The following is a 72089-nucleotide window of genomic DNA, read 5'->3' on the forward strand; positions in this document are numbered from 1 at the left end:
AAGGCGGCGGAGGCATTACCCCAGTTCACCCACCTAGTGGCCCTTGATCCTCGAGTCCGACATCTCCAGCTCTCTCCCAGTTCTGTGGTGCGCTGAGCCTTGGGGTCCTCCGGCAGGTTCTCGTTTCTGTGCCTGCGGCACGTGGTGAAGATCTCAACTCAACCGCTGATGGTTATGTAATGAAGTTATTCGATTTGTCAATGGCGGGTTTGCTGAATGAGAAACGATTGACAACGTGGCCAGTAATTAATTTTGGGTGTCGCATTACATCAGTGGGATAAGATGGTTGCCGAAAGCTCAGTGTTAACTATTTTATCCAAACTTCTGAACAAGCTCGTGCCAAATCTTAATCGGGTGTGGACCATTAAAGACAATGAACCTCACACCAAAAGTTCCATACCCCATTACAATTTGGCATTAGCATATTCAGACGTGTCTGGAGAACCTGTATGCTGGATATCGAACTTTTGAATGAAGATCTGTTAAAAACTCCAGTAGTCGTTTCTCAGACCACTAAAGAGCTGCACTAATACTATTTTTCAATTGCCAAGCTTTTCCTTAAAGTTGTGCAGAATTATTTCTTGAGCTCAGACATTTTATGCCAAGCAGGAAGGCAGAATTATTGTTAATGATACAAGCATTCAAAAGGTCTAAGTGCAATGCCAGAAACATTTCAATAGCTATACCAGGAGACAATGCCTCTTCCAAAGCAAGCACTTACAAGCACTAATGGGAGATTAGTACCTCTTGTGAACAGGTTCACCCACTTAGAAGCTGTCGGGACAGAAGAGGTGTTTACACTGGGCGGCGGACTGGCTTGTGATGCGAATAGGGCTGTTGAGCCAAAACCAAAAAGGCCTAAGGCAGGCAACGCCATTGTAGTGGGAGACTCCATTGTGAGAGGTACGGACAGGGGTTTCTGCGGCAACAGACGGGGTGCGAGGATGGTGTGCTGCCTTCCTGGTGCCAGGATCCAGGATGTCACGGACAGAGTTCAGAAACTCCTCAAGGGCGAAGGTGAACATCCGGAAGTGGTAGTGCATGTCGGCACAAACGATGTCGGAAAGAAGGGGATGAATATTCTGCAGCGTGACTTTAGAGAGCTCGGAAAAATGCTGAAAAGCAGGACCTCCAGGGTTGTTATCTCCGGTTTGCTTCCAGTTCCTCGTGCTGGCGAGAGCAGGAACAGGGAGATACGGGACCTGAACGTGTGGCTGAGGAACTGGTGCACGGGGCAGGGATTTAGATTCTTAGATCACTGGGATCTGTTTTGGGGTAAGGGGGAACTGTACAAAAGGGACGGATTGCATCTTAACAGGTGTGGGACCAGCATTCTGGCAGGCAGGTTTGCCACTGCTACACGGGTGGTTTTAAACTGAATAAGGGGGGTGGGGTGTCGAATGGGATAGTGGAGGATGGAGTTAAAGGGAAAGGGTTTCTTAAATGTGTGAGCGTAGAGACAGAGGGGTGTAAAATGAGGGTAGAAGCAATAGGTAGCAAGGTGAAAAGTAAAAGTGGCAGGCCGGAAAATCCAGGGCAAAAATCAAAAAGGGCCACTTTTCAACAAAATTGTATAAGGGGTAAGAGTGTTGTAAAAACAAGCCTGAAGGCTTTGTGTCTCAATGCAAGGAGCATTCGTAATAAGGTGGATGAGTTGAATGTGCAGATAGCTATTAATGACTATGATATAGTTGGGATCACGGATACATGGCTCCAGGGTGACCAAGGCTGGGAGCTGAACATCCAGGGATATTCACTATTCAGGAGGGATAGAGAGAAAGGAAAAGGAGGAGGGGTAGCGTTGCTGATTAGAGAGGAGATTAACGCAATGGAAAGGAAGGACATTAGTTTGCAGGATGTGGAATCGGTATGGGTAGAGCTGCGAAACACTAAGGGGCAGAAAACGCTGGTGGGTGTTGTGTACAGGCCACCTAACAGTAGTAGTGAAGTTGGAGATGGTATCAAACAGGAAATTAGAAATGCGTGCGACAAAGGCAAAACCGTTATAATGGGTGACTTCAATCTACATATAGATTGGGTGAATCAAATTGGCAGGGGTGCTGAGGAAGAGGATTTTTTGGAATGTATGCGGGATAGTTATCTAAATCAACATGTAGAGGAACCAACGAGAGAGCAGGCTATTTTAGACTGGGTATTGAGTAATGAGGAAGGGTTAGTTTGCAGTCTTGTTGTACGTGCCCCCTTGGGCAAGAGTGACCAAAATATGGTTGAGTTCTTCATTAGGATGGAGAGTGACATTGTTAATTCAGAAACAATGGTTCTGAACTTAAAGAAAGGTAACTTTGAGGGTATGAGACGTGAATTGGCCAAGATTGACTGGCAATTAATTCTAAAAGGGTTGACGGTGGATATGCAATGGAAGACATTTAAAGACTGCATGGATGAACTACAAAAATTGTTCATCCCAGTTTGGCAAAAGAATAAATCAGGGAAGGTAGTGCATCCGTGGATAACAAGGGAAATCAGGGATAGTATCAAAGCGAAGGATGATGCGTACAAATTAGCCAGAAAAAGCAGCATACCGGACTGGGAGAAATTCAGAGACCAGCAGAGGAGGACAAAGGGCTTAATTAGGAAAGGAAAAATAGATTATGAAAGAAAACTGGCAGGGAACATAAAAACTGACTGCAAAAGTTTTTATAGATATGTGAAAAGAAAGAGATTAGTTAAAACAAATGTGGGTCCCTTGCAGTCAGAAACAGGTGAGTTGATCATGGGGAACAAGGATATGGTGGACCAATTGAATAACTACTTTGGTTCCGTCTTCATTAAGGAAGACATAAATTATCTGCCGGAAATAGCAGGGGATCGCGGGTCAAAGGAGTTGGAGGAATTGAGTGAAATCCAGGTTAGCCGGCAAGTGGTGTTGGGTAAATTAAATGGATTAAAGGCCGATAATTCCCCAGGGCCAGATAGGCTGCATCCCAGAGTACTTAAGGAAGTAGCTCCAGAAATAGTGGATGCATTAGTAATAATCTTTCAAAACTCTTTAGATTCTGGAGTAGTTCCTGAGGATTGGCGGGTAGCAAACGTAACCCCACTTTTTAAGAAGGGAGGGAGAGAGAAAACGGGGAATTACAGACCAGTTAGTCTAACATTGGTAGTGGGGAAATTGCTAGAGTCAGTTATTAAAGATGGGATAGCAGCACATTTGGAAAGTGGTGAAATCATTGGACAAAGTCAGCATGGATTTACAAAAGGTAAATCATGTCTGACGAATCTTATAGAATTTTTCGAGGATGTAACTAGTAGCGTGGATAGGGGAGAACCAGTGGATGTGGTGTATCTGGACTTCCAGAAGGCTTTCGACAAGGTCCCACATAAGAGATTAGTTTACAAACTTAAAGCACACGGCATTGGGGGTTCAGTATTGATGTGGATAGAAAACTGGCTGGCAAACAGGAAGCAAAGAGTAGGAGTAAACGGGTCCTTTTCACAATGGCAGGCAGTGACTAGTGGGGTACCGCAAGGCTCAGTGCTGGGACCCCAGCTATTTACAATATATATTAATGATCTGGATGAGGGAATTGAAGGCAATATCTCCAAGTTTGCGGATGACACTAAGCTGGGGGGCAGTGTTAGCTGTGAGGAGGATGCTAGGAGACTGCAAGGTGACTTGGATAGGCTGGGTGAGTGGGCAAATGTTTGGCAGATGCAGTATAATGTGGATAAATGTGAGGTTATCCATTTTGGTGGCAAAAACAGGAAAGCAGACTATTATCTAAATGGTGGCCGACTAGGAAAAGGGGAGATGCAGCGAGACCTGGGTGTCATGGTACACCAATCATTGAAAGTGGGCATGCAGGTGCAGCAGGCAGTGAAGAAAGCGAATGGTATGTTAGCTTTCATAGCAAAAGGATTTGAGTATAGGAGCAGGGAGGTTCTACTGCAGTTGTACAGGGTCTTGGTGAGACCACACCTGGAGTATTGCGTACAGTTTTGGTCTCCAAATCTGAGGAAGGACATTATTGCCATAGAGGGAGTGCAGAGAAGGTTCACCAGACTGATTCCTGGGATGTCAGGACTGTCTTATGAAGAAAGACTGGATAGACTTGGTTTATACTCTCTAGAATTTAGGAGATTGAGAGGGGATCTTATAGAAACGTACAAAATTCTTAAGGGGTTGGACAGGCTAGATGCAGGAAGATTGCTCCCGATGTTGGGGAAGTCCAGGACAAGGGGTCACAGCTTAAGGATAAGGGGGAAATCCTTTAAAACCGAGATGAGAAGAACTTTTTTCACACAGAGAGTGGTGAATCTCTGGAACTCCCTGCCACAGAGGGTAGTCGAGGCCAGTTCATTGGCTATATTTAAGAGGGAGTTAGATGTGGCCCTTGTGGCTAAGGGGATCAGAGGGTATGGAGAGAATGCAGGTACGGGATACTGAGTTGGATGATCAGCCATGATCATATTGAATGGCGGTGCAGGCTCGAAGGGCCGAATGGCCTACTCCTGCACCTAATTTCTATGTTTCTATGTTTCTATTAAGAAAGGGTACAGAACAGGGGCAAAAAGAAATTATTTGGGAGCTTCCACATCTCAGGATCTGCCAGAGTATTTTCCAGCTAGTTTAGAGTTATGTGTTAATTGTAGTTACAAATTAAATCCCCAGGTGCAAAAGCAGCAATAACGAAGCAAGGCTGTTAAAATGTTGTTTGTTAAAGGATAAATGCTGAATCAGAATGCTGAGATCCAACCTGTGTTTTGTACTGCAGAGAAAACAGGACCATGGTAAACAGCAATATGGCTATTTGGCATTAATCATACCATTTAAATGGTGGTGGCATACCTTGATCATTATTAGATATCTTACCTGCTGTTGGAAAATTAGGCATTAGCAAATTAATTGTTTTGTCTTTTGGAGCTGTGTAGTCACATGTCCACAAGGCTATAAAGTGAACATTTGAATGTTGGTCCAAGGGCTCATGCTGTATATTGATTTTACATGACTGGAAGGGGACTTCTGGCCCACGCTTCACCACCCCCATACAAAACCTGCCTCCCCAAATTCCACACATGGTCCTGTGACCACATGAATGCAACCATATTATCATAATAAATTCAAACATGAAGCTCAGCTTCTCCAAATTGTGCACCTTGCAATTTGCCTTCCGAGTCTTTGAGTGCAGGTCGGACAAAGCACATACTTCCAAGCTCATCAGAAGAAGGAAGGTTGGGAGTGAGTGTGGGGATTGGCTGAACAATTAGATTGGAAGATTGGTAAATTGGACAATTAGGCAATTTAGCATCTGATATAAGCAAGACTTGTTCAAGAGGTGCAGTCCTGTCGAGGGAAGTGCCCTGTGAGAAAAGTGCGAGTCTTTGGCTGCGAGTCTTCGGCGAAGAGGCTGAGGGAGGACGCCACACCAGATGCTGGAGATGGAGAGATGAAAGAAGGAAATGTCAAGCAAACTGATTCAGTGTGATGCCTGCAGTATGTGGGAGGTCAAGGACACTGCTGATGCCTCTACAAGTGGTTGCTACAAATGTGAGAAGTGCATCCAGGTACAGCTCCTGAAGGACCGTGTTGGGGAACTGGAGAAGCAAGTGGATGACCTCAGGTTCGTCCGAGAAACTGAGTCGTTCCCCGACAAGTCCTATAGTAAGATTGTTACACCTAAGGTACTGGGAGAGAGAAGGTGGGTGACGGTGAGAAAGGGAAGGAAACATGGAATGCAAAGGTCCCCGGGTGTTGTACCTCTTGTGAACAGGTTCACCCACTTAGAAGCTGTCGGGACAGAAGACGTTAACACACTGAGCGGCGGACTGGCTTGCGAAGCAAAAAGTGCTGTTGAGCCAAAACCAAAGAGGCCGATGTCAGGCAACGCCGTGGTAGTTGGAGACTCCATTGTGAGAGGTACGGACAGGGGTTTCTGCGGCAACAGACGGGATTCGAGGATGGTGTGCTGCCTCCCTGGTGCCAGGTCCAGGATGTCACAGGCAAGTGCAGAAAATCCTCAAGGGCAAAGGTGAACAGCCGGAAGTGGTAGTGCATGTCGGCACAAACGATGTCGGAAAGAAGGGGATGAATATTCTGCAGCATGACTTTAGAGAGCTCGGAAAAATGCTGAAAAGCAGGACCTCCAGGGTTGTTATCTCCGGTTTGTTTCCAGTTCCTCGTGCTGGCGAGAGCAGGATCAGGGAGATACGGGACCTGAATGTGTGGCTGAAGAACTGGTGCACGGGGCAGGGATTTATATTCTTAGAACACTGGGATCTGTTTTGGAGTAAGGGGGAACTGTACAAAAGGGACGGATTGCACCTTAACAGGTGGGGGACCGGCATTCTGGCAGGCAGGTTTGCCACTGCTACACGGGTGGTTTAAAACTAAATAAGGGGGGGGGGGGTCAAATGGGATAGTCGAGGACCAAGTTAAAGGGAAAGAGAGTAAAGGGATAGTTAATGACCCCAGAATTAACGGGAAAGAAAGCTCACAAAGGGATAGGAGAGTATGACCAAGTGTAATAGGGATCGATGTGGAAGGTGAGATGCGTAAGGAATTAAAAGTACTGTATATGAATGCGCGAAGTATAAGAAGTAAAGTAGATGAGCTTGAGGCTCAGTTAGAGGTTGGTAGATATGACATTGTGGGGATTACTGAGACGTGGCTGCAGGATGATCGGGCCTGGGAACTTAATATTCAGGGTTATACATCCTATAGAAAGGACAGGCAGGTGGGCAGAGGAGGGGGGTAGCTCTGCTGGTGAGGGATGGAATTCAGTCCCTTGTGAGGGAAGACATAGGGACTGACGAGGTAGAGTCACTGTGGATTGAGTTGAGGAATTGTAAAGGCAAGAAGACACTAATTGGTATTATCTACAGACCTCCAAATAGTAGCCCGGATGTAGGGTGTAAGTTGCAGCAGGAGTTAAAACTGGCATGTAACAAAGGTAATGCCACTGTGGTGATGGGGGTTTTCAATATCCAGGTAGACTGGGAAAATCAGGTTGGTTCAGGACCCCAAGAAAGAGAGTTTGTAGAGTGTCTCCGAGATGGATTCTTAGAGCAGCTTGTAATGGAGCCGACCAGAGAAAAGGCAATTTTTTGGATTTAGTGTTGTCCAATGAACTAGATATGATACGAGAACTCGAGGTAAAGGAACCGCTTGGAGGTAGTGATCATAATATGATTAGTTTTAATCTGCAATTTGAGAAGAAGGTTAAATCGGAAGTGGCAGCGATGCAGTTGAACAAAGGGGACTATGAAGGCATAAGAGAGGAGCTGGCCAAGGTAGACTGGAAAGGGATCCTAGCAGGAATGACGGTGGAACAGCAATGGCAGGAATTTCTGGGCATAATCCGGAAGACGCAGGATCATTTCAATCCAAGAAGGAAGAAAGATTCTAAGGGGAGGAGGAGGCAACCGTGGCCGACAAGAGAAGTTAGGGATAGAATAAAACTAAAAGAAAAGATGTATAACACAGCAAAGAGTAGCCGGAAGCCAGAGGATTGGGAAACTTTCATCGGGCAACAGAAGGAAGCAAAATAGGCAATACGGGCTGAAAAGATGAAGTACGCGGGGAAGCTGGCCAGGAATATAAAGGACAGTAAAAGCTTCTTTAGATATTGTAGGGGTTTTGCGTTTCCCTTTACTCCACAAAAGGATTCCCCTGGCAGATGATCAGAACATGGGACACGATGCGGACCCATGCTGGTACTATGATCCAGGACTCCAGGTCCCACCAACTTGGAGACTTGATCTCTTCGATATCCCTGGCGATATCCAGAGTCTTTTGTTCCAGGGAGAAGAAGTGTTTGTGCGACAACTCGACCGCCACCAGCAACTCTTTTAATTTTTGATTCACTGGGGGAATATCATACCCAAAATGGGCAACATAGTTAAATAAGTCAGTTACATTTTCTCGTACCGAGAGGTGAACCGAAGAAGGTTCCGGGATGGGTAATATTCTCTGCTGTGCCACATGGACTTCTGCCCTGGGTTTAAAGCAGAAGCTGCTGTGCGGTATCGGGCACCACAGCTGTGATCCGTGCTGATACTGCTGGGCACTTGTGGTGACACAGTACGTCCCACTGCCTATATACGCCACCTGTGGAGGGACATGGTCTGCCGCCATCGCCTCCATGGTGCAGTTTATAGGCTGTGCCCCAACAGTCCTGAACCCACACTGAGGCCTAGCCTCAGCGCCCATGTGTTGGGGACACAGGATTACCTGTGCTCCCCGGCTCCGACAACCCAAAAGGTCAATGCCTGTCACAGCTTGCTCCCTCACTATGACATAGGGTGGGACCTTCCCGTAGCGAATATGCACCCCCCCACGAACAACTCCCACGTTCTCCACTCGGTACAGAGGAGCTGGTCGTGCCGAGGTTCCCATCACCGGGATTCGTACGACCACTCCCATTATGGTGTGATTGGAGTGTGGTGAGATTGCCTGCCCACTGCGGTCCCAATCTATCCCGTTCCCGGGGTTCTGCCACCACTTGACGAAAGTGATTGATGCCCCTACCGGACACCTTGGCAGACCCCCATAGACATAAATAAAGCCCCTGGTCATAGGCCCACCATTTGTCCCAACATACAGTGATCCCTCCTGGTGACCCCGTGATGGTCCGGTAGGTATCATTGTCCAGTCTTTCCCAGTCCGAGGATCGATCCCTCATGTTCAAGCTCAGCTTCCTGAGCCACCACCATCTCCCCAAAGGAACGTCCCCCTTACAGGTTAAACACACCCGCCTGCCCTCAGTCACCCTAACCCGGTCGGTAGCCATCTGTATCTCGGCACAGGGTATGGATGCTTCCCCGTAGGTGAAGCTCCTGTGGCTGGAGAACCTGGTCGAGTTCGACCCCAGCCACCCAGGCCATCTCCCCTCATGGGAGTATCCGGCCTGGCTATCCGCTACCAGGTTTCCTTGCCCAGTAGACACGAGGGGTGCTCTATCCCCTGAGCACCCATATACGATGGACTCCTCCGTGTCCCCGCGACGCGCCACGCACATTCGGAGGCACATCATTGCCATCATCCATACGGCGGGGTTATCCATCTGGAAAACAAAGCAAAACACCTCCTTGCCTCCACAAAGCTATCCGCCTAAAATGGCATTTGGGGTTTTGTTTTTGCCTGTTGTGGTCTACCTTTCCACAGCACATCCCTTCGATCCCGTACTGTCTGTCCCTGTACTCCCCTGTAGCTATACAAAACCTTATCTAATTACGCTAACTACATCTACTTACATACAAACCAAAGCTATATACAACGCCACCCGTCTCCGGGTGGCCAACTCATAACTGGTCCCCGTCACGCTGGGGCCACCCCTCTGGTGGGCCCACCCGTGCAGGCCAGAACTCCTCCTGTCGAGGGGCCTGACTGCCCCTCACCTCCCTTTGTACTACGGGGTTTTGAGTTACCCCTACGTTCCCTGTGGAGACTGGGCTCCCTCCAGCCGCACTCCGTAGTGCCCTGTTTTGGCCACTCTCCTTCCCGGCCCTCCTGTGGCCGACCCTAGCCTTAGGTTTAATTAGGGATGGGGACCACCTTACTGGGGGTTTAGGGACCCTGTCACTCCTACGTCTGACCGGGGGTTCCCACACCAGAGGTGATACCTCCATCTCCTCTGCTTCTGCTAGTTCTGCCTCTCTTAGGCAGTCTATGGTACCTGCCTGCGGAGGGCTGGAGTCAGCTTCCTTCTCCGCTGCTTCCAGTCCTTGCCCTGGAACACAGCCGGCTACTTCAGGCTGACTACCTGTGGACTCGCCTGGCTCCCCTACGGTTTCCACATCAACCCGGGTCTGTTCTTGATCTTTACCCCCATACGGTCCCTCTATCTTCTCCTGCCTGCAAATGGCTGCTGAGGCAGCCTTTAAAATGGGGTCTTGTGCCTGGACCATGGTTAGGTCCGGGGCCAAAACCACTCCCGCACTCTCCTTTTCTCGAGACTGCTCCCTGGCTGCAGCTACCTGTCCTTCCTCATGGGGATCCCATGCTTTCCCATTCCTGGCTCCTTCCCTGGCCAAGCAATCCACCCTCTGATTTCCCTCGCCTCGTGGACTATAGGGCGCCCTACTAGATAGAGGGGATGTACGGGGGTTGTCCGTGTGGACAATGCTACTGGAAGCACCAATGTCCAGCAGATAACTCCCGACCACATCCTGGACCTCCATCTTGACCCAGGGTTTCCCACATGGGCCACACTCTAACGGGCATAGGAATGTGGGCTGTTTCACTGGCAGTCATAAAGGTGCCGGGGGTGCGGATACGGGCGCGCCCTGGCCTGTTGCCATGGCTACCTGTCCGGATCCTCCCGCCTTTGACTGCAAATAGGTAATTAGATCTCTTACATCTATTGTTACCTCCGGGGCTGGGTTGGCCATTACCGGGGTCCTATCCCCCACTGCTCTACTTGGGTTTCTGCACTCCCTCTTGTAGTGCCCGGGCTTCCCACACCCGTAGCACACCAGCCTCATCTGGGAAGAGGTCTGGCTGCCTTCCTGTTTCCACTGCCTCCTTTTGGGGGGTGCAGGTACTATTTCGTGCACCTTGCCCTTAAAGGGCTTCTCCTCACTTCTCTCTCTATTGCGGTATGCAAGGGTGAGCTTCCTGATCACCTCCGCCTCGTTAAGGTTTGGGTCAGCTGGGTCGAACCAGTGCTCGGCCTTTGCCCTAACTCGCGGGAGGCAATTCGCCACCAGAGACTTCAGCCAGTGAGCTGTTCTCCCATCTAAATTCTGCCTATCTAAAGGCATCCCACACGCTCCCTCATATACTGCCCACAGCCTGTCTGCGAACATGTCCGGAGACTCAGCTACCTGCTGCTCCGTCTCCCCCACCCTGGTGAAAGGACTACCCTGATTCAACCCCATGGCCTCCAGAACCGCTGTCTGTGCCGCTACCCATGTTTCAGGTCTTCCTCCTTCCCTGGAGGTCACTGCCTTGCATAGGTATGAATCTAGGGTCATCAGTAGCAGCTTTACCCGTTCTACCTCATCGCAATCGTTTATGTCGGCCGCCTGCTGCACCTCCATAAAATGCAATGACGGGTCTCCTGCCCTGGTTAACTTGGGAACCTGAGCCACCATCCCCCTCAGCACATGTGCCCCATGGGGAATGATGATATCACTCTCTATGGGCCCCCTATCTGCCTGCCCTACCGGGGGACCATATTTCCTTTGCCGTACCGGGCACATCTGCCCTCTTTGGGGCTGTTGCCCCTTTACCCCCGGCTCTCCCACCATGATCGGTAACCCCACCACCTCGTGGTGTGCTACACATGGCGCGGAAGCCGCTAACTGAGGGTGCTCTCCCGCCCCTCCTTGGGCCTGTCCCTCCCCGGACAACCCGAACCCCACCTGCCGACCCGGACCTATCCCCGGCGCCTCAGGAGGCGGTCTATTCCCCTTTGCCCCTGGGGAATCATCTGCTGAGGGAAGCCCTCTGCCCCCGGGGGACCCCCCTGGTCCTACCAGGTGAACCCGTCCCCTAGTCTTGGACAGAGTATCCTCCAGCTGCGCTATCCTCGCCTGGCAAGGCCCGTGATCACTATCGCCTAGCTCGCTACGGGCCACCCTGTATGCTGCTTGTATATCCTGGAACTTTCCCTCCAGCTCCCTGCACTTCTGTGTACTCTGAGCCAGGAGTTCCTGGGCGTTCCGTTCCCTCTCCTTTGCCTCTACCACCAGGCATTGGAGGAATTCCTGGGCATTTCTGTGGGACTCCCTCGCCTGCAAGATACACTGCCTGGCTTTACTGCATTCCTCAGATAGCCCTTCCCCTTCTCTAGCGCTTTCTTCAGCGCTGGCCCTAGCTTCTCTCAGTTGCTCTTCCAGTCTGTCTACCTGTCTCTGCATATTTGCTACCTGCTGTGATAGGCAAGCTAGCCAAACTGCCTTTTCCTGCCCTTTATTATACAGTTTGCTTTCCGTCCATTGAGCTGCAGCTACTGCTGGCTGCTCTGCTCTCAACAGTGCTATCACCCATTGTTTGGTGAGATTGATCTTTTTAAACAGATAAGAGGAGATTCTCTCCTCCATCTTGCTACGTTCTCTCACCCCCTCTGACAAATCACATATCCCAAACCACCGAGGTCCTGCCGCGGTCGCCATTCTGTAGGGGTTTTGCGTTTCCCTTTACTCCACAAAAGGATTCCCCTAGGTTCTAGACCTCGGAATTATGGTGGGATATGATACAAAGGTTGAATTGACCAGAGTGTGCTGATGAGAGAAAACAGAAACCAAGATGGACTCAAAGCAAGTCTAAAATTTACAGGCTTTATTAAACAATGAGAAATCGAATCTCACCAACACTACACAATGCGTGGCTAAACTTATGCTTTAAACTAAGACTATGAACGGAAAACTATCGGGCACGTCGTGAAACTTACTTTAACACAAGTTACTCCCCCTCGACCTCTATCCTATTTCGGGAATTTTCACCCGGTCACCAGGATACTCACAGCTAAGTCGATGCAGGCCCACGAGCTGTCCAGCAGAGCAGGAAGAGCAGGAAGAGAGAGAGAGTTCTGGCTTGACTTCGACTTTTATACCTGAGCTTCCTTTGAAACCCCCAGGTGGTCCTCTGGATAAAAGGGGTTCTTTTGATGTTTCCCAGTTTCGATCTGGCATGAACAATAGGCTTCCGATGATAAGGGGTTTGCTGATGTCATGATCCCTCAGCCTGATCGTTATCATCCCCGATGGTGATTGTGCTTGTGCTGGCCTGTTTACCACCGTCTGCTGAGGCTTGGTTCCTTCCTTTGTGTATCCAAGAGAATCTCGTTATCTCCGTCTCAGCCTTTCCTGTTCACACCGTTGTGTGATGTCCAAGTCCACAGGCCAGACGGGTTTGATTCTTTCTGTGGATTGGGGGGGGTTTTCCATTGCAGCCAGCAAATTTGTCTTTTAAAATATCCATGTCCTTGTCCAAGTCCGGATTGGCCCCAATAACTTACAATATGTTAAGGGAAAAAAAAGTAGCAAAGTCAAATGTGGGTCCCTTGAAGGCAGACATGGGTGAAATTATTATGGGTAACAAGGAAATGGCAGAAGAGTTGAACAAGTACTTTGTGTCTGTCTTCACTAAGGAAGACACAATCTCCCAGATGTACTGGAGGACAGAGGATCTAAGGGGGTAGAAGAACTGAAATAAATTTTCATTAGGCGAGAAATAGTATTGGGTAGGCGAATGGGATTGAAGGATGATAAATCCCCTGGGCCGGTTGGTCTGCATCCGGAGGTGGCTCTAGAAATAGTGGACACATTGGTGATCATTTTCCAATGTTCAATAGATTCAGGATCAGTTCCTGTGGATTGGAGGATAGCTAATGTTATCCCACCTTTCAAGAAAGGAGCGAGAGAGAAAACGGGGAATTACAGACCAGTTAGCCTGACTTCGGTGGTGGGAAAGATGCTGGAGAGGTAATTATTAAAGAGGTAATAATGGGGCATTTGGATAGCAGTAAAGGGATTAGTCCAAGTCAACATGGATTTATGAAAGGGAAATCATGCTTGACTAATCTTCTGGAATTTTTTGAGGATGTGACAAGTAAAATGGATGAAGGGGAGCCAGTGGATGTAGTGTATCTAGACTTTCAGAAAGCCTTTAATAAGGTTCCACACGGGAGACTGGTGACTAAAATTAGAGCACATGGTATTGGGGGTAGGGTGTTGTCATGAATAGAAAATTGGTTGGCAGACCGGAAGCAAAGAGTAGGAGTGAACGTGTCCTTTTCAGAATGGCAGGCAGTGGCGAGTAGAGTGCCGCAAGGCTCGGTGTTTGGGCCGCAACTGTTTACCATATATATTAATGATTTGGAAGAGGGAATTAGGAGCAACACGAGCAAGTTTGCGGATGACACAAAGCTGGGTGGCAGTGTGAACTATGAAGAGGATGTTAGGAGGTTGTAGGGTGATCTGGATAGGTTGAGTGAGTGGGCAGATGCGTTGCAGATGCAGTATAATATAGATAAATGTGAGATTATCCACTTTGGCGGCAAAAACAAGGGGGCAGATTATTATCTCAATGGGGTCAGGTTAGGGAAGAGAGAGGTACAGCGAGACCTGGGTGTCCTTGTACACCAGTCACTGAAAGTTGGCGTGCAGGTACAGCAGGCAGTGAAGAAAGCTAATGGAATGTTGGCCTTCATAACAAGAGGATTTCAGTATAGGAGTAAAGAGGTTCTTCTGCAGTTGTATAGGGCTCTGGTGAGACCACATCTGCAGTATTGTGTACAGTTGTGGTCTCCTAATTTGAGGAAGGACATCCTTGTGATTGAGGCAGTGCAGCGTAGGTTCACGAGATTGATCCCTGGGATGGCGGGACTGTCATATGAGGAAAGATTGAAAAGAATAGGCTTGTATTCACGGGAGTTTAGAAGGATGAGGGGGTTCTTATAGAAACATATTAAATTATAAAAGGACTGGACAAGCTAGATGCAGAAAAAATGTTCCCAATGTTGGGCGAGTCCAGAACCAGGGGCCACAGTCTTAGAATAAATGGGAGGCCATTTAAGACTGAGGTGAGAAAAAAAAATGTCACCCAGAGAGTTGTAAATTTGTGGAATTCCCTGCCACAGAGGGCAGTGGAGGCCAAGTCACTGGATGGACTTAAGAGAGAGTTAGATAGAGCTCTAGGGGTTAGTGGAATCAAGGGATATGGGGAGAAGGCAGGCACTGGTTATTGATTGGGGATGATCAGTCATGATCACAATGAATGGCGGTGCTGGCTCGAAGGGCCGAATGGCATCCTCCTGCACCTGCATCGAGGGGAAGGAGAATCGGGTGGCTGACGCGTTGTCCCTACCTGCCGTCGATGCCGTTTTCGAGGTGGCACCCGGCATTGACCATTCTGCTCTGGCGGAGGCTCAGCTCACAGACGGTGAGATGCCCGCCTACTGGACTGCCATTTCCGGCCTTCGCCTTGAGGATGTCCCTTGCGGCCCTGGAGGAGCAACAATACTTTGCGATGTGTCGTCCGGTCAGCCGCACCCCATCGTCCCTGCCGCCTGGCGCTGGAGGGTTTTCGACATGATCCGCGGGCTGGTTCACACATCACACACGAACTAGTGGCCGCTCGGTTCATGTGGCATGGTCTGCACAAGCAGGTTGGCCACTAGGCCCGCACCTGCATTCCGTGCCAGACGGCAAAAATCCAGCGCCATGTCCGGGCGTCCCTCCAGGAGTTCGGTCTACCACGCAGGCGGTTCGACCACCTGCACGTGGACATTGTGGGACCTCTCCCGCCGTCCCGGGGCATCACCCACCTCACGATGGTGGACCGCTTTATGCGGTGACCAGAGGCCATACTGCTGACCGATACTTCGAGGGCTATGTGCGCTCGTGCATTGTCTGCGCACTGGATTGCTCGCTTTGGGGTGCCGGTGGACATCTCCTCGGACCGGGGGCCACAGTTCCTCTGAGCTGTGGTCGGCCATGGATCACCTGTTGGGTGTGCGGCTGCACCACACCACGGACTATCACCCGCAGGCAAACGGCCTGATGGAGAGGTTCCACTGACAGCTCAAGGCAGCGCTGAAGGAGCGACTCTCCGGCCCGGACTGGATAGACAAACTGCTGTGGGTCTTGCTGGGCATCCGAACTGCGCCTAAGGAGGAATTAGCCTCATCTTCAGCGGAGCTAGTTTACCAGTCGCCGCTCACTGTGCCCGGGGTGTTCGTACCGTCGCCGCTGGGGCAGCAGGGACCACCCTCATCCACTCTACAGTGCCTTCCGTGCCGACGTCCCGCCGTGGGACATTCCGCCCGCACGTGCCATTGGTCCTCCGAGACTGCCCCTACGTTTTCTTGCGCCATGATGCCCATCGAACGCCGCTCCAGAGGCCGTATGAGGGCCCGTTCCGAGCGCTGGAGCACGGACACCTTTGGACATGGGGGCCGGCCGGAGGCCGTGTCGGTGAACCGGATAAAGCCGGCACATTTGGACATTGACCAGCCTCGACCGCGAGGTCGCCCCACTTCACGGCTCCCTCCACCTGTCCCTCCACCTGTGCATCCGCCGGCCCCTCTGTCGGCCGACATCCGTACGCGGTCCGGTCGGGTTGTACGCCCGCCGGTGGGTTTCGTGCTTCCCGTTCTGGGGGGGGGGGGGGGTCCTGTGACGGCTCCCAAGGGTCGGGCCATTCCACTACCGAACCCCTCGGCACGGGAATGGACTAGTCCGGGGGCGGCCCTTAGCTACAGGGGTAAAGGGCAGGGTTTAGGCGCGATCTCTCTCTTGCAGATCCGACTGGACAAGATAACAACAACTAATAAAAGTCCTTCCGAAATACCTAGCTCCTCGCCTTCATTTTGGGCTTATCGTCGCGCCACAAACATCTGATTTTAAATAATCCGCATGTTGACATGTACTGTGGCTACAATCGTCTTACCTATGACAGAGAAGTGGAACTCTTGTTTGGAATGTTTCTTTAGATTTTATGCTTTTGCAGTTTTAGACACCTTGTCACCAGTGTAAAGCACATGTGATGTATTCCCATTAAAACATCAGAGCATAGAAAATAGGTGCAGGAGTAGGCCATTCGGCCCCTCGAGCCTAAATTGACTGCTTCACAATAGAAATATAAGATGCATCATTAATTGTTGTCTGCTACTAACTCACAGACCAGCCTGCACATGCACAGGATAGGACAAGTTTGGAGGGAAATGGGCCAAATGCAGGCAGGTGGGACCAGTGTAGATGGAAATGTTGGCTGGTGTAGGAAAGTTATGCCATTGGGTCTGATTCCACGCTGCAAGACACTATGATTATGAAAGAAGTGCAAGTGAAATGCTGCTTATGTTGGAAGCACAGTTTGGGCTGTTTCCTGGATGATGGGAAGGAAAGAGGTAAAAAGACAACTGTGGCATTTTTGCCCAGAAGGAAAGTGGCCTAATGCAGGAAATGGAATTAGTATCGAGGGGCCAAAAGGTTGGCATGGAAATGGTGGCTCATGTCTATGCTGCACATCTCTGCAACACTCAGTTTGACAACATTGGGCAGCAACTCAGATACTGACACCACTGACACACAAATTGGAGGTGACTTCAGCACATGTTGAGTGGCCACGACAAGGGCAAGGTGTCAGTGAGGACTGACAGAATGAGGACTTCGGACATCTATACAAGCCAGATATACACTGTGCATTAGCAGGCCACTGATCCTGCAATGTCAAGGAAGGCAAGGAATCCAATCCTGCCTCTCTGGTGTGGAAATGGGTGACGTTAGACTGGATGACCGGTGGAGATGAGGAGGAATATCATAAGCCAGACAGTGGTGAATCTGTGGCATTCATTGTCCTGGACTGCTGTGGAGGCCAAGGCAATGGGTATTTTCAATGCAGAGATTGATGGGTTCTTGATTCGCTAGAGCGTCACAGGGAGGAGAATGGAGATGAGAGGGAAAAATAGATAAGCCGTGATTGAATGGTGGAGAGGACTCGATGGGCCGAATGGTCTAATTCTCCACCAATGTCATGGTCTCTACACTTGAACTGAACCGTATTACAACACCAAAGCAGTGGAAGCTTAACTTCTGTGCCATTGCTGGGCTCGATACCATGACATTCATGCTTCTCCTACACAATATCAAGCTGGTGACACCATGCTTCCGGTATCTACAGTAAAAAGGACTTTCCAAACCCCAGACAATATTGTAACATTTGACGTCTCTGGGCAATATCATTGCAATGGAGTGAACCCCTTCTGTCTTGCATTATTTAAGGAGCTGGGAGTATCCAGAGATCCTCAGACTTCCCAGTCACAAAATGTCAGGCACAACACATCTGTCAATTATTCTGTGTGCCATTCCACATTTTCATCTCTCTTGAGGTTAAAATCTCACGACTTGTCTTTCACACAGCCTTGTTGAAAAATTGCACTGGTGTGAGAAAGAATTATGAGCGTATCATCAGCCAATTGGACTGCTCCCAGTGTCACATCCAATACAAGGCAACTAGAGGGAAGTGGACCCTTGCATTTAGGGATTGTAATCCTTTACACTAAAGCAAGCCACAAGTTGAGAACAGTTTGAGTATTGCTCAAGGTGAACAGTTCCACCTTGCTTTAATATCATCAATATGTTTCATACTTGTCCAGGCATTAAATATTAAAATAAAGAAATCCAATTTAAAAGTCTGCAATATAATGTCAGCATCGCCCTTCTAACCATTCATTAAATAAACTGTTGCAGAAGGGACACAAAATTGCTGGGGAAACTCAGCGGGTGCAGCAGCATCTATGGAGCGAAGGAAATAGGCGACGTTTCGGGCCGAAACGTCGCCTATTTCCTTCGCTCCATAGATGCTGCTGCACCCGCTGAGTTTCCCCAGCAATTTTGTGTACCTTCGATATTCCAGCATCTGCAGTTCCCTTTTGAACACTGTTGCAGAAGGGAGGTGGGTATATTGAACAAGCTGCCAGAGGGGGTAGTTGAGGCACGCACTATAACAGCATTTAAAGAAACACTTGGACAGGTACATGGATAGGAATGTTTGAGGACTATGAACCAAACATGGACAAATGGGACTATCTTTGATCAAGCATCTTGATCAGCATGGTGAGTTGGGCTGAATGGTCTATTTCCTTGCTGTATGACTCCATGACCATCAGCCATGACCTTCTGCTGGTGGAACAGGCCCGAGTATGGAGTCGACCACTCCTGCTCCTATTTCTTATGTACTTCCACATCTTCAGAAATGTGTCAATTCACTGACAATGATCGTTTATGGCATAGCAGCCAGCACCGAACACTGCACACAGAACAGAAACCGGATATTGAAACCCGACCACCACCGCACAGCACTCAGTCTACTCTCACCCTGTGAAGCAAGATCCCGTAAATACAGAAGGGAAATCCTTATCACGTACACCTGCTGCAGACCAGTACACATTTATTCAGTCAGGGTTTCCCACAGATTCCGTTTCCTGTCCCTGGATGCGAATGGTTAACCACAGTTTTAATATCAACCAGCCAACATTTTTTTCCCTTCCAACCCCTCCACCAAATGAATAGTTATCGTGTTGTTCTTCATTTTTAAATCAGTGGATTCCCCATTCTGCCCGGAAACCATTTCTCAGTTGATGACAGGGGTTTGATAGACTTCACTCTGCCCATTACATTCAGACCAGAAGATTGCTCTGGGATCATGCACACAGGATGGCTATAAAGCCCCATCCCACCTATTTCTGGAAAGAGCTGTTGAATTAATAGGACACCCCCCAGCCCCCCTCTTGAATTGATAGGGTGCCCTTGCTATTTTCCACAAATTCTGAATCTCCAGTATTTACCCAATTGCTCTGAAAGTTTCCTGTTTTCTGGTTGAAAATTCTCGGTGGGGGTTTTGACGATCTCTGCTAGACCTCACTTTAATGTTCTTTGCTCCAAGGAAAACAGTTCCAACTTTGCAACTGAAGCCCCTCATCCCTGGTATCATTTTCGTAAATCCCCTCTGCACTATCTTCAATGTCTTGACATCACTTCTGCTGTGTTCCACTTTTTCCAAACATTGGACACAATACTCCAGCTGGGATCTAACCAATGTTTCACAAAAATTAGCTTAACCTCCTTTGATCATGCTCTATGTCTCTCCATTTGTAGTGCCCAAAACTCCACGCTTTGACAAAAGTATCGAGTTAACAATCCACCTTGACATATATATCCAACTGAATCCTAAGATCTGAGGCCTGAAGACGGGTCTCGACCAGGGGTGGGGAATCTTTTCATGTTGGAATGCCGCATTAAGTTAGCTGTAATCTAATAAGGCCGTATCCACGAAACTTAGAAACATAGAAACTAGGTGCAGGAGTAGGCCATTCGGCCCTTCGAGCCTGCACCACCATTCAATATGATCATGGCTGATCATCCAACTCAGTATCCTGTACCTTCTCTCCATACGCCCTGATCCCTTTAGCCACAAGGGCCACATCTAACTCCCTCTTAAATATAGCCAATGAACTGGCCTCAACTACCTTCTGTGGCAGAGAGTTTCAGTTCCAAAACTTCAATTAGATATACTTCAAAATGTTCATTATTTTGTAAAAATCTAACTACTATGTACTAACTTCAAGAAAATGAAAATATGGTGTTAATTCTAAAGTTAACTAACCTTTTAATGACTTTGTTGTGACTGCTTTTTGTGGGAAAGCATTTGAATATTTGGTTGCAACATAGAGGTACGCATTTTCAGCTGATCTTCTAGATGGGTATCCGTCATTTGTGACCTTAAGGGCGCCTTGATTTGGGTTAGGTAGGAGAATGTAGATTCGCAGTGGTTGAAAAGCAAGAAAGCATTTTTCGTGCATGTTGCCGAAGACGTGGGTATTCTATTGCATTTTTTCATATTTCAATCGGATTTTTCTTAGCGTCAAATAAGGACTTTAAAATGTCATCTTCTGAGAGCTCAATCAATTCCATCTGTAGTTCTTTAGGAGCCTTAGAGACATCAACTAGGTGAGGTTGAAATGCTAATTTGAGTGTGATGTCATGTTTCTCAAAGACAGTGAACCTTTCATTGTATTCTTTAATTAGTAAATCTATAACAGCTGCGTATTCTTCAAATGATTCGCATGAATCGTCCTGCTCATCAATGACCTTCGCTAACTGGAGCAAAAGTTCATCCGAAATTTCATTTTGAAGAAGAGTTTTGAAAAAATATAGCTTTTTTTTAAATGTTTACATTTTTTGCCGCATATCATATATAGACAGTTTTATCTTGCAAAGAAACATTCAAGTCATTTTGCTTTGGCATGATATCATACAGAAATGCAATATTTCTAATAAAATCTTCTTTCAATAATTCACATTGCTGATTCTGTTCTTAATGAAATTTAACTATCTGTTCTCGCAAAGATAAAAATGTTGCTAACACCTGTCCCTTTAATAGCCAACGCACTTTACAATGATACAGCAAATCCACACTGAATGCCTCATCGTCCACATAGCATATTACAAAACTGACGATGCCGTGTTGCATTTGCACGAATATAGTTAACAATACTTATAACTTGTTGCAAAGTGTCACTTAAAATAGTAGATTTAGCACAGAAATTTTGCTGATGTAAGATACAATGAAAAGAAATGATAGCATCTGGATCTGATAATACCTTTTTTATCTGTGCAATAAACCCTTCACGTTTTCCTGTCAAGGAAGGTGCACTGTCTGTACATACACTCACTAAATTAACCAAATCCAGTCCAACTTCACGACATTTATCTTGAAAGTTGTTGAAGAAATCTATTCCTCGTGTTCTATCCGTAAGAGTACCCAAAGCGAGTAACTCTTTGTAGCAAAGAAAATCTTCTGTTATGGCCCGAATGAAGTATAAAACCTGCGCCGTCAGTAGTATCAGTTGATTCATCCAAAGCGATTGAGTAATATATATTTTCCTTCTGGAGTATTGCGTGAAGTTGTTCTGTTACGTTGAGGGCTAATTCATCCTAATCATGCATTTGCACTCCTGCTCAGCTCTTCTGTAAAACCCTCATACATATTAACAAAAGGAAGGACATCTGGACCTCACCTTATCCTCAACTTCCATCTAGGGTCAAGACTCATTGGTGCTGTGATTCACAGCTTACAACTTTCATAGAAAGAGGCCAAGCAGGCTTTGCAAATACAGAGATTCTCCATTTTGTGACATATTTTATTTGTCCAATTACAAAATTTGGATTCATTCAAAAGGCTGCACTTAATGGCCTAGAAGGTCGCATGTGGCCTTTAGGCCGCAGGTTCCCCATCCCTGGTCTCGACCCAAAACGTCACCCATTCCTTCTCTCCAGAGATGCTGTCTGTCCCGCTGAGTTACTCCAGCATTTTGCGTGAATCCTTAGATCTCCATATTCCTGCACCCAGCTTTTAAAATGGCACGTTCATATTGCTTCTCTTTATTCCCCACATTAAAATGTTTCACTTCAATTATCTGCATTAAATTTTCATCTGCCATATTTCTGACCATTTTACCAGTGTATATCTGCATCTCCGTTTACTTCATTTTTAGGTTGTGGGTGAATGGAAAATTAAACGTTCTCCTGTTATCAAAGTTCAGACCTTGATCTGAACAAAGGCCATTTCTAGTGGGGTTTCTCCTTCATAATTCAAGGAGGCACAAAGCTCTCAGTGCTCATTTCTGGCACTACTATATATATACCCTGTTGTATCTGCAGCAGGCACAGAAGCAGCAGCTGGGAACTTGAGTCACTGTGTGATGATTGGTGCTAAATACTGGTAAACAGACCGCACTGCAGGTCACACACTTGGGGGCTTAACATGTCAGATCAGAGAGCTCCTTTTTATTGTCTGTCAAATTTTGTGTTTTGTGTAGTTCTCTGAATTTAGCTTCCAACTTTTCCACTTTCCCGCTACAAAGTCAGGAGACAGTGGTTTATTCGTCAGTCCATTGACAGTCTTCCTTGTTGAAGACGTACAGGTTATCTTTGTTGCCTTTCCATATTTTATTTTTGCTTTCAAAGGAAGATTTTCACCTGACCAACCAGGTGAAAACTGTGCAGGTGGACGCATGATATTAGCAGAGGTCCTCAGAAATGTATAGCCCTCCCATGCCCTTGTCAGATTGGAAGAGAATGAAGGCAGATGTTCTGGAGATCCTTTCACAGCGTTCACTTTGTGTAGACTAGCCATTCCTGCACTGGCCTGCAGCCACCAACACTCACAAATCCCACCTGCATCTATCAGAGCCTGCCTGGTTCAAGCAACCACAGAACGGTGGACAATCAGGACCTCTTTTCCAGGGTGAAAATGTCCAACATTAGAGGGCATAGCTATAAGCTGAGAGGGGAAATGTTTAATGGAGACATGTGGAGCAAGTTTTTTAGTTTATAGTGTGGTAGGGATCTAGAATGTGCTGGCAGTTGGTGGTGGAGGCAGATACGATAGGACCGTTAAAGAGGCTGTTGGGAAGGCACATGGAGGTGCCGAGAATAGAAACATGAATCATGTTCAGGCAGATTACACTAGTTAACTTGGCATCATGTTCACCACAGACATTGTGGGCTGAAGGGACTGTTCCTGAGTAGTACTGTTCTATGTTCTATATTATGTTCTATGTATATCAGACCCCATCTGGCTATGAACAGGAAAACAAAATCACCTGGGTCTCACGTTTTCAACTTCAGGCATGTTTAGTGCTCCTCTTGCTCTCCCAAACATCATCTGGTTATAAACAGGATGTCCTCTACATTTCTTTTCTCAGTGGTTTCCGAAGATGTTCTTGACACTTCCCTTTTCCTGTTAATAACTGCCAGTTTGTGTTTCGTCAAGTTCGGCATTATCCTGGCCCTGGTTTTCAATCTATATAAAACAATGTCAGTCAAACAGTGAAGACAGTGTTCTCCCTCGCCCCTCACCCCCACGAGGAACAGTCTAACTGTCTTCAGAAATAACCACATTTTATCTTTCATATCTTTCAACTTCTTAAAGCATTCCACAACCAAACAGATATTTTTGAAATCTGACAATAAATGTCTAATTTTTAGTTTATAAAGCTGAGTTCATTGAAGCAGACCTGCAAGATTCAGACAGATAGTGACGGAGTAGATAACAAAATGTTGTTTCCTCTTCAATGGACAATCCACTACCCAGTGGTCATTATCTCAGGTTTATGATTCTTAATGCAAGTGTATGGAATCTCCCATCTCAGAGAGTGTTGGATAATCAACCATTCAATTAGCATTGGTTAACTTCTGATTGATTGGGAAAGTGGAAGAGACACAAGATCAGCTGTCATCTTCTTGAATATTAAAGCATTCTACTGCTTACTTCAGTTTGTATGCCCTTAGTTTCCAAATAGTGAGTTACAGGGCCAAATACTTGCAATGGTGCTGAGGGGTAAATGATCTCCAAGGCATGAGAAATCCTTCTGCATCTTAGGAGAGAATGGACAGATGATGTTTCGGATCCCTGACCCAAAATGTCAACTGCCCATTCCCTCCACAGATGCTGCCTGACCTCCTGAGTTCCTCCAGCACTTCATATTTTCCTCCAGATTCCAGCATCTGCAGTTTCTTGTGCCTACAAATCCTTGTGCCAAGCGCAGGAATGTCAAAGGGCTGTTTCTAAATAACAGTCCAGATTTTCACAGTATTGTATTTTAGTGCCAGCCTAAATAGTATGTTTTAAGCTCCACTTTAGGCGATGGGTGTATTATTTTTTGAGTCAGAAGCTGCAGTCTTGTTATTAATTCAAGACTGATGTGCATTATGAATAAACATATTTACCTCTTAAGGCCTATCATAGACATGCAGAATTCAATGTCCAATATTGAATAAGGCAATTTTAATTCCTATGCTAAAATGATCGAGTCTTTACTACAGAATATTCTAAAATATGCATTAATTCCTTTTTAAGCTAATACCACTAAAATACATGTTGACCTTGGTTTGAAGAGGTTTTCCCAGTTTACTGAATAGCATATGCAAAGAGATGCAAATATTATATTGGCTTTGATTTTAATATGAAAATAAATTCCTCATAATATAAATTGTCGTTTTCAAATAATGCTGTCATTCCGTTAGCACATCATAGTGTTCAATTAGTTTAAGGCTCCCCAAATGTGACAACATATGGTATGGAAGCATCTTCTTCCTGAGAGGCTGTAAGCTTAAAGAATATGAGCAATAGGAATGTCACACCAGTACAGCAGGAGGCATTTCAGTCAGTGAGAACAGGATTGTGAGACAGTCAAGTCTCCACATTGCATCTATCTGTATCCCGCTTAAGCTGAGAACTGGATGCTGGCACAATACACTATTCTATTTCTGACTGCAGCATCTGGAGTAAATTAGCTTCCATCAAAAATCTATTGGGCCACAATGAGTGCCAAAATAGCAAGGCTAACGATGATCCCCGTTATTTGTGCAGAAACGCCAGAGCAGGTGCAGATGAGGGGGTCGAGAGAAAAAACGAGGAGTTGGCAGAAGAAATGATGTTAAACTCAAGAAATTTAAAAGCCATGCCCCTTCAGCGTTAGCTTCATATAAACTATACCTCCTGCCTGCCTCATCATTAAGGTTGATTGTGAAGCTGTGTTTTTACACACATAAATCCAAATTGAAAAATGTCACCATGTATTCTTGTATTTTTCGGTAGAAGTAAAGTCTCAGCAATATGCTAAATGCCAGTTAATGCCAAACAACTTCTCTAATACATAATTTACAAATATAGATTATGGTGTCAGCCTTTCATGTTTAGAAGGCTTGAAAATAGAAATATGAATGTTATGTTAGTCCAATCTCTCACAAACATGATCAGGCATTGTATTAGACATTTTTCCTTAGTCCTTCCAAAGCTAATTTCACAAATGTTCAATTAAATTGGTAAAAGGAGGTTAAAAAGAAAGATTTAAGAAAGGTAGACAAAAATGCTGGAGAAACTCAGCAGGTGAGACGGCATCTATGGAGAGAAGGAATAGGCGACGTTTGGGGTCCATCAGACTGATGTCGTCAAGTCACATTTATAGCACATTTAAAAAACAACTCTCGTTGGCCAAGGTGTCGGGGGGGTGGGAAAAGAAAAGTAAGTGAGAGAGGAGGAGAGCTTCTTCAAAGTAGACATACCTTGAGCAAAGTAGACATACCTCGCTTCGCCCAACAACTTCTCAACATTGGTGAGACCAAGCGCAGGCTTGGCGATCGTTTTGCCCAACACCTCCGCTCAGTTTGCAATAACCAACCTGATCTCCCGGTTGCTCAGCACTTCAACTCCCCCTCCCATTTCGAATCCGACCTTTCTGTCCTGGGCCTCTTCCATTCACAGAGTGAATTGGAGGAACAGACCTCATATTTTGCATGGGAAGTTTACACCCCAGCGGTATGAACATTGACTTCTCCAATTTCAGGTAGTCCTTGCTTTCTCCCACCCCTTCCCAGCTCTATCCCAAGCCTACTGTCTCCATCTCTTCCTTTCCTTCCCCCCCCCCCACCCCCCGACATCAGTCTGAAGAAAGGTCTCGACCCGAAACGCAGTCTATTCCTTCTCTCCATTGATGCTGCCTCACCTGCTGAGTTTCTCCAGTGTTTCTGTCTACCTTAAAAAGAAAAATGCTCTTTTTTTGCTTTGCAGTATTACCAGTTCATGTTTCAAGAAAATATATCAAGAGTACCTGTTGTGTTGTTGCACATAAGAATTTTGTTGTTCTGTTTGAGGACATATAATAAAACACTTTTGACCGTCCTGACAATGGTGTACTCAGATATATGCAGCAAAATTAAGGGCAAATGTTTGTCAGTTTGAACGTTATCTCTTCCATCGTATGTGTGGAAAGAGTGGGAGAAAGATTGGGCAGCAAGTAGGTAGAGGAAAGAAAAGAGAAATGGTGCAGCTTTAACAAGATGCCAGAGGATACCCTTCTTTCTACAAAACCAACAATCTGCTTACAAATGCCAAGGCTCATCGCTATAAGATTCCTCAGGGCAGTAACTATGGTTCAATAATTTTTAATGATCTCCCCTCCATTATAAAGTCAGACTGGAGATTTATACAGCTGAATACACAGTCTCCAAAGCTAATCAAAACTTCTCAAGTAGTGAAATATCCATGCCCATGTATAGCAACATCTGATCAGTTATGGGCTAACAAGCAAAATTTATACCAAAGGATCGATAAGGGCAACTCCAACGAGAATATCTAAACATTGCTTGACATTCAATGTCATCACCAATGCCAAATCTTAACTGATCTTAAGAATTTTAGTGTCACCGTTAACCAACCACTTAACTAGACGAGCTCAGTAAGTGCTTGACTACAAGAACAGGTCTGCAATCTGTGTCATCTGCAATGAGCAAGCAAGCTCCCAACTCCTCAAAGTCTTTCCTCCATTTGAAAGGCACATCAATGATGTGACAAAATACTCTTTGCTTATTTCGATGAGTACAATTTCAACAAGTCTCAAGAACCCAATGCCTTTGTGTACAAATCGTGTACAAATCAAGGCAGTTGATCAGCACGCTGAATGAAACCTCACTGCTGGTGCTCAATGGCTATGTTGTTTATCATCTACAAGATGCACAGCAGCAACTCACTTTTTCAACAGCACTTAGTGCGACTGGGCTCATGGTCATGCTCAATATTTTGCTACTAAAAAGAGTGAGAGTGCATGACCCAAGAGTGTAGATGTTTTCTCCCTACATGGTTCTAGCCAGTTTGCTAATGTCACCGGTCCTTTTCTAGTCTTTGTTGCCATGTGTTCTCTGCACCACAGGGAGCGGCAAAGAGTGACTCCAAGACACACAGGCGTTTGGTCGGCAATTAACTTTTGTTATCAGTAATGGGAATCACACCAGACGGCTGCGGAGGATGTCATTGGGTATTTTTAATGCAAAGATTGACAGATTCTTGATTAGTAAGGGTGTGGGATGCAAGCAGAAGCCTCCACGTGGCGCATCCCGGGCAATGCTGACGACGGAAACTGTACCACAGCGACTGACTGAAGTAGCCAATTCTGCAACCGTCACTGACCGAACGGAAAGACGTGATATAGAAGATGGCCGGACACGAGGAAGAAGAAGTAAGGGAGTAAAAGGTTTTGGGGAAAATGCAGGAGAATGGGTTTGAGAAGGAAAGAGAGATAAGGCATAATTGAACGGCAGAGTAAACTAGATGGGCAAAATGGCCCAATTCTGACCCTATGACTTTTGAACTTCTGAACCAGCAGACTGTCATACATATGTATACGACTTCCCGATGAATCTTCTGGAAGGATGTCTCCCATCCTTACCATCCCCCCCCTCCCCCCTCCCACAACCACAGCAATCTGGTTAACCATCATGAGGTGGACCAAAAAGGAAGAGACAATTCTGGAGTGAACGTTAACGAGAAAAACTGACATCTCATATCTGGAGGAGAGAAGAGACCCACAATGGAAAGAGGGAATACACAGCTAAGGAAAATGCAAATGGGAACTAACAATGATAAGATGTTTTTTTAATTTAAAACAAGGCATGATGGCGCATGGGTAGAGTTGCTGCCCGACAGCGCCAGAGACCCGGGTTCGATCCTGACTACGGGTGCTGTCTGTTTGGAGTTTGTACGTTCTCCCTGCGGGCTTTTCCCGGGTGCTCCGGTTTCCTCCCACACTCCAATGATGTGCAGGTTTGTAGGTTAATTGAACACTGTCCCTTGTGTGGAGGATAGTGTTATTGTGCGGGGATCGCTGGTCAGTGCAGACTCGGTGGGCCGAAGGGCCTGTTTCCATACTGCATCTCTAAAGCAAAGTCTAAAGATTGTGTTTCACTATAGTTCTCCTTGTACGAATTAAAGAAAAAAATTATTTCCCACAAAAACTGACGACTTAAAAAACTACTGTTTCCGGCAACCTGGACTTGCCTGGACTGTGTTTTAGAATGATGTGATGTCTTGTTGTGGTGAGGATTATCTATTGCTAAAGGCTACTGGCTTTGGTGAAGTGGGTGGGGACTACTGCTGATTTTTTACTTTTGGAAATGCAAGATCATATTTGATCTAAATACAGTATCTGATGGAAAGGCAACCAAAGAGAAATGCGGTATTTTTAACCGTTTTGTGTCACATAAATCTTTCCAGATCGCAAATGGGTTCACTTTCATTTCTCCCAGGTGGCATTTTCAGAAAAAAATGTTATGTGCAGTTGTTGTAAACAGTAAAATGTAATGCATATTTTCAGCATATTTTTTCGCCAACAGTTTTGTTTCAATAAACTGTCACCCCACTTAAGGTAGATAAGGCAAAATTCTTTCACGATTGAGGGCCATGAGACTTTGGAACTCTCTTCCTCAAAAGGACAGTGGAAACAAAGCCTTTCAGTATTTTTTGTTAGGAAGAAGTAAATAGATCCCTGGCAAGAGGGGAGATGAATGGTTACCATGGGCGGATAGGAAGACAAGAGCAGAGGTCACAATCAGATCAGCCATGATCATTTTTAACAGTCCTTTTCTGTACACAGGCCCCCCGATTACAAAACCGAACTTATGGACACACTACACATATGAAGGAGGAGCATTGGGATGGATTTGCCAGCTGTTGAGGGCTGCAAACATCTTCTGCTGGATGGGAACAGGCCATATCCACTTGCCTTTGTTACCTACATCCCCACAACCCAATCCGAGGCAGGGATGCCAAGCAAAGCTGGAAGGTCAGAAGATCATGAGAGATAGAAGCGGAATTAGGTAATTCGGCCCATCGTCTACTCCGCCATTCATTCAATCATGGCTGATCTATCTCTCCCTCCTAACCCCATTCTCCTGCCTTTTCCCCATGGAAGCACTGAGCAGACCTGCTCGCTCACTCAGAATCAATGAGGCAGTTCCTCCCGGGTGCAGAAGAGGTTTACCAGAATTCTGCTTCAATTAGAGGCTATTAGCCACAAGGGAAGGTTGGACCGACTTGGCTTGTTTTCTTTGGAGCATCAGAGGTGGAGGGGAGTCCTAGTGGAAGTATATACATTTATGAGAAACGTAGAGAGGATATTCAATCAGAATCTATTTCCCAGGATAGAACTGTCAAAGACTAGAGGGCATAGCTTTAAGTGTAAAGGAGATGTGCAGGGATTTTTGTTTAAACACAGAAACATCACTGCCAGGGTGGAGAGAGGAAACACAATAGCAGCATTTAAGAGGCTTTTAAACAGGCACATGGATATGCAGGAAAATGGATCATATGTCAGCAGAGGACAAAGCAATCTTGACATCATGTTCAGCACAGACATTGGGGACTGAAGGGCCAGTTACTGTTCTGTTCCACATACTCAAACACCTTTCCACATCTAGTTTAGTTTATTGTCACGTATACCGAGGTTCAGTGAAAAAGCTTTTTGTTGCGTACTATGTACCCCATCTGCCGATGGTTAACAACTCCTTTCCATACATATTATGCAAACAAGCTATGACTTTGGACATGGAGACACAAGAAACGAAAGATGCCGAAATCTGGAGCAAACAAACAAGCTACCGGACGAACCCAATAGGCCAAGCTATATCCGTGAGGGTTGGGGAGGAATTTGCATCGGAACGGCTTCAGTACAACCCACTGAGGGATTTCCACGACAGAAAATAAATCTTCATGAACCAAGGACAGGAGAAAAACTTGATAACATCAGACCCCAACTGGGAAAAGTAGCAGGGGCATTCAGTTTTGCCAAATCAAACACCCAAGGCTCATTCAAACATCACTGGCAGCCAGGAATTTGTTGTGAAATGTCAACACTGCCATTATAGTCCTGCAGAAGGAGGCAACTCTGAGCAAGAGAATGTCCCTAGTTCCACTGCAGAATCACATGTAGAGCAAAGATCCTCTTACTCTTCGAGAGCCACAATAGGCCACAAAACCTGCAGAACTCACCTTTAAAAAACTCATCCTAAATACCAAGCAAACTCAGCCCATGGAAAGACACCAACATTCTTCACAGGCCTCAATCAAATGGATGGTGGGCCCCAATTACATCATCAGGCCCTGATCTGCATATTTAAAGAGACCCAGTATTTACACTGGCAGCATCTGGGCGACACACCCTTGTAATTTAACTGCCCTTAAACTTCATTTTTTACCATTTTTAAAAGCAAGAATAAAAATAAAACCTGCCAATGCTAGAAATACGAAATAAGGCAGAAAATGTTGAGGAAAACTCAGCTGTTCAGGCAGCATCTGTGTGAAGAAAAACAGTTAATATTTCAGATTTTCAGAACTAGGAAATAAGGAAAACCAAAAATGTTTTTAGAAATTCTGAGGAAGGTAATTCACCTGAAATGTTCACTGCTACTCTTTTCACATTTGCCGTCCCTTCTGCTGAGTGGTTCTTTTTGTGTCAGAAATCATACGCAAATCATTATTTCCATTTCAAAAAATAGGCATCTGGGAACAATTCATTCTCATTTTTCTTTAGGTTCGTACTTCTCTGTAATAATATGGGAAGGCAGCACCATCAGATCTGCTGTTTTTCCATTAAGATAAATTCATGAGGCAGAATATATAGTAATGGAGACAAATAGTACAGAGACAAAAGGTGGATTATAAGGTACACAAAAATGCTGGAGAAACTCAGCGGGTGCAGCAGCATCTATGGAGCGAAGGAAATAGGCAACGTTTCGGGCCGAAACCCTTCTTCAGATTATAAGAAGTTTGTTCATAGTCTGTCAATCTATGGAAGATAAAAAAAATAGGCAACAATGGTCTTTCTGTTTTTTGAGATGATGTAATTCTGAGTGAGAGTGAGCAAAGTGTATGTAATTGTCCGTAGATACCCTATTTTTAAAGAAACCCCTCCCTTCAAAAGAATTTCGGATCTTCTGACTGCCCTAATTAGTTATGGGTTAAAGGAAATTAACAGCATTGGATTGGGAAATAAGGTTGAATAATTCATTCGTTTTTGTTCGGTAAAAGCCTCAATTGTACTTGTGGTAGACAACAACTTTAATTATATTCTTGTCAAACCTGAAATGTTAAGGTGGTCCCACAGCCATAAGCTCAGTGAACCTCCTCGCGATTTCTCCCAACAGATCAGAGGCAAATAAAAATAACATATATTTGATATCATATTGATTTTATATTCCATACAAAATGGAAATCCTTATGGGAGCTAACTTCTTTAACCTCCTGGAAATAGGTGCAGGAAAAGATTCACCTGCAAATGCACACTGCCCTCGGGACAGCTGCTAAGGAGAGGAGATAGTTTAGTTTAGTTTAAGTAAGTAAATAAGTTTATTGGCCAAGTATTCACATACAAGGAATTTGCCTTGGTGCTCCGCCCACAAGTAACAACATGACATACAGTGACAGTTACGAATGACTCAAAAAACACTAAACATTAATAATAATAAAACATTAATGATAAAACACCATTGATCAAGCATGTGAACCAACAAAATACCAGATCAAAGGGAGGCTACAGATTTTTGGCTGTTGAGTAGAGCAACTACTCGTGGATAAAAACAGTTTTTATGTCTGGCTGTGGCAGCTTTGACAGTCCGGAGTCGCCTTCCAGAGGGAAGTGATTCAAAGAGTTTGTGGCCTGGGTGAGAGGGGTCAGAGATGATCTTGCCCGCTCGCTTCCTGGCCCTTGCAGTGTACAGTTCATCAATGGAGGGAAGGTTGCAGCCATTAACCTTCTCGTGTGACTTTAGTTTAGAGATACAGCATGGAAACAGGCCCCTCGGGCCACCGAGTCCGCACCAACCAGTGATCCCCGCACATTAACACTACCCTACACACACTAGGGACAATTTTACATTTACACCAAGCCAATTAACTTACAAACCTGTATGTCTTTGGAGTGTGGGAGGAAACCGATGATCTCGGGGAAAACCCACACAGGTCACGGGGAGAACGTACGAACTCGATAATATTGCGATAGTATCTGCCGATTGCCAACTTCTATCCGTCATACCTCACACTTAAATATCTGGACATCACACATTCACCGCAAGAACCTCTCACAATTTGTTCAAGAGACAGTGACATAGACATTCTATGGACTGGAAATCCCTACACTCAATTCCATTTTGGCAGCTTGGGAATATAAATCTAAATGTGGAATAAGAAGTAATGATGACAATAGCACCACTGGATTTTACTTCGGAGTCACGTGAGTGACTACGTGAAGAACCCGCTCAGTGCGCAGGCGCGGCATTACGCCAGCAGTGCAACAGCGGCTTGCAACGGGAGTTAGGCTGTCCCGTTACAGGATGAACCGGACCGTCAGGTGAGTACCCTGAGGTCGGGTTTTCTTTTACAGGTGAGCCTTTTTCTGCTTGTGTTTTTACAGGCAGAGAAAAAGGCTCTGGAACAAAACTGTCCCCCGTTTTCCCGTTGGGGAGGGGGGCAGCAACAGGCGGTAGGAGCGTTACCCGGTGTTCCGTAATTCCCCGACACCGTGCCGAGGCCAGCCCGCTAGTACCTGAAGCAGCGGGCTGGACGCATAGCCACTCGAGAGGCATCCGGCAGGTGTTTCCCGATGTCGGACGGGACGTCTCTCCACCCGCACGGGGGGAGAGAGAGCCGCCTGAGCCGCTGGAGCGGCTCACGGAGCAAATGCCTGCGAGACGCGCTGCTTGAGGGGCGCTCTCGCTACTACAAGGCAAAAGCTCCAGAAGAACCTGTCCCCCGCTCGACTCCAGCAGAGGAGCGTTCCATTGCAAGGGGGGGCAGCAACAGGCGGTAGGAACAATTACCGGGCGCCCCGCTATCCCCATCACCGCGCCGAGCCCAGTCCCGCTAGTGCCTGAACTGCGGGCTGGATGTCTAGCCATCCGAACAGGCATCCGGCCGGTGGCGTCCGATTCGTCGGACGGGGACATGTCTCCACCTAAATGGAGGAGAGACAGCCGCCTGAGCTGCATCCAACAGCAATTGGAGCAGCTCCAGCGAGATGCGCAGAAAGAGCGCTCTCGCGGAGGGAGGTCAGGCACCCCCTCCACAGTGCCTCATGCACTGCCCTTTGCTCCCTCATTACTGGAGGCTAGCATTGGTGACCAGGGCTGGGCTGGTCTGGAACAGGGGCAGGCGGACGAATTCGGGAGTATGCCAGGGGTGCAGGAACATGAAGAGCTGTTGGGTGTGATGGACCGCTTGTAGCAACCCCACGGGCTGGAGCACCGCTGGAACCAAGAATGGCGGCCAGCATCAACCATTACTGGAAAAGGTGCTCGCTGAGGTGCTGAAACAACACAGCACCAGAAAACGGTGAGGCCCTCAAAGTAAAAAGTGTCAACAGCCAAATCTGGGGGCATGTGGGTCACACATCCAGACCCAAGAACTCAAGCTACAGCGGATCCTAAGGCTCCTGACGTCAGCCATCACAGCCTTTGCTCGTTCCGTGGAGACCACGGAGATGGATACCTGCCAGCAGGATGTGCTGGCATTAATGTGTACCACACAATTTGAGATCAACAATCTCCGGAGGGAAACATAAGACCTGCCCTCAATCCCAAATTTGCTGGCTTGTGTAAAGCCCCAGCTGCGGAGACGGACGCGCTGCCATTTGGGAAAGATTTCAATAACAACTGAAGGAGATGCAGGAAGCATCAAAAACCTTCGGCCTAATGAGGGCAGGCCCCGGGACGAGCAAACCAAGACCTCCGATACCCAAGTGGCAGCACCCCACGGCATCCACCAGTCGACATCCGCAATATGGGACTGGTGAACGCTTGGGGTCCGCACATTATCCCCAAAGATCTTTCAGATCAGGGCCCGCAGCGGACCCTCTGGAAAATGCGCCTCCCCCCAACATCGCCAGCACGTCAGAACAAAATCTTCAGGAAAATGAAGAAACAGAATCGCCAATAACCATGGAGGTAGGTGGGTCTGGTCCCTACCAACATATAGAGAATAAGGGTGCTTTATTAACAGGGGGGAGATTACACTTGTTTAAAGAAGCATGGGGTATGGTCACGAGTGACAAGTATATACTCAACAACATTACAGGATATAAAATACAATTCATGTCAGAAAAAACGCCGCCAGTTCAACAATGGCCCCAAAGGGTATTTCTCCCTCCGTCAAAGAGAAACGTGAGGGACAAGCTGAACTGGTGAGACTTATCACAAAGGGGGTCATCAAAAAGACCAAACATGAACCTTTGGAAATTGTATCGAATATATTCACTAAAACCAAAAAAGATGGTGTCTGTCGCATCATCATTGACTTAACATCACTAAACAAATTTGTTAAGTATATACATTTCAAAATGGAGACATATGTTACTGCCAAACAACTGAATTCCAAAGGACACTTCATGGCAAGCATTTATCTTAAAGATGCTTACTATCTAGTACCCATATACAAGGATCATCGCAGATACCTAAAATTTATCTGGATGGTACAAAGCATTGCCCTATGGGCGAACTTCAGCCCAAGATTATTCACCAAAATATTGAACCCAGCCATGGCAATACTAAGAAAACAAAAACATATTGTCATGGCATATCTGGAGGATATTCTCATAGTAGGGAAAACGATGGAATTGGCTGTGGCAGCAGTATCAGCTACAAAACAGCTCCTCGAAACTCAGGGGTTCGTCCTACATCCAGATAAATCTAAGTTGAAGCCATCCACTATCATGGACTACCTGGGCTTCACAATTAACTCAGTCCATATGACTGTTACCTTGCCAAAGGCAAAAATGGTTGAATTAGCACAATCATGCAACAAATTAATGGTCAACGAGCGACCAACTATTCGACAAGTAGCAAGAGTAATTGGGGAAATGGTAGCAGCATTTCCGGCTACACAATTCGGACCTTTGCACTATCAAAAAATTTTACAGAGAGCAAAGGTACGGGCAATAAAACGACATACAGGTCACTATGATCGTGTCATGAACTTACCCACTGAAGCAATATCAGAGCTACAGTGGTGGGCAGAAAACGTTTGGCATAGTTTCAGCCCTATCTTTATCACTAACCCTACTTTAGTTATTCAAACAGATGCCAGTGCTCAAGGCTGGGGAGCGACTAACTCCATATCCAGCACAAATGGTAGATGGACTAAACTAGAGTCATCATTACTACTTACACTGGGCATTAACTATCTAGAGATGTTGGGCGCCTTTTATGGTTTAAAAGCATATGTATATAATATGCAGCACTTGCATGTTCGGTTACAAATTGATAAATACTATGGTGATGGCTTATATTAACCATATGGGTGGCATAAAATCATTATCATGCGACAAATTGGTCAACATGATTTGGCAATGGTATGTCGAAAGACATATTTGGCTATCAGCTACTTACCTACCAGGTAAGCTAAACACCCATGCCATGAGAAAATTAAACGCCAGGGTTGCAAGTTTGAACAGACCTTACCTGGAACTGGGATTGTCCAAACAAACCATCATCACCATGTCGGCATCCCTTCGAACATCCACCAAGAGGCAGTACTTAACCAGCATCAAAAAAGGGAGAAGTACTGCCAGGAAACATGGACAACATACGCAACAGCTACAGCCACCAACATACTGGAGTTCCTGGCCATCTACACCACGATGTAGGGATCAGCTACAGTGCCATCAACACAGCGCAGAGTGCTCTTTCTGCTTATCTCAAACCAGCAGCAGGACAACAGGCGATGGGATCCCATCCACTGGTGGTAAAACTGATGAAGGGCATTTACAATATCAAGCCCTAAGCCCAGGTATACCCATATTTGGGATATCAGTGTGGTCCTGACATATCTCAGGGAATAGCCACCAGCCAGATCCCCCGGCCTCGAGCAAGCTACACTAAAGACGCTTAGGTTGATGGCACTTGTATCCGCTCAGAGGGTCCAGTCACTACACCTATTGCGACTGGACAACATGATCACAGCTCCAGACCAGATCTGTCGTTATCCAGCGACTGGTCAAACAGAGCAGACCAGGAACACCTAATCCAGTCGTGGCTTACCCACCAGAACCACGGTTATGTGCCATGACCTACCTACTATCCTACATAGACACAACCAGAATATTCGAGGGAGATGAAAAGCCTTGTGGGTCAGTCACAAAAACCTTATGGTGGGGTACGAGCCAAACCATTGCGAGATGGCTCAAGCAGGTGCTAGAAACTGCTGGGATAAACACTAACATGTACAAATTTTATAGAATGGACATGCCTATACACCACATCCTGGCTACAGCAGGATGGTGGGAAGGGAAAAGACCGTTCAGAAATTTTATAATAAGCCGTTGGCAAAACCTGGTTTATTTGCAGTAAAGATTTACGAACTGCAAATATTTAATTTAAGCCCAGGGGAGCAACTTAATTCTTTGTTGTTATTGTTTAAAAAATACCATTGGGTTTTTCTACAAATAGACTCATTGGTTCATTACGATAACACTTCCTCCCTCAAGAACTTCGGCAGTGAGTGAAATGAAACTGTTACACGGTTTGAAATCACAGAGCTTTGAAATCTTCACGTAGTCACTCACGTGACTCCGAAGTAAAATAGTAAGATTAAACGAGAACTTACCAGTTTGAAGTTTGATCTGTATTTTATGAGGAGTTACGATGAGGGATTACGTGCCCTCCGCTCCCACCCTCATTATATGGATCAAACTAATAAATTGATGTCTCCTTATCTTTACTATGTTTACTTCAAAATAACTGTGTCTATCTGTGATTCCACACCGCTGCTTGGAAGTATGCCGCGCCTGCGCACTGAGCGGGTTCTTCACGTAATCCCTCATCGTAACTCCTCATAAAATACAGATCAAACTTCAAACTGGTAAGTTCTCGTTTAATCTTACTATTTTTGTATATAAAAAATAACCTTGTTGTCAAATTCCTTTTAACAAGGAGAATTGGCTGTTTATACAGTATGTGACTCCATGCTGGTAGTGGCAGAGTCTTTTCCCATTTGAAACAGCTTAATGAGCCACTCGGTCACACGAAAACCTCACAAAACCTGACTGCTCAGATTCACACACAACAAAGACATAGCTAGCCCAGCCAACCTTCTGATGAAGCTCTGCGTCGATGTGCCAAAGTTGGAAGACCTGTCCTGTAGACCAGTCAAACAGCAGTCTGACATAATCACATCACTGAATTATCCCCAGTACCTCCAATCACCATTTCTGGTCAATCAACTCCTTCCATAATGGAACCTAGTTACAATGTCATGGGGTAATATGTACATCTTCATTGCAATTTCCTAATATGTGTAAAGGGATTGCCTTGAGGAAAACTGCTTGGTAATCAGATGTGTTTAGACTTGACTGAACCTTTAAGGTCACAAAGTGTATTCTCCGTGGGGACATGGTACAAATAAGCACATCATCAGATCAGCTAGAGGATGATTTCAGTCTCTGTATTAGCAGCTGTTTACAAATGCCTGGTATCTTCTGAGGTCAATTAGAGGTTAATTGTTTTGGCAGAGGGAAATTAAGACCATTCAGTTTTCTTTGTTCCTTGTTTTGTGAATATGATAATTGAGAAAATCAGGGCAAATGGGACCTACATTCTCAAATGCAACATTCCGATGTGCAGTGGACATCCTCAATGCAACGTCATTAAACTTTAACTAATCTGTGGAGATTCAAAGCAACACAAGTATCTCCATCCTTTGTAAGTCACTGTATCTTTTTCAGACATGAGGAATTCAATAACTGAAAATATATATTTATGACAAAGTCTTATAGATTCAAGTTTTATTTCATACACATACATTCATGGCAATTATAAAATGACACCATGGAGGTAATTTTAACTAAGTTCTGAGTGAAAAATGACTGATATTAACAGAAAATAAAATCAGAAAATATGTACGATTCTGAATTCCTATTACATGTATTCATACAATGGAATAAAACGTTAAAATACTATTCTTAATTGTAGTTGCTGTTTTTTTGTGACGGTACTTGCTGAAATGGTGTACCGGCACCTTTTAAAGGAGAAATAGACAGATGTTCACATTTTTAGAATTTTAATTTTTCCTTTTTAAATATGTGTTGATTTTCATACTTTCTTGTTATTAGTTTATTACATTAGTGGTTGATTGGTCACAAAAATCAACAAAGGGCAGCACTGTAGCACAGTTGGTTGAGCTGCTGCCCCATAACGCAAGAGACCTGGGTTGATCATGACCTTGGGTGCTCACAGTGTGGAGTTTGCACGTTCTCCCTGTGACCATGTGGGTTTCCTCTGGGTGCTCCAATCTCCTCCCATATCCTAAAGACGCGCAGGTTTGTAGGTTAATTGGCATTTGCAAATTGTTCCTAGTTTGTCGAGAGTAGATAAGAAAGTAGGATGATATAGAACTCGTGTGAACGGGTGGGACGTAAGGCCTATTGCCATACTGTACCTATAAAATAAACTAAACTCAAAACAGAAATGGAGGGGAGTGGGGTGGTGGTTATTGATCGAAAAAAGTTTAGACAAGTGTAAGTGTACAGACACATTTTTATCTACAAAAATAAAACACTGGTGGTTGCCATATCTATTTCCATTATATCATTGGGTTGAGAAGTCGCAAGAGGTTTATTGTGCAATTTTAACTTCCTTTTTGGTTAAATAAAAGCCCTGGAAAATAAGGATGTTCTGTTACATTTTGTTCTTCTCCAATGTAAGGGTAGGCTGTGGCCCTGTTGTGGTTTACACACCCATTCTTTGAACCGGTTATGTTCATTGCCCTGCCTCTTCCTTCTCCTTTCATGGAAATGGGAGAACACAGATACTGTTACCAAAGTGATTTCTTCATTGCTAAACTTTCTCTGTGCCATCTAAAATTTCATCAGAGACACTATGACTGTGCCCAAGTTTCATGTCCATTGACCTCTGCTAGTTGTGTGCGCTGGATACAGCACCGAGTGAAAGTTGTGTACAAAGTACAAACTTGGGACATTCTCACCTGCCTTATGTACACAGTGATGGACCAGCCAGTTGAATAACTATGGTCTTAATATTGTCAGCTTCACATAAGAATAGACACAGATGTCTCTGCCTTCGGCTCTAGGATCAGAGGACATGCTCCTGTCACAAAGGTAGTGATTATCTTGTGTGTGTGCAACAGAACCTCAAACGGGACTTGGTCCAACTATCTGCCAATCAACCCCACCATCCTCCCCTCACCTGTATCCACCTATCACGTGTAGCAAGGAACTACAGATGCTGGTTTACACCGAAGATAGCCAAAAAATGTTGGAGTAATGCGGGTCAGGCAGCATCTCTGGAGGAAAGGAATAGTTGACGTTTCGGGTCAAGACCCTTCACCAGTCAGGGGAGAGGAGCTAAAGGTATGAAAATGTTCAGAACTATCGGTGCCGGCTCTGATTTCATGCCGGTATAATCCCAAAAGATAATCATTCCCTTTCATTTCTCAGTTCCGCCCATGTAGACTCACTCGACAATCCCTCAGTAATGGCATCTCTGACTACAACCATCATGTTATCTTTAACCACTAAATCAACTCCACCTCTTCTTTTGCTTTCACTGTTTGATTTGATTTGATTTGATTCAACTTTATTGTCATTGCACAAATACGAGTACAGGTAAAACAAAATGCAGTTTAGCATCTAGTCAGAGTGCAAGGTAGTAAAAATACTGGTTAAAACAATATGTGCAATGTGGATGAATTAAACTAGTGCATAGGCAATAAATATATACAGATAAAAGAGTATAAAGATAGCTAGCGACGGGCCTGTGAGTTCAGCAGGGTGATGGTATTTTGGAAAAAGCTGTTCCTCAGCCTGCTTGTGCGAGACCTGAGGCTCCTGTACCGCCTCCCTGATGGGAGGAGGGCAAATAGTCCATGGTTAGGGTGAGAGGGGTCCTTAATGATTTTCCCGGCCCGTCTCAGACACCGTTTGCGGTGGAGGGCATCCATGGCAGGGAGCGGGGCATCGATGATGTGCTGAGCGGTTTTCACCACCCGTAGGCTGATTCGTTATTGTCCCTGATCAGTCCTACCACCGTGGTGTCATCGGCGAATTTTATGATGGTGTTGGAGCCATACATATGGACGCAGTCATGGGTGAAGAGGGAGTAGAGGAGAGGGCTGAGCACACAGCCCTGTGGTACGCCGGTGTTCAATGTCAGAGTGGAGGTGGTGAGGTTGTTGATCCTAACAGACTGGGGTCTGTTGCTGATGAAATCCAGTGTCCAATTGCTGTTATCTCATTTGTAGCACTTGTACCAGTCCCACCCTTCCCTTAGCTATGTTTCTGTAATGGCAAAGATGTCTCAGTCCCACATTATCTATCCACGCCCTGAGTTCATCACCTTACTTGTCAGGCCACTTGCCTTGAAATAAATGCAATTTAATCCACAGTATTTTCTCCTTCCTGTCTTAATTCTGTCTGTATTGCATCCTGAACCTGCTCTCATTGACTTCTATATCGACTTCCAGCCTCCCATTTGCCATACCATTGTGTCCCCGCCAATTTAGTTTAAACCCTCCCTTGTATCACTTGCAAATCTGCCTGCCAGTACATTGGTCCCCTTCCAGTTCAGGTGAAACCCAGTCCTCCTGTGCAGATCATTTTTGCCCCAAAAGAGATCCCAATGGTCTAAAAAGCTGAAACCATGTCTCCTGCACAAATTCCTCAGCCATGCGTTCATCTGTTCCATCTTCCTATTCTTACCTTCACTAGCACATGGTGCTGGGACTAATCTGGAGGATGAGGTCCTGCTTTTTAAGCTTTTGCCTAATGGGCCTGTCCCACTTAGGTGACTTTTTAGGCGACTGCAGGAGACTGTGCAGTCGCCACATGGTCGCCACATGTTCGCGGGTGGTTGCCGGGGAGTTGCCTTCATGGTCGTGAGGAGTTCCCGCATTCTGGGAACTAGTCGCGGCCTCAATATGGTCGCCGTGAATTTTTCAACATGTTGAAACACTAGCGGCGGCTAAAATGAAGCTGCCATGGAGAGTAGCGAGAATTCTCGTGCCGTAGGTGGGTCGCCAGGAGGTCCTAGTGGGTTGCCAGGTGGTCGAAGTTTCTCGTAGGTTCTTGTAGGTTGTAGCCGGCGCTGACCGGTGAATTTCATTGGCTCATCGGGGGAAAAAAACGTAAGCAGTAGTTTTCAGAACCAAGGGTAACCGATCGGTAATGTTAAATGTCCGCCGAGCTTCACAGCCGTGTATCGGTTGTCTCCACTCCTTCTCCTTCCTTCTCCCCCCTCTCCCACCCCCCCCCCTTTTAAAGGACTTACCGTACACTGTGCTTTCACAGTCTTAATTACAGCGCCAATCTTCCTGTTCATCGCGGTGTGTGTCTGTATCACCTTGGCTTTGCACCATGTGAATTTCACTCAGACTGCGCTCCCCCGCTTGCCTATTTCCCGCACCTACATAACGGCTGGTGAAGGAAGCGATGTGCGTGTGTGTTCCACTCTGACAGTCGCCGTTCCAGTTGCCGGTTTTTCAGGCGACTGCCGGCAACTTGACAGTCACCGGCAGTCGCCTGAAAAATCGCCAAGTGGGACAGGCCCATAACTCTTAATATTCACTCTGCATGGCCTCATCCCTTTCCTTTCCTATATCAAACATGCCAATCTGCACAATAACAATCTCGTTTGCTCACTTGAAGCTTGAGAATATTCTGCAGCTGCTCCAGATATCCTGGACCCTGGCGTCAGGGACTTGACTCACCATCCTGGTGTCTTGTTTGCAGCCACAGAATCTCTTGTCTGTCCCCCTGTCTCAATAGTCTCCCATCACAATCACTCTCTCGGACATCAATGGTTCAATGGTTCTTTATAGTCACGTTTGCACTCCACAGTGAAATTCTTGCACCCGTCACCGTATTTTGGCGGCGTCATCTACAAAAGAAAAAGAAAAAGTCCAAAGTCTGGTCCAAAGCCTCAGCACTTACGCTCAAACGCAGTACCTGGACCTCAAAGCATAACCTCTCCCAAAAATGACTGCTCCTGCTATTGCCTGCCTTCCCTTTAACCGCTTCCAGGATCATTCACTCCTGGACGAGCGGATCCTTTATAAATATCCTCTCAGCTGCTCACTTGCTGGTGACTACTTCCAGCATTTTCTCTTTTCCACCTTCTCCACAGCCAACATTGTGGGCTCCACCTTTCCTTGATCCTCGTTGCTGGCTTTGATTTGTCCTTATGCTTACCTTTCATTCATTTGTTCTATGTTCCTTTTCATATCTCTCCTTTCCCTCTCCCGATGCTCAGTCTGAAGAAGGGTCTCCACCCAAAACATCACCTATTCCTTTACTCCAGGGATGCTGCCTGACCCGCTGAGTTACTCCAACTTTTTGTGTCTATCTTCGGTGTAAACCAGCATCAGTAGTTTCTTCTTATACACTCTTCAGTTTTTATTTCAGGTTTCCAGGATTTGCAGCATTTTGTGCATGTGTACAAGGCAAACAAAAGAAATTGAGGAGAAAGTGGGAGAATACAATGGGATGAATGATAGAGTGATGTAGATGTGTGCTTGATGTGCAAATGGGTGCAATGTCCATACAGAGGTGTTTTCTTCACTGCCCTTTGAAATCAATACATTGCTTCTTTACCTATGGTAGAATGTTAAGCTACGAGGACAACTGAATATGTAATATTTAAAAGTTAGAAGTTGAATATCCATTTGGCCTGCAGTAAATGGTATTTTTCGCACATTGTGCAGTCACACTAAAAATGTTCCGAAAAAAATTGATGGCACTTTCCTCTTTTTTTAATGTTTTAAAACAGTTTTATGAGATACATTGTGGAAACAAGCCCTTCAGCTTACCAAATCCATGCCGATAGGCAGAGATGGATAGATATTTGATTTTTGATGAGTACAGGTGTCAGGTTATGGGGAGAAGGCATGAGAATGGGGTTAGGAGGGAGAGATAGATCAGTCATGATAGAATGACAGAGTAGACTTGATGGGCCGAAAGGCCTAATTCTACTCCTATCACTATGACCTTATGACAAGCAATCCCCATGCAGTTCTATCCCACATATTAGGGAGACTATACAAACACTAATTAACCTACAACCTACAGCTTTGGAATGTGCGACGAAACCCGGAGCACCCGGAGAAAACCCACGCAGGTCACGGGGATAACTTACAAACTCTAATCAGACAGCACCCGTGGTCAAGATCAAACCCGGGTCTCTGGCTCTAGATGGCAGCAACTCTACCGCTGCGACACAGTGATGCCCCATATAGTAGAATACCCTATAATAATAGGAATTGGTAAGTGAATAATTAATAGACTTTGTTAATATAACTACAGTACAATCACTGTGTTAAAATTAAGTATCAAAATATAGCATTGAAGGATAAGTAACAAAGGTCCATGGATATTGATACACCTTCTCTACAATGGTACTCGTAATGATAATAAAACAAAGCCTCCACAGAAAAAATACTGATGTTGCTTACACTACTATTAGAAGGCTGAGGTTCATCTCCCCTGACTCAGTCTGAAGGAGGGTCTCGACCTGAAACTTCACCCATTCCTTCTATCCAGAGATGCTGCCTGTCCCGCTGAGTTACTCCAGCATTTTGTGTCTGTCTTCATCCATTCATTTGCTGCTTTACCACAAATAAGGGAGAGGAGATAGAACTGTGCTTAAGTTATTATCTTATTATTTATCATCAACACCTGGGGTGCAATAAATACTGCAGCAATCTGCATTCGCATTTTGCATTTCACACATAGCAAGGTTTTACAGACAGCAACCCACAAATGGGCAGAAGAGATAAAAGAACAAAGATGGCAAAAATATGTTATTATGAAGTGTCAGCAAAAGCTTTTTCAAAACAGGGTAGATGACAGGGCAGGGATTCATCAGGGAATATAAGACTATTTAGACTAAATAGCGTAGACAATTTTCTAAATGGTGAGGGAATTCAGGAATCGGAGGTGCAAAGGGACTTGGGAGTTCTGGTGCAGGATTCCCAAAAAGTTAATTTGCAAGTTGAATCAGTAGTAAGGAAAGCAAATGCAATGCTAGCATGTATTTTGAGGTGTCTAGAATAGAAAAACAGGGATGTAATGTTGGAAGATAGGTGGGAAATATTCAAAGTGGAAAGATATTAAATTTGCTCATAGGTTTAATCTCTAGCAGTTTTTTTAAGGCAATTAAACACGCCTTGGTCTTCTTTACAATGGTTTTACCATGTTGTAAACATGCAAGTCGCCTTATCCCTGTTGTTGCTGTAGTTTGTCCTCTTCTGCCAGGACATGACTTGAATGCCTTTTTATTTAATTGTGCAGATCAAGTTCAGATAATTTAAGGCCTGAATACAATTTAATGAATAACCTTCGCTGGGAAATATTCTGCCTTAGATACCAATGAAAGGTAAGTTTTCACACCATTTGCTCCTTTGAACTTTGAGCTTAATGCAAAAAGGTGCAAATTGTGCGAAAACATACCTTTCTTTTTCTTGTGACGCCAGAGAAACAGGGGTGAGTTCGGTCTTCCCAAATATTCAAGTTACATGGAGTTCAGATTTATGTTTGATATACTGTGGAGCAAGCATGAAGGTGGCCAAACAGAATGGGGTGTAGAGCTGGTTGTGCAGGAAGGAACTGCAGATGCTGGTTTATACCGAAGATAGACACAAAATGCTGGAGTAACTCAACGGGCCAGGCAGCATCTCTGGAGAGAAGGAATGGGTGACGTTTCGGGTGTACTTTCAGTCTGAAGAAGGATTCTGACCTGGAGCTGCACCTGTTCATTTTCTCCAGAGATGCTGCATGACCTGCTGAGTTACTCCAACATTTTCTGTCTCTTCAGGAAAGAACAGAGTGTTTAACATGGATTTGGCACTGATATTAGATACCTGCTTTATTGGACTATAGAAGGGAGATCCTGGCTGTCAGCAGCCCAGGTTGCATTTGCGGTGATGATAGGAAGACCTGTGATCGCACTTGTTACTCATTTTAGATCCATCTTGTGTTGAGTCCAAGCCCTGGGGATGATTGTCTGAGAATTCATAAGCGTTCATAATTGTTTACATGTCTGCTGCTTTGAAGGCTTTTGCTCATTTGTTTCAAATCGTATTTTTGCAGCTTGCCAGATATCCAAACCTGCAACCTTTAGCATCTGTCCATTATGTGCAGGTTAGCAGTCTGCCAACGATGTTCATCATCATCTTCATCCTTTATTGTCATCTTGCAAAGCAACAGTTGTACAGTGCAAAATGAAAAGACGTTTCCCAAGGAATACCGGAGCATCGCACATAAAACTTAAACGTTTCACGCATAAAATAAAAAACAATTAAAAAAACAATCCAGTTCCTGATAAAACAGTACGAATAGTTTAAAAAAGTGCAGGTAAAAACAGCAACATTAAAATACAAGTAAAAAGTTATGGTGAATCCTGGCAGTTAATTTCTCTCAGGCACCACCCGACAGATACTGTGCGTATTTGTGGGCTGAAGGGCCCCTTCCTGTGCCTTACTGTTCTACTACATCAGCAATGGGATACTGTTTCCAGTTAAAATGCTCAGTATATTTTCTGCACACAGTCCAGTTCAGTTTGGGTTGGGAAGCAGCTCACAACAGCATAAGCACTTAAATCCTAATTGATTCTCAATCGGTTTGGGAATAACATGAATGAGAGAATCAAAATGAGCAACTGCACTTGAGTTTGACTTGATTGTATTTATGTATAAATATTATCTGATCTGATTGAATATTATGCAAAGCAAAGCCTTTCACTGTACCTCAGTACATGTGGCAATAATAAACCTAAGCCTAAAATTAAAATTATATTTGTCTGGGAAGAAACTGCAGGTGCTGCTTTATACTGAAGATAGACTCTAAGCGGGTCAGGCAGCATCTCTGGAGAAAAGGAATAGGTGACGTTTTGGGGCAGAACCCTTCTTCGGGTTGAAAAGACTGAAAACTCTATTTGATATCTGTGGGCCAAAACATCATGCAGCCTCAGATAGATGAAGTTGCAGTTTCCATTGCATCAGACATAACCGACATCCTGAGTCTGAGGTAGAATCGACCGAAAGAGTGGTTTACTCTGACCACTGGGGAAATAGAAAGGAAAAGCCAGAGGAATCAGAAAGGGTGGACCCTGTGTGCTGCAAAGAGAGCAAAAAACTGCTGTTGGCTGGAATTAGAAACACGATTGTTTCGTTCGGTCCCCTCTAATCAATGGAACACAGAGGTCCATGGAAGAAGGGTCTCGACCCGAAACATCACCCATTCCTTCTCTCCAGAGATGCTGCCTGTCCCGCTGAGTTACTCCAGCATTTTGTGTCAATCTAAGATCCATGGATAGATATATTAGGCTTTGCATTATATGCATTGTATCACACAACTGAGAATTAGTAGTCTGAGTGCATGGTGATTGAGGCCAAGTAGGATTTCAACAATTGAGTGCCCTTGCTCCTGAGGTACAGCTGTAATCACAACTAGTTCACATGCCTTTCAGGAAATAAAGCCTCCAAAGTTCATTGTGACTCAAGTACCAAGCAATGTGGCTCAAGGGGCCCAGCAATCTATTGCCAACACTTAATGTCTATCCCTAATTGCTTCTGAATTGTGGACCTTTTGTCGAGGCAACCACATTTCTGGATTTGGAGTCACCTCTGGGCAGATTTCCTTCCCTGAAGGACCTCATTGAACGATACGTGTTTTTATAAAAATCTAGCAGGTCCATAGTTACAGATTATCTTTTTTTTTCAAATTCCACACTTACTTCCATTTAAATTTCCCAGCCACGCAGCCTGATCCTCGTGGAATTTTCTGATACCAAATAAACTACAATCTGACCCAGCAGAAGATGAAAAGGAAAGTGTCGTTAAAAAAAACACTGGCTGTTAATTTTATACCCAGAGCCATCAGCTCCGAAACTGTCGGGTGATATAATAAGACCTGGGGAGGAAAAAGTTGGTTCAAATTGACGCCTCAGAAAGTGAAGAATGAGATAAGTTCTGATGGCTCGGCCTAGCCATTTCAACTCCCCTTCCCATTCTCATACTGACCTTTCTGTCCTGGACTTCCTCCATTTCCAGAGTGAAGCCACATGCAAATTGAGGGAACAACACCTCATATTTACAACCCAGTGGTATGAACATTGAATCCTCTAATTGTAAGTAACTTCTAACTACACTCCACCCCACCCCTCCCCTCCCTACTTGCCCCCTTCCTCTGCCCTAGTCATTTTACCAGTTCCACAGTTCTCCACATTGTTTCCCTCTTGAGATCACACCTTCCCAAGCCAACAATGAACCTACCAGGCACCGCCCTGCCTGAGGTCATTTGTTGCTAGCCCTGACTGTTCCCAGACTTTTCTCACCTCCAGTTCTTCACACACTCCCACCCTCTATTGTACATCCGTATCAAACAGCATCTGATAGTTAAAGTTTCAGTTTCCATTACAGCAGACATAGGAAATGTCCTGAATCTGAGAAAGGCAGTCTTATCTCAGGGTGTTGGTTGTAATCTTAGTGTCATGTAGTTGCCACCAAAAATTAGACCAAATTCCCATGAAAAGTCAAGTGGTAACGAGCTAAATAATCTGTTTTTAGTGATGTTGGTTGAGGCTGATGCATGCTCCAAATCAAAATAATGCCTTTGGGTTCTTTACATCCACCATCTTGTACAGTACAACATCTTGCTGAAAGGTTGGCACCTCCAACAATGCAGCATTCCACAGTAATGCCTTGGTGTGTCAGCCAGAGTTGTGTGTTGCAATGGCCTTGACTCTATGAGGCAAAAGTGAGAGTGCGAGAGAGAGAGAGAGAAAGATACCGCATGGACACAGGCCCTGTGGCCCACTGAGTCCACACAGACCATCAACTACCCATTCATCTTAATCCAACACTAACCTAATCCAACTTTATTCTCTCCATGTTGCTATCAATTCCCCCAGATTCTACCATTCACGACAATCAAGGGGCAATTTACAGAGACCTATCAATCTGCATGTCTTTGGGATATGGGAGGAAACCAGAGCACCCGGAGGAAACCCACGCGGTCACAGGGAGAACGTGCAAATTCCCCGCAGACAGCACCCGAGGTCAGGATTGAACCCGGATCTCAGGTGCTGTGAGGCAGCAGCTCCACAAACTGCGCCACTGTGCCACCGTGATTGCAACGCGTGAGATGCTGTATACCCACGTTACTTTTAAACTACTTGCCGTTTTGGGATTTTGACTTATTTTTCTTTAATTGTAAATATAAGCACGGGATTTAATCGGTGTGATTTGGTTGAAGCTAATCAAGGTGCTGCCTTTCAAAGAGAGGACAGCAGGTTCAGATTCATATCTAATAGAGCCACTATAATGTCCACCAGATCATAGAATCATAGTCATAGTGATACAGTGCGGAAACAGGCCCTTCGGCCCAACTTACCCACACCGACCAACATGTCCCAGCTATAGTCCCACCTGCCTGCATTTGGTCCATATCCCTCCAAACCTGTCCTATCCATGTGCCTGTCTAACTGTTTCTTAAACGTTGGGATAGTCCCTGCCTCAACTACCTCCTCTGGCAGCTTGTTTCATATACCCACCACCCTTTATGTAAAAGGTTACCCCTCAGATTCCTATTAAATCTTTTCCCCTTCACCTTAACCTTATGGTCCTCGATTCACCTACTCTGGGCAAGAGACTGTGCATCAACCCAATCTATTCCTCTCATAATTTTGCACACCTCTATAGGATCACCCCTCATCCTCCTTCTCTTCAGGGAATAGAAACCCAACCTACTCAACCTCTCCCTACGGCTCATTGCTTTGGCAATGCAAGCATTTGCTGGGGACAACTTGCAAGAGTGCTGTACCACACTGCCAGCAGCCTATTAGAAACATAGAAACATAGAAAATAGGTGCAGGAGTATGCCATTCAGCCCTTTGAGCCAGCACCGCCATTCAATATCATTTTTTTACACAGAGAGTGGCGAATCTGTGGAATTCTCTGTCACAGAAGGTAGTTGAGGCCAGTTCATTGGCTATATTTAAGAAGGAGTTAGATGTGGCCCTTGTGGCTAAAGGGATCAGGGGGTATGGAGTGAAGGCAGGTACAGGATACGGAGTTGGATGATCAGCCATGATCTTATTGAATGGTGGTGCAGGCTCGAAGGGCCGAATGGCCTACTCCTGCACCTAATTTCTATGTTTCTAATATGATCAACAAAATCAGTACCTCGTTCCTACTTTTTCATCATATCCCTTGATTCTGTTAGTCCAAAGAGCTGTATCTAACTCTCTCTTGAAAACATCCAGTGAATTGGCCTCCACTGCCTTCTGTGGCAGAGAATTGCACAGATTCACAACTCTCTGAGCAAATTTTTTTTTCCTCATCTCAATCCTAAATGGCCTGCCCCATATTCTTAAACTGTGACCCCTGGTTCTGGACTCCCCCAACATCGGAAATATTTTCCCTGCATCCAGCCTGTCCAATCCCTTAAGAACTTTATATGCTTCTGTAAGATCCCGTCTCATCCTTCTAAATTCCAGTGAATACAAGCCCAGTCGATCCATTCTTTCATCATATGTCAGTCCAGCTATCCCAGGAATTAACCTGGTGAACCCACGTTGCATTCCCACCAGAACCAGGGGTCACAGTTTAAGAATAATAGCAAGAATGTCCTTCCTCAAATTAAGAGGCCAAAATTGCACACAATACTCCCGGTGTAGTCTCCCCAGGGCCCTGTACAACTGTAGTAGGACCTCCTTGCTCCTATACTCAAATCTTCTCGCTATTGTAACCCAAAGCTGCAGTGGTGGTAAATTGTGCTGCTATTTTATTCCAAAAGAAGTTATCTACATGCATAAATAAATGTTGATTCCTTTCATTCAATAATTTGGAATTTTAATACTGGAAAATATTGACAAATATTTTCTTCTTGGTTAAATGCACAAGTGCTTGTTGTTCTAGTTCTCATTGAGCTAAATATAAAAAAGCCAGTCTCAAGGTTTAACACCTCACAGATAGATGAACATCTTTGGTCTAATGTACACACCCTTCTATAAATCAGTCAACAAAATTCAGGTTAACAGTGGGTGTTGTTTGACAGAGAGTCATTTTATTCCAAGCTTGAGGTTTCACAACTGTAACACATTCATAAAATACTACTTATTCTTTCCAATCAGCCTTACCTGTAACTTTTCACTGGGTGTCTACAAATGTGATGCCAAGAAACTAGCAGTGAATTTTATACAAACTTTGCATTTAGTTACTGCTATTGCTTTTAATATTCTGGGAATTGTGACATGGATAAGAATTGCGTTTCAGCGTCAAAGCCTAACTTGTCCACCACATTCCTTCTGTTGGTTCCACTTCCACATCTTTGTGAAACAGGCTAAGTCAGCATTCAGGGCCCCATATATCAGTCAGTAGTGGGTGCGGGTGATGTAGGAGGAAGTCAATGGTGGAGATAGAAGTTGGTTGGGGACACTGTCAAGACTCCCAAGGTGAGGCTGAGAAACTACTTAAAGTATAACATTCTTCGGATTTCCCTGCAGCAGAAGGATGGGTCCTTTACTTATGATGAAGCAGGCACCCCAGCCGATCTGTTAATAAATGCTTCAAGGTGCAGCACTAGCTTCATTTACTGGAGCCATTTTGTGCAAGTGATATTAAAATGTGCATTGCATGCTGCTCAAAGTCACTGTGCATGCATTCAACATGCACACAGGACTGAAACATAATGTTTAAAGTGTACTATAGCTGCACTAATTCCATTGCATTGAACACACAACGCAAAAGGTTTAGGGATACAGCATTGACACAGGCTCTTCGGTCCACCGAGTCCACAATCACCATCGATCATCCATTCACGATAGTTCTATGTTATTCCACTTTTGAATCCACTCTGCACACCAGGGGCAATTTTATAGAGGCCAATTAACCTACAAACCAGCAGATCTTTGGGATGTGGGAGGAAGCCGGAGCACCGAGAGGAAACCCACACAGTCACAGGGAGAACGTGCAAACTGACAGCAACCAATGGCAGGATTGAACCTGTGTCTCTGACACTGTGAGGCAGCAGTACTACCAGCTGCACCACTGTCGCCCACAAGGTACCCTCGACTTGTGCGCCGAGTGGCCTGTGTCCAGGGGTTAGCTCCCACCTCCTCGTTAATTGGCCATGCAGTTGTTAGGAGACACAAGGAACTGCAGAAGCTGTAATCTTGAACAAAACACAAAGTGCTGGAGGAACTCGGTGGGTCAGGCAGCCTGTGTGGAGAGAATAGAGAGGTGATGTTTTAAGTTGGGACCATTCTTCAGCTTGGATGGTGGGGGGGGAGAAATTTGGAAAAAAGAAGGTGAGGCAAAGCCTGGCAAGTGATAAGTGGATTCAGATGAGGGGGGGGGGGTTGATTGGAAGAAGTGGCAAAGGGTAGAGGTGTACGGAAAACAAAAGGGTGTTTGAGAAGGAGGGAAGTGAAGTAAAATGCAAAGCCATAGTGAGGGTTATGGGGGGAAGGGGAAAGATGGAGGATAAAAGGGAAATGAGGAATTCTGGGATGAGAGATGAATGTACAAAGGCAAGGAAAGATGCAGAGTGACTGGGTCAGTGAGAGGTAGTGGGAGAAATTGGAGCACACTGGGGTGGTTAGAGGCACAGGTAGGAGGAGAGAAGGGATTGGGAGGTATTACTTGAAACATTCAGTTGGTAGTGTAGGTGTAAAGGGTGGGGAGGTGAGGCGCAAACAGAATCAGACAAGACTACTGTTTCAATTCCAAGGCAACACCACAAATCTTTCATAATGTGCTGTGAGTGATTGCTCACCAAGTGAATGTATTGAGGTGAAACCAGTTCTTTTTTTAAAGGATCAGGGGCCATCTTGTTAGAGCACACAGTTTGTATTTCCCAAGATAGACTGTTGCTGAAAGAAAAATCAAATCCTGTCAGAAACTATTGTTCAAAACTATTGACCACAAATATCTTTCCTACCTATGGTATATGTACTTTTCTTACAGTAAAGTTTTGATTAAAACCTAGATGTATTTTTAACAAAATCATCCCGAATGACTTTTTAACAAAATATGCCAGATTATTATGTGTAGGAAGGAACCACATATGCTGGTTTAAACCAACGATAGACACAAAAAGCTGGAGTAAAGGGTCTGTCCCACTTTCATGACCTAATTCACGACCTCTGCCGAGTTTGCCCTTGACTCATACTCGCAGCATGGTCGTCACGAGGTCGTAGGAGGTCGTAGGTAGGTCGTAGCAGGTGTTTTTGATGGATCACTGTAAAAATGTACTCTTAATAGTTCTGTAACATTGGTACCCATAACAAAGTTATGAGGCTCAGACTCAGAGACATGTACTATTGACATTTGTCAGCTGGTGAATTTAAATTGAAGTGATTAAATTATGTATTTTCGAATTAAAGAAAAGGATAGCATTAGTCCTCATAAACTCGAACAACCTATCTGGTTAAGAATGGAAATCTGCCATTGTTATCCCATCTGCACAATAGGCAGCTGAATGCTCACCAAAGTAGTTGACTCCGAACTGGCTCCATATCTCAGGAATACATAGAGATGGACAATGAAATGCAGCCTTGCCATTAATGTACAATATACACAATAAAAGTAAATTTAAAGAAAATTAAGGCACAGGATCAAAACTCTGAAGAAGTGTCCTGGACCAAAATCCCACCTGTCTATTCCCTCCACAAATTCTGCCTGATCCATTGAGTTACTCTAGCACTGTGTTTTGCTCAAGATTTCAGCATCTGCAGTTCCTAGTGCCTCCATCTGTAGTCGGGTATTGGCTTGGAATTGTTTGGGTTCTGGTCAATGTGTTCTATTGTACAATTTTTTTTATTATTTTGTTCTCACTGCCTATTAACCATATAACCATATAACAATTACAGCACGGAAACAGGCCATCTCGACCCTTCTAGTCCGTGCCGAACACATAATCTCCCCTAGTCCCATATACCTGCGCTCAGACCATAACCCTCCATTCCTTTCCCATCCATATAACTATCCAATTTATTTGGATAGTTATATTTAACAATCATTAACAATTTATCCTATTATTGCTCTTTGTATCTAAACATTTTCCAGCTTTCACCTCTTCTAAACTCCTGGAGTTTACTACTCATACTCAAAGCATACGCATGTTTCTGCTTTACATTCCTTAGGTTTCTGCACTTAATTCAGATTTTCAGCCTTTGCAATTATTCATTTCCTTTCAAAAAAATGATCAATTATCCCACCACAGTCTTCCAATCCTGCTCTTCCTCTCTATTTATTGTCTATGCAGTCATTATTTCGTTTTTTCTTTGTATATTCAGGGATCATTATTTTTCAATATGCAAACAGAAATCTTAAAACACAGACCTTAATTTTCTCATTAAAAATGAAATCAGAAAATATATCATTAAAATTATTACTTATTTTGCACATCCTTTATCTCAAACAGGTGCCAGATATTTATATCCTTGTGCTATTCGCTACACGTGACAGTAAATCTATGTTTTCTTGGTTTTTAGAAGCACGTTAGTGAAGTCCCATCTTTCCTATTTTCTTGTGAGCATAAGGTAAATATGGCAGCTTATTTTCTGTTTGGTTGCTATAGAGACTGTTATTTTGACGTGCCAACAGTAATCCTTGGTGTGTGCATATATTCCACTAATTCAGGGTCAATCAGTGAAAAAAACAGACGGTTCAATATTCTCTGAAAAACAGCTTTTACACAATTTGGGACGATTTTTAATAACATAATCAGTGAAAGCAGATCTATGTGTCACCGGGTAAGGAAACTTCGACATAAGGAACCATCTATGTGCTAATACAGTTTCAATAATATTAATTACAAATAGCAGCACAGCTCCAAGATCTGGTAACAGATTAGCAGGTTGGTGCGTTAATGAGCTGTTTTTTTCCTGATTCCTTAAATTTCCATGAAATGCCCCCCAAAGAATGTGCTGGCAAAATACGGGATGGTACCATTCGGCGCCGCCGTTTCGGCACCGCCGTTTCGGCACCTCCGTTTGAACACACCCAAAACCACTACAACCAGGTAGAGAGCAGAAGATTGAGGGTAAAAACAAATCATTTTTAAAGTGCAATCATTAACAATGATTGTATTATTATTACTGAGGTTAATTGCCACAAGGAGCAGATACATTGTGGGAAGCTTCCCACCCACAATTTATGAAGATTCACCATTTGGAAGGATATTGATCACATGCATAAATCATAAGGTCATGTATTAGGTGATTAATAAGGCCATTCAGCCCATCAAGACTACTCCGCCATTCATTCACGGCTGATCTACCTCTCCCTCCGAACCCCATTCTCCTGCCTTCTCCCCAAATGGAGGAGGGAGAGGTTAGTTTAACCTGTCATCATGTTTGGCATGGACATTGTAGCCACTTCCTGCGCTGTATTCTATGTTCTACGTTATACTTGCCATTAGCAGTGCAAAATCAGGATCTCACCGTCAATCTCCCCATGGCTTCATTCTTCGTGAATCAAGCAGCAATATAATTCCTTACATTTGCTTTTCACCCTGGAACCTGGCAACTTGACTACCAATGCAGTCGCTGTTGGGAAAAGACAGCAGCAAGGCACCGCCACTGGGGACCATTGGTACTTTGAGGGGTGGTATCGTATCGGTCACAAATGTGGAGGCCCCAAGAGGTGGAGCAGTGGAGGAGATCAGTCACATCAGCAGAGAGAGAGGGGCCTTGGTGTACAGAGTGTTAGCAGAAGAGTTAATTGAGAGGCTGGGATGTGCACCCCAACTTCCTCAGGTCCATGGAGGATAGTGTATAAGGTAGGTGGCCCAAGGTAGGTAGGGATGGTGTAGAAGACTTCTCTCTGTCATTCCTGTTTCCATGCTGTATGACTCTATGACTCTTGATATCTCTTCTTCTGCCTCAGGATGCTGCATCTTTCCAGACTCAGTATTGAATTCTACACCTTCAGGCCAGTCTCTTTCTCTGGATCAGAATGAGCCATGTCATCCATTGGCTCAGTTTTACTTTGTCCATTAACACAGTCTGACCTGCCAAGTGTGCCCTGCCACCCTGCATTTCACAACTCTAACCTCCCTTTGTCTTTGTTCATAATGTCATAAGGAATAGTAGTAGAATTGAGCCATTCGGCCCATCAAGTCTACTCCGTCATTCAATCATGGCTGATCTATCTCTCCCTCCTTACCCCATTCTCCTGCCTCTTCCCCAGAACCTCTGACACCTGTCTGTTCTCACTCTTTACTGACCTAATTTAGAGCTTTTATGAATAAAGCACCCTGTACTCTCTCGTTAACTTGCTCCCATTAATCAGAGGACCTTTTATGCCTCTTACATTTTCTGTATAGTTTAGTTTAGCTTAGAGATGCAGTGCGGAAACAGGCCTTTTGGGCCACCAAGTCTGCGCTGACCAGCGATCCCTGCATACTAACCCTATCCTACACATACTAGGGATAATTTACAATTATACCAAGCCAATTAGCCTACAAACCTGTATTTCTTTGGAGTGTGGGAGGAAACCAGAGCACTCCCACACTCCCATCGGAGTAACCCATGTGGTCACAGGGAAAACATTCAAACTCCATACAGACAGTGCCCGTAGTCAGCATCAAACCCTGTAAGACAGCAACTCGATCGTTGCGCCACTGTTACCTTCTGAGGAATTCTGGCTTCACGCAATTGGAGTTATTTCCTTTGTTCAATTCATCCCTTCCTCCCCCACCGTCCGTATGGCCTGATGCTAACTTGGTTCCTTTCCTTTTCAGTTCTGACAAAAAGTGTTAAACCTGTAACATTAACTCTGTTTCTCTTTCCACAAATTATGCCACGCAGTTCCAGCATTTTCTGAATTTGTTGCAGATTTGCAGCATCCACAGATTTTTGAGCAATTTCCTGAATCAATATGCACTCCCTTACACTTGTCCGTATTGAGTTGAATTTGCATTATATGTTGACTCTTCATTTAGGCAACAGATAAAAAACTAATCTTCTCTGATGTAGAACTTTGCATAGATCTTAAATTCTTCTAAGTTGATTCATGGCTTTTGAAGTTTAAATATTGTAAAAAAAAAAGGGTAATTTGAAGCCAGCAATAAGATAAATGATTGATCAATCTATTTTGGTGGTTTGGGCCCAGTTTTTCAACACCTAACTACACGAAGGGTCAGATCCTCTATCATTGGAACCACCAATGTGCTCTCATTCTGATGATGATCTGAAACATTGAACGAAGATTTCAATGTACAATGTTTTAACACAGAACACATATCATATCTACATTGTTAGATTGCTTATCATGAATAATTATACATTTTCTAACAAAACAAATAATAATATTGCAGCTTAAAACTTAAATTTGCATATCTATTTTTGTTTATCCATAAGTCCTTACAAGAAAATTGAAGTGCTCACAGGGAGAATGTACAAACTCCGTACAGACAGCACCCGTACTCACGATCGAACCCAGAGCTCCAGCGCTGTAAGGTAGCAAACCTTGCGCTGCCGCCCAATCAATGGCATTATAGTGACAACTAGCGATTGAAACCCTTGTGAATTCAGGATTCAGGCAGCACGGTGGCACAAAGGTAGAGTTGCTGCTTTACAGCGCTTGCAGCTCCTGAGACCCAGATTTGATCCTGGCCACAGGTGCTGTCTGTACAGAGTTTGTATGTTCTCCCTGTGACCTGCGTGGGTTTTCTCGGAGATCTTCCATTTCCTCCCACACTCTAAAGACGTACAGGTTTGTAGGTTAATTGGCTTTGTATAAATGTACATTGTCTCCAGTGTGTGTAGGATAGTGATAATGTGCGGCGATCGCTGGTCAGCACGGATTCAGTGGGCCAAAGGGCCTGTTTCCACGCTGTATCTCTAAACTAAAGGATACCTGTTCAGTGAAGATAGCTGACTATCCACAGGAGGGCAAGAGCAGTGACTGAGGTTTGGGTAATGATGCAGTAACATCATCGCAAATGGAGTTCAGCAATGATCCATCTGAAAGGATTTAAATTAATCTAAACAAATTATTGCAGGTTTTCCCGAGAAGGGATAATTCAGAAGGTTGCGCACCAAAAAGATTGTGAGAAAGATCTAGTGTCGTGGAACTATGGACTGAGGTTAAAATCACATAGCGGTGAATGGAAAGATATAACCAGAAGGAGAGCAGCAGAGCAGATCAGCCATATAGAAACATAGACATAGAAAATAGGTGCAGGTGTAGGCCATTCGGCCCTTCGAGCCTGCACCGCCATTCAATATGATCATGGCTGATCATCCAACTCAACTCCAACAATATCAAGGATGAATACACATTTCAGGACATAAAGAGGATATTGATGACATTTTGCAAAAGCCGTTTGTGTTTGCAGCGTTGACTGCTTGGGTGTCTGCAGGGACAGTTGTGCATGTGTTTACATTGCTGCAGGGCTGCAAGCAACATTTCAGGACAATGGCAACTGTACGTCAGGGCATAAAGTACCTATTACTGAAGCACCCAGAGACAAATGTGAAATGTGAATACAAATAATAATCAATGGGGCAAACATTCAATCAACAAGAAAAATAGACCATGGAAAATGTCCCATATTGAAGGGAAGTCATGACCAGCTGCATCTCTATGTGGTGCGGCGGCTGTACAGCTGCGGACTGGAAGTGCCTTCAGAGAGTGGTGAGGACAGCGGAAAAAATCATTGGGACTTCTCTTCCTTCCATCATGGACATTGGTAACAAACGCTGTCTGACAAGAGCTAAGGGCATTACCAGAGCCCCCACACACACACAATATGGACTGTTTACACTGCTGAACTCTGGGAGGAGGTACCGCAGCATGAAGAGCGGGACAACCAGGTTCTGCAACAGCTTCATCCCCCAGGCCATAAGACTATTGAACTCACAATCAAACCGATGCCATAACTTTCTTATACATTGCCACTTTTAATAACTTTCCTACATATCTATTTTACAGAACTATGCACATGAAGCACTTTTTATGGACACACTAAGCACTTTTACTGATCGCCTGATATAGATGTTATATTCTGCTGCTACTTTGAAGAGTCAATGCAACAAAATTTTGTTCAATGTGCACTGTGTCTATGTGTATATCTGAATGACAATTAAAGTTAATCTATCTATCTATCTATCTAAAGTCTATTTTGAGCAGCCTACGTTCATGTGTTCATAAGTTCATAAATTCTTGTCAAAGGAGCATAATTAGGCCATTCAGCCCATCGTGCCTACTCTGCCATTCAATCATGGCTGATCTATCTTTCACTCAACCCCATTCTCCTGCCTTCTCCCTGTAACTTTGACACCATTATTAATCAAGATCCGTTGACACCCTTACTGATCAAGAATCAATTTCTGCTTGAAAAATACCCAATGACCTGGCCTCCACAGCCATCTGTGGAAATGAATTCACAGATTCACCATCCTGATATTAAAGATTTAGCATTTACAACGGAGAGGGATTATTTATAGTTGTAGATATCAAACAATTTTGAGTGGAAGACCATAACGTGTTTGGAAAGTACGAGATAGCCAGCTCACAGAAATGCCAAAATAACGGATGTTCCTTCAGCAGAATTCACAGACAAGGTGGAAGAAATGAAACTACAATAAGGTCAGATCAATATTGTAGGGATGGTAAATTGGCAGATGATGCTGCTGAGACTGCATGGGTCTTGGAAATGAATTTGGTCTCAGCTGGCCTAAAGGATAATTCAAACAGCTAAATGCAAGGACTCCATAGAAGGAAGTGAGCCAGGGGTTAGATAAATACAAGTAAAGGTTGGACCAAAAAGGTTAAAGAAAGAACTGAATAATATGGAGACAAGTGCCACATGATATCACCCTTTGTTTTATGGAGTTACCAGAAGGGTTGAAGCAAGCTCAGACTCAACTGGATATCTTGAGGTACATTACATCATGGAGGCAATTTAACTTTTCTGAACGATCCCATGTAAAGCTGATGAACTGAATCCAGCTCAATACAATGCAGCGAAAGTCGGACAAGAGGAACTGAAAACTGTGATGGCTGAGTTGCAAGTCAGAAAATGATAGTGGGAAAAGGTCAAGGCAATGGGGTTGTAACCTCATCAAATTCCTTATATGTTTACATACTTGGCTAATAAATGAATTACAATTACAATTACAGTTACAAGGAAGAGTTAGTAAAGAGGAAGGATTCAGTGTTTGTTTGTATTCAAGTGTCACACAGAATCCGACAAAGGCATGAAGAAGGAATCAAAGTAGAACATGATAATGTTGTGTTTATGACATTTCATGATGTACTGTAAGCAATGTATAATTTAACCGTATAAATAGTTAGTAAATGTTATTAGTCTGCGATAAGTCTACAGACCTATCTGTAAGCCTGTAAGATGTTTAGAAAATGTTTTATAAAATGTATTTACAGTTATGCATGTTAAAATAACAATTATTATATAGGATGTAAGAATATATCACACAAAGTTACTCAGAGATGGGATCTATAATAGACAATAGACAGTAGGTGCAGGAGCGTGCCATTCGTCACTTCGAGCCAGCACCGCCATTCAATGTGATCATGGCTGATCATCTCCAATCAGTACCCCGTTCCTGCCTTCCCCCCATATCCCCTGACTCCCCTCTCTTCAAGAGCCCTATCTAGCTCTCTCTTGAAAGTATCCAGAGATCCGGCCTCCACCGGCCTCTGAGGCAGAGAATTCCACAGACTCACAACTCTCCGTGTGAAAAATTATTAGTGCCGGAATAGGCAATTGTAGAAAGTTAGGTTTAACTGAAATGCTAGAGTTTGCATTGCAGAGGGTGGAAGAAATGGTTAAATCTAAATTTGTAGTCTTGACAGCAAACTGTTTGGAGATTAATGGGCCTGTCCCACAGACCATTTTTCAGGTGACTGCTGGCGATTATCAAGTCGTAGCAGGTTGCTGAAAAACTGGCGACAGGAACGGCGACCGTCAGAGTGGAACACACACACACATAGCTTCCTTCACCAGCCAGTTATGCAGGTGGGGGACAGGACAAGCGGGGGGAGGACTGGCTGAGTGAAATTCACACGGTGCAAAGCCAATGTAATACAGACACACACCGCGATGAACAGGAAGGTTGGGGCTGTAATTAAGACGTTGAAAGCACAGTGTATGGGAAGGGTCATGTAAGTCTTTTAAAAGAGGGGGGAAGGGGGAGGGGGGAGTGGGGGTGTAGAGGGAGAGAGAAAACGTGGAATTACAGACCAGTTAGTCTAACATCGGTAGTGGGGAAACTGCTGGAGTCAGTTATTAAAGATGGGATAGCAGCACATTTGGAAAGTGGTGAAATCATTGGACAAAGTCAGCATGGATTTATGAAAGGTAAATCATGTCTGACGAAACTTATATAATTTTTCGAGGATGTAACTAGTAGAGTGGATAAGGGAGAACCAGTGGATGTGGTGTATCTGGACTTCGAAGGCTTTCGACAAGGTCCCACATAAGAGATTAGTATACAAACTTAAAGCACACGGTATTGGGGGTTCAGTATTGATGTGGATAGAGAACTGGCTGGCAAACGGGAAGCAAAGAGTAGGAGTAAACGGGTCCTTTTCACAATGGCAGGCAGTGACTAGTGGGGTACCGCAAGGTTCAGTTCTGTGACCCCAGCTATTTACGATATATATTAATGATTTGAACGAGGGAATTGAATGCAACATCTCCAAGTTTACGGATGACACAAAGCTGGGGGGCAGTGTTAGCTGTGAGGAGGATGCTAGGAGGCTGCAAGGTGACTTGGATAGGCTGGGTGAGTGGGCAAATGCATGGCAGATGCAGTATAATGTGGATATATGTGAGGTTATCCACTTTGGTGGCAAAAACAGGAAGTAGATTATTATCTGAATGGTGGCCGATTAGGAAAGGGGGAGATGCAACGAGACCTGGGTGTCATGGTACACCAGTCATTAAAAGTAGGCATGCAGGTGCAGCAGGCAGTGAAGAAGGCGAATGGTATGTTAGCATTCATAGCAAAAGGATTTGAGTATAGGAGCAGGGAGGTTCTACTGCAGTTGTACAGGGTCTTGGTGAGACCACACCTGGAGTATTGCGTACACTTTTGGTCTCCTAATCTGAGGAAAGCCATTCTTGCCATAGAGGGAGTACAGAGAAGGTTCACCAGACTGATTCCTGGGATGTCAGGACTTTCATATGAAGAAAGACTGGATAGACTCGGTTTGTACTTGCTAGAATTTAGAAGATTGAGAGGGGATCTTATAGAAACTTACAAAATTCTTAAGGGGTTGGACAGGCTAGACTAGGAAGATTGTTCCCGATGTTGGGGAAGTCCAGAACAAGGGGTCACAGTTTAAGGATAAGGGGGAAATCTTTTAGAACCGAGATGAGGAAAACTTTTTTCACACAGAGAGTGGTGAATCTCTGGAATTCTCTCCCGCAGAAGGTAGTTGAGGCCAGTTCATTGGCTATATTTAAGAGGGAGTTAGATGTGGCCCTTGTGGCTAAAGGGATCAGGGGGTATGGAGAGAAGGCAGGTACAGGATACTGAGTTGGATGATCAGCCATGATCATATTGAATGGCGGTGCAGGCTCGAAGGGCCGAATGGCCTACTCCTGCACCTATTTTCTATGTTTCTATGTTTCTAGAGGGGGGAGAGTGGGGGGAGAGGGGGGAGGAGGGGGTGAATGGGGGAGAAGGAGTGGAGACAACTTTTAAGAAGCCAGAGATACACGGCTGTGAAGCTCGGCGGACATTAACATTACTGGTCGGTTATCCTTGGTTCTGAAAACTGCTGCTTACGTTTTATTTCCCAATGAGCCAACATCTTCTAATCTTGTGTGTGGACTCGCTAAGAAGAGGTATGCCACATGATTTGACATTGTACCAGCTACCATTGTTTAAGTGTTAACTGCACCTAGTAAAATGTTTTTATTGTTGGTTCTATATTTGCTTCCCGCTTTCGTGAACTGCAACACAAAAGAAAGGCTCTTCTGGATCTTGTCGTTAGTGTTATTATTCATCTAGTGCCATTGTACCAAATCCAATAACACTCTGACTTTAGGAGTCAAAATGCCCTATGACCTCCTTTTCTTTGTGATTATAGTACATTGGCTTTCACTCCCCAATTCCTTTGAGTAGGAAGCCAGTAATCAATTGATGAAGAATTCCTGCTGTATCATTATCGTCCATAAAACGTGTGGGTAGGGCATGGCAATGTTTGCTCTTGATCATTCCAGGCTAATACTTCCTATCACATGGTGGAACCCTTCATGTTAACTATCTGACTGCAAGCTGTCTGTATGTAAGTAACACAATGCGGTAACAATATGCGCCTTTGTACGACTATTCTTCCTATTGAATCAAGGCTGTTATTCTATGATATCTTTATCAAATTGACATGACCATCCTCCCTCTCGTAAATGGGGGTCTTGTTGATTCACTCATTCTGACATATCTCCTGATTATACCCGTCATTAGTGACACTGGCAATTAACCTTAATTCTCTATGATACCTGACAAGAGGAATGACATCTTAATAGTAAATAATTTGTTATGGAATTCTGTGCAGTTCCTATATTTAATGTATAAATTATATTGCGTCATTATTGTAAGCTCTAACATTGAAAACAAAAAGGTTACAGTTACAATTAGAGAAGCAAGACACTAATATCTGTAGAAGAAAGAGGAAGGGTTCCTGGGAATACTGCTGTGCATGAAGTTTCTTTACAAATTTGTTTTTCTAATTATGTCAAGTGTTGCTAACCATCAATTAATTCCTGCTGCAAATGGTTCTGCATATCTAACATTTCATTTTGTAATTTAAGGCATATGTTGCCTGATGTCTCTAATCAAATGTGTGAATTAGTAAACTCTCCTCCATGAACCCACAGGTTCTAAGCAGCACACTAGGTTCCTGGAATCATATTGTGTTTAATCTTTTGCCTTTAGCGAGCGATGCCTACATTCAAATGAGCACCTTCTTCAATCAAAGACATAAGCCCATCAACGACAACTCCTGATGTAGAATCAAAGGTTGGAATCAATTGTTGTGGGTGAACAGCACAGATTTTCACACTATGAAGTTTTAGTTTAGTTTAGAGATACAGCGCGGAAACAGACCCTTCAGCCCACCAAGTCCACACCGACCGGTGATCCCCGCACACTAACACTATCCCACACACATTAGGGGCAGTTTATAATTTTAACAAGCCAGTTAACCTACAAATCTGTACGTCTTTGAAGTGTTGGTGGGAACCGGAGATCCCGGAGAGAATCCACGCAGGTCACGGGAGAATGTACAAACCCTGTACAGACCAAAGATCTTAGAGCAGAGATCTTTGGTACAGACTGCACCCGCAGCAACACTACCGCTACACCAGCATGCTTAACCACTCAACACTTAACCAACAATTTTAGTACCAATTCAATGTTTTTTCTAAATTAAGCACAATACAACATAGACTGTGATGTTTAAAGAAAATTCATACTATTCCTATGGAAAGTTATTTTAAGGTAGTTTTAAAATGATTCATTAATGTCATTGCTGTGGGAGAACTGAGAAGCTTATGTACATTTTAAAAAATAACACAAGCTAAGCAGAAGGATGTGTTCATGCCTGGAATATAACGTTTCTCATTATATACCAGCTTGTTCATAAATGACTCAACAAGAGTTAGCAGATGGCATGTTCCACACCCTCCAAACCAACCCCCACACAACGCACGTCCACACATTCTTAATAATGAAGGTGCTCTCTGAATACATTTCAAATGGATTGTTTTTATTATACAAAGAAATAATTTCACAAATTAATTTGGGGTAAAATTTGCTAATTTATGGGTTAGCTTTTTCAAGCTCTATAATTAGGTTATAATGATATTAAAGTTTTGCACCCCACAATATCCTCACTGTAACATTCGGCTACGGTGCTAGGTTGGGCGGCAGGGTGGTGCAGCAGTGGAGTTGCTGCCTTACAGCGCCAGAGCCCTGGGTTTGATCCTGACTACAGGTTCTGTCTGTTTGGAGTTTGTACGTTCTCCCTCTGACCGCGTACGTTTTCTCCAGGTGCTCCGGTTTCCTCCCACATTCCAAAGAAGTACAGGTTAGTAGGTTAATCTGGCTTTGGTAAAAAATGTAAATTATCCCTAGTATTTAGGATAGTGCTATTGTCTGGGGAGCACTGGTCCACATGGACTCGATGGGCCGAAGGGCCTGTTTCCGTGCTGTATCTCTAAAATAAACTAAACTAAAACTAAACCAGTTATCTACAATACCAGTAATAATCATAGAGATGTGATAAAAAATGCAGTTTTGCTCACACTGTTGTAGGAAATATGTTGTTGGGTGGCGCCGTCAGCGATGGCAGCCTCGCCAACAGTCTGTCTGTCTTTTCGTCTTTTTTGCTATTTTTAGTGTGTTTTAAATGTGTGTGTTAATGTTCTCTGGTTGTTTGATGTGGGGGCGGGGGAGAGGGTCAGGGGAAACTTTTTTCAATATCTTACCTTGCTGGAGATGCGATTGTTTTCCGGATCGTATCTCCGATCTGCGACCTAACATCATGGAGCCGGCGGCATTGCTCAAGACTGACTTTGAGTCCCACCGTGGGGCTGTGGACTTACCAACGGAGCCTGCGATCCCTTGCCTGGGATCGACGCTCCAACTGCAGCCTGCGGACTTCAACATCGAGGAGCTCGCAGTCTCGGGTAGAGACTGATGTCGGGAAGCCCCAACCCACCCGAGGTTTGACCTGCCCCGACCCGGGGTCCGATCGCCCAGCGCGGGGGAGATTGATCGCCCCGATGCGTGAGCTTGGTCGCCACGATGCGGTGGGTCCGACCGGCAGTTGCGGGAGCCAAGATCGCCAGACAATGGAAGGTTCGAGTGCCCCGACCGCGGGAGAACAAAGAAGGGAACTTTTTTGCCTTCCATCACAGTGAGGAATGTGGGGGAGTCACTGTGGTGGATGTTCATGTTTAAAATTTATTTGGGTGTCTTGTTGCTCTTTAATGGTATGACTGTATGGCAAATCAAATTCCTCGTATGTTGCAAAACATGGCTAATAAAGTACGATTATGATTATGATTATGATTGAGTTGAAAAAGGTGCAGGAAAGCATTATGAGGATGTTGACAGGACTTGAAGGCGTGCGCTATAGGGAGAGTTGACAAGGCGAGAACTTTATTCCTTGGACCACAGGAGGATGAGGGGTGATCTTGTAGAGGTGTATATGATCATGTGAGGAGTAGGGTAGGGGAACCAAAGTAGGGGAACCAAAGGTTTAAGGTGAGGGGGAAAAGATTTAATAGGAACCGTAGGAGAGACTTTTTTACGCAAAGGGTGGTAGGTACATGAAACGAACTGCCGGATGAGGTAGTTGAAGCAGGTACCATCACAATGCTTTAAAATCATTTGGACAGGTACATTGTGGATAGGATAGGATAGGCTGATCTAACAATCCGGGTTCATGACTCCAGCTCCCACCGTGGCAGAATTCTGACATTTAAATTCAGGTTGATAACCAAAGATCATCTAGCTTTAGTAACGATGATCACAGAATTACTAGATTTATTTTAACTTAATTTCTAACAATCATTTCAACTTGAAGGAATGTGGTTCTACACTTCTAAAATTTAAGTTTTCGAAGTTAGAGAGTTTGATTGGTAATAATTAGTGATGTCCATGTTGTTAAATTGGGGTCTGAACAAGAGTCTTGACCCACCCAAAAAGTCACTCATCCATGTTCTCCAGAGATGCTGCTTGACTTTCTGAGTTACTCCAGTACTTTGTGTCCTTTTGTCTGTTAAAATGGATGATGGAATATCCGTCTTAACATTCCTGTTGTATCTAGTGAGGAAATAATGCAACTTCACAAAATGCTGGGTTGGGTTATTCCAGCACTGTTTTTTTTTTGTAAACCAGCATCTGCAGTTCCTTGTTATCTTCAGTGCAATATCTAGGTATGTTACAGTACTTACCTTCAGCGGCGCTGCAATTCTGCCACTGGCCGTGTGCGCGATTTTGGCGCCTTTGAGGGGGGGGGGGGGTGGGGGGCGGTTAAAACACGTTTTTTTTCTTACCTTGTCCTGGATTATATTTGGTTGGAGTGCAGATGGCACAATGGGCTAAGTGTTCGTCTGGCAACCGGAAGGTAGCCGGTTCGAATCCCGCTTGGAGTGCATACTGTCGTTGTGTCCTTGGGCAAGACACTTCACCCACCTTTGCCTGTGTGTGAATGTGTGTGAATGTGTGTGAGTGATTGGTGGTGGTCGGAGGGGCCGTAGGCGCAGATTGGCAGCCACGCTTCCGTCAGTCTGCCCCAGGGCAGCTGTGGCTTCAGAAGTAGCTTACCACCACCGAGTGTGACTGAGGAGTGAATGAATAATGCGATGTAAAGCGCCTTGAGTATTAGAAAGGCGCTATATAAATCCCATCCATTATTATTATTATATGCTTTAATTTCATCTAAGTAAGATTGTTTCATATTTGTTTCAGAATACTTCAATCTAAAATAACTGAAAATTTATTTTAGTTCTCTTAATTTTTAAGAAAGTTATGGCCATTTGACTGTCCTCGATCACAGCTTTTGTGTTAAGTCAATGGAAAAGCAATAGGGAACAAGATGCTAATTTCCAAATATGAAAAAGGCGATGACTTTTTAAATACTGAAGATATGAAAGTGAATTAGGTGACAAATTAAACTTATTTTTATGCTTTATCTGATGGGATAAATTACAGACTTGATTTTTTAAAGCTCAAAATTTTCTAACATTGAAAGCTGAACCTCCTGGCAGGATAGGATTGTAGCAAAGCTTGTGGAGCTTCCTCATAATTGATCATGTCAAACTTCAAACAAAAGATGCATCGTGATTGCCTAATGTAACACCCAGTATGATATTATGCATTTGAAACACGTCTGGAGTGCATCCTTTGACAAGGATTTTGAATGAAGGACACTGAATACATCAATGAACACATTCAAGAGAGTTGTAACACCACTTAATGATTATATCGTAGCCAAGTAATGTAAGTTAAATTCAAAGAAGCATATTGTTTGTCATGTTTGTCATGTTTGAAGATCCATACAATCCAAGGGTCAATTTATTGCCCGAGAATGCTACACATCTGTATTCAATTTTTCTACTTCATTCACAATTACTAAATAAACTCTACAATCATATTATTACCAAAAGACAACGCAAGAGGTGAATCATTGATACATGTTAAACCCGATTCTTTCTAAATATTTATTTTACATCAATAAATTATCTATATAATTAAAAGTTTCATCTTGACCACTTCCTGTCTGCACTCTATATTGATTTTAGAAAATATGCTACCCTGTATCGCTGTGATTTTTGGCCATCTTACTCCTAGTCCTCCTCCGTTGAGCCAGCCCCGAGGATTGTTCCCATCGATTAATTTTTTTTTTATGAGTGTTTAAAAAACCTTGAGATCAGCTGATTGGCCCTCTCGCCTGTCAATCACCGCGATGAAGGTAACGGCCCTTCTGGGGGGGGGGGGGGGGGGGGGGGGGGCAGGACTATAAACCCCCAGATGCCTGGATGTGAGTCAGTCACTCTGCAAGATCGCGAGGGAGAGGCCGCGACTGTCATTCTCAGCTGTGAATCAACTGAACTGGGAGTCTGCAATGTACTTGTAATAAATGATTTGTTAGCCCTTAATGACCATGCCATGAGTTGTTTGGCCTGCTGCCCTGCCTGTGCTTGAAAGTGCAAAGCTTAATTGGAAATGAAATGAAATGAAATGACAATGCCATGAATTGTTTGGCCTGCTGCCCTGCCTGTGCTAGAAACTGCAATGCTTTATTAGGTCCGACTGTATTTGGAAGGAATAAATGTTCTATTAGGTCCGACTGTGTATGGAAGGAATAAATGCTTTATTAGGTCCCACTGTGTTTGGAAGAAATAAATGCTTTATTAGGTCCGACTGTGTTTAGTCCAAAAGTCACGCTCATTTTGTGACTTCCGCTTAGTGGACAGGTCGCGCTGATTGCCTAATTTCCGGTTAAATTAATTATAAAGTGTATAGAGATAGCCCACTGAGACTATGTACAAAAGTTCCCAGGTTTTGGGACCATTTGCAAAGTCCAAGTTGCAGCTGGCCATGAAGGCCCGTTGCTGCCATTGCCTCGACCTGGATCATGCATCAAACCATCGTTCCTCTATATATTCTCTACTCACCCAGCCACCATTCAGCCTTTGTGCTCCGTGGGCGTTTCCCGCAGCTGATCGTGAGGGCATGCAAGGTAAGACCCCGGTTCTTATTGGGTCTTTGTTCTTGCGTTCGCTTTCACCGATTCCTTCCACGCTCCTCTGCGCTTCTCTCTTCCCCCTTAAGATGGGTTTCCCGGTTTCATGGCAGGTGAGCCTGTCCGTCTACCGGGTTATGCCCGCAGCCCGATGGTCCCATCTGCCTTGTGGTATGACTGTGCCTTATGCCCGCAGCCCGATGGTCCCATCTGCCTTGTGGTATGACTGTGCCTTATGCCCGCAGCAGTAGGGACCGACCTCTCCTATCGTCAATATCCTTGGATCTGGGCAGCATTCCAGTAAGCCTCCTCTGCGTCCGCACCAAACCTCCACGTCTTTCCTACAATGGTAAGACCTGAATGGGAGTTATCTGCAGGCCCCCAAACAGTAGCCTGGAAATAGGGTGCAAGTTAAATCAAGAGTTAAAATTGGCATGTTGCAAAGGTAATGCTACGGTTGTTATGGGAGAATTCTACATGCAAGTAGACTGGGAAAACCAGGTTGGTACTTGTAGATGGTTTATGCATGCAACCTATAACGTAGCTACCTCAATACCACTTACCACGCCTACCCATATCAGTATAACTGTGAGATCCTCCCTTTGTTCCTCCCTGTTGGTTCCAGCACGCCTGAAGACTAGATGCAGTCAGTGCTGGGACGTGTGTACCATGTGCTATAATAAAGGACTCAGTAAAGGTTACAGTGTGTTAGACTTCAACCCTTTACATGGTGTCAGCAAGTAAGCCTAGCGCCTCCTGTTTATCGTTTTTTTATTTCTCCCTTTTGTATCAGTGTTTAATTTCATTTCGTCATGGCATCTTCATGCCGAAGGCCATCTCCCCTTGTCTTTGACGCTGACATTGCGGAACGATGGGCGACTTTTGTGATGGACTTCAATCACTTTGTTAACATTGTGCACCGAAATGACCCAGATGCGGTCAAAGCCTCCCTTCTGTTGAACCTTGCCGGTCCAGACGCCATGAAACGTGCTCAAGCTTTCGTCTACACTCCAGAGGTCCTGGATGACAACGGCCAGGTCGTCGCGCCGGCGGAATCTGCTAATGACCCGGTATGTCTCTTGCGCAAGTTTGCGCAGATTTGTGACTTGCCCTCCAACCGCATATTGGAGCGGGCTAGATTCTTTACTCGTAAGCAGCAGCCTGATGAGCCTGTTGAGTGTTTTATCGCCGACCTGCGCTACCTTGCTCAGCGGTGCCGTTTCGATACCATGCGTGATCAACTCACTAGGGATATCCTGGTCACCGGCATGCTAGATCAGAAACTACGTGCAGATCTGCTGCAGAAGCCGGACCTCACTCTAACTCAGGCAATGCATGCCTGCCGTATCGCTGAAGTGGTTGTCCCGCCTCATGGGCTGAGGGGGTCTGAAAACCGTGCTATAAATCTAACGGGCTTCGCCGTGCCTCGTCGCAGGCAAGACAATCTTCGCCCTCCGCCGCGTCCCGCCCGCACATCCAGGGTCCCGAATATCAAGAAGTGCCCCAACTGCAGTTATGTCCACTCCATGCAGTCCCAGTGCCCGGCATTTGGAAAAGTCTGTAATTTCTGTGGTAAACTGAACCATTTTGCAGCTGTGTGCCGCTCCCGCGGGAACGCTCCCCAACCTTCCAGACAATTCTTAAACAACCTTCAGCAGGTTGATAATGACCTCGATTCTCAGTCTTCTGCCGACACTGCCCCGACTCTGAGCTCAGCATTTCCATGGGTGACACCAGTATTTACACTCTCCTCCATAGCCGATCTCGCCTCCCCGATCCTTCAGTGCTCGTTACTGTGAACAACAAGTCTTTCTCTGCGAAGTTAGATACGGGTGCAAAAGTGAATGTTATGTCAACATCACTGTTCAACAAGATAAGGAATAATGAGCTGTTGACTGCTGATCGCTCTATACTACGTGCTTATGGGGGAGAAGAGCTAACACCCGTGGGGAGGGCCACCTTCCATTGTGTGCTGCAGAAAGCATCCCGTGACCTGTCGTTCTTCATTCTGGACTGTGACTGTGTGACTCTTTTGAGTAATCAAGCCTGCCAGGACCTTGGCCTGGTGTCTTTCGACCGCACGGTCCACGAAGTGCGGGTGATGCTGAACCCACTCTCCGAGTACCCCGACCTCTTCGATGACAAATTGGGGAAGCTGCCTCTTGTGTACAAGATTGCTACTGACCCCTCTGTCACGCTTGTGATCCGTGCCTCACACAGGGTGTCATTCGCTATGAAGGACAAGGTGGAAGCCATGCTGAACAACATGGTTAAAATGGGGGTGTTGGAAGCCGTCAGCGATCCCACCGAATGGGTCTCCACCATGGTCGCCACCATGAAGAAGGGTAAGAATGAAATACGGGTGTGCATCAACCCCAAGGATTTAAATATGGCTATAAAACGTCCCCACTACCCTATGCGGACTGTAGAAGATGTTGCTGCCCAGGTCGGTCAGGCCACAATGTTTTCGGTCCTCGATGCCAGAAGCTCGTTCTGGCAAATACCTCTGGACAAACGCTCCTCAGACTTAACTACTTTTAGAACACCCTTCGGAAGGTTCAAGTTTTTACGAATGCCGTTCGGCATCAACTCTGCTAGCGAGGTGTTTCAGCGCTCCATGGAGCAACTGTTTGCCGGTCTGCCGTGTGCCATTATTGTGGATGACATTCTTGTTTATGGGAGAGATGCTGCTGAGCACGATCGCAACCTCCGACGGATTCTTGACCGCACTCGCCAGATCAACCTAAAGTTGAACCCGTCCAAATGCAGGTTTCGTGTAGCTGAGGTGCCATATGTTGGCCACATTTTCACGTCCCGCGGGCTGAAACCTGATCCGCAGAAGACAAACGCTATCTCCGAGCTGCCTGCCCCGACTGATGTTACCAGCCTGCAGCGGTTCCTGGGTATGGTCAATTACCTGGGCAAGTTTATCCCGAACCTCAGCGATCTGAGCGCGCCTCTGAGGCAATTGACAAAGAAGAACATCGCCTGGTCCTGGTTTCCCCAACACCAGCAGGCTTTCGATCTCCTCAAAACGAAGCTGATCAGCACACCGACTCTTCGGTTCTTCAATCTGCAGCGTCCAATCGTGGTGACGTGCGATGCTTCCCGTTTTGGACTCGGTGCTGCCTGCCTGCAGCTCTATGGTGATGGCTCGCTGCAGCCCATATCCTATGCCTCGCGGACTATGACGGACACCGAGCAGCGCTATGCTCAAATAGAGAAGGAGCTTCTGGCGGTTGTGTTTGCCTGCTCCAAATTTAAGGACTTCCTTTTCGGTGCCAGGTTCACTGTCGAGACGGATCATCAACCTTTAGTGACTATCCTCAACAAGCCAATCCACATTGCCCCGGCCAGACTGCAGCGGATGATGCTGTAACTACAGCGGTTCGACTTCAAGATCGTGTACAAGAAGGGCACTGAGATGCACGTGGCTGACGCCCTGTCCAGAGCCCCCCGGTCCTCCTGCGACAGACATCCCTACGAACAGGAGAACTTGCAGGTTCACAACGTCAATTTCGTTCCCTCCAAACAGCTGCAGTGCCTGGTTGAGCTC

The 72089-nt window shown here is 44.9% G+C and overlaps 1 long non-coding RNA gene across 1 annotated transcript; it reads left to right on the forward strand.

The window, feature by feature from the left end:
- The first annotated feature begins 5180 nt into the window (after positions 1-5180).
- Positions 5181-14304, forward strand: LOC116975111. The gene is made up of 3 exons (XR_004412535.1): positions 5181-5288; positions 5566-5568; positions 14262-14304. It is a non-coding gene; the product is annotated as an uncharacterized LOC116975111 (long non-coding RNA).
- Positions 14305-72089: the final 57785 nt, after the last annotated feature.

This window comes from Amblyraja radiata, chromosome 7, assembly GCF_010909765.2.
Source record: "Amblyraja radiata isolate CabotCenter1 chromosome 7, sAmbRad1.1.pri, whole genome shotgun sequence".
NCBI classification, from domain to species: domain Eukaryota; kingdom Metazoa; phylum Chordata; class Chondrichthyes; order Rajiformes; family Rajidae; genus Amblyraja; species Amblyraja radiata.